The following is a 72089-nucleotide window of genomic DNA, read 5'->3' as shown; positions in this document are numbered from 1 at the left end:
ATACAGAAAATATTAATAAAATAATGTAAATTTGTATGAAAATTAAGATTCAAAATACCCATGTCATGTGTATTCGTATATATATTTTGAAACAAATTTACATTGTTTATATGTATTTTGCATATCTATTTTTGTGTATTCTGTATTTATTTTTGTTATACATAGAATAATGTAAAATCGTATCAAAATAAGTACACAGAATATCAATAAAATAATTTAAATTTGTATGAAAACAAAGATATAATCATGTAATTCGTATCAAAATAAATAAACAAAATACCAATAAAATAATATAAATTTGTATGAGTAAATGTGTATAAATATAAATGTACAAAATACACAAACAAAATAAACATAAAATAAGGTAAATTTGTAATGAAATATATGTACAAAATACACATAAAATAATGTAAATTTATATGAAAATATATATACAAATACACATAAAATACCATGAATTTGTATAAAATTATACATTCAAAATAAATATTAAATAATGTAAATGCGTATAAAAATATATATAAAAAGTACATATAAAATAATGTAAATTCGTATCAATATAAATCAACAAAATACCAATAAAATAATATATATATTTGAATGAAAATAGATTTACAAAATACACATAACATAACTAAAATTTGTATTGAAATATATACAAAAATACATATAAATAATTTGAGTTTGTATGAAAATAGATATTCAAAATACACATAAAACTAGGTAAATTTCTTTTGAAATATATATACAAAATACCCATAAAATATTGTAAATTTGTGTCAAAATATATAAACAAATACACATAAAATAACGTAAATTTGTATGAAAAATATATACAAAATACACATAGAATAATGTCAAATCGTATCAAAATGAATGAGCAGAATATCAATAAAATAACGTAAATTTGTATGAAAATAAAGATGCAAAATACCCATAAAATAAAGCATATTTTTATAAAAATACATATACAAAAATTTACATTATTTGATATGTATTTTGTATATATATTTTATACGTATTTACATAATTTCATATGTATTTTGTATATATATAATTCAATAGAAATCTACTTTATTTTATGTGTATTCGTATATGTATTTTGAAACAAATTTACATTGTTTTATATGTATTTTTGAATATCTCTTTTAATACAAATTTACCTTACTGTATATGCATTTTGTATATTTATTTCAATACAAATTTAAATATTTTATGTGTATTTTAGTATATATATTTAAAAAAAAATGCGATAATTTTTGGGAATTTTGCATCTTTATTTTCATACAAATTTACATTATTTTATTGATATTCTGTGCATTTATTTTGATACGATTTTACATTATTCTATTTGTTTTTTGTATATATAATTTTATACACATTTACATTCTTTAATGTGTATCTTGCAAATATATTTTATACAAATTTACGTTATTTTAAGTGTATTTGTTTTATATTTTCATTCAAATTTACATTTATTTTAATTGAAATTACATTATTATATGCGTATTTTGAATACATTCTTTTATACGTATTTACTTAATTTTATGTGTATTTTGTATATATATTTTTATAGAAATCTACGTTTTTTTTATTTGTATTCGTATATATATTTTGAAACAAATTTACATTGTTTTATAAGTATTTTTGCATATCTCTTTCAATACAAATTTACCTTATTGTATGTGCATTTTGTATATTTATTTTAATGCAAATTTAAATATTTTATGTGTATTTTGGTATATATATTTTATAAGAAATGCGCTATTTTATGGAATTTTGCATCTTTATTTTCATACAAATTTTCATTATTTTATTAATATTTGGTGTATTTATTTTGATACGATGTTACATTATTCTATTTGTTTTTGTATATACTTTTTTTACATTATTTACATTATTTACATTATTTAATGTGTATCTTGCATACATATTTTATCCAAATTTATTATCTATTATCTATTTTCATACAAATACACATTCTTTTCATGATATTTTCTTTATTTATTTTGACACGAATTTACATTATTTGATATGTATTTTGTATATATATTTTTATACGTATTTTCATAATTTCATAAGTATTTTGTATATATATTTCTATAGAAATCTACTTTATTTTATGTGTATTCGTATATATATTTTGAAACAAATTTACATTGTTTTATATGTATTTTTGAATATCTCTTTCAATACATATTTACCTTACTGTATATGCATTTTGTATATTTATTTCAATACAAATTTAAATATTTTATATGTATTTTGGTAAATATATTTTTTATAAAAAATGCGAAAATTTTTGGGAATTTTGTATCTTTATTTTCATACAAATTTACATTATTTTATTGATATTCTGTGTATTTATTTTGATACGATTTTACATTATTCTATTTGTTTTTTGTATATATATTTTTTATGCATATTTACATTATTTAATGTATCTTGCATATATATTTTATACAAATTTACGTTATTGTAAGTGTATTTGTTTATATATTTTCATTCAAATTTACATTATTTGATGTGTATTTTGTATATATTTCAATACAAATTTACCTAATTTTATGTGTGTTTTGTATATTTCTTTTCAAACACATTTAAATTATTTTTGTGTACTTTTGTATATAGTTTTATACAAATTTAGGTTATTTTATGTACGCATTTACATTATTTAGTGTGTGTTTTGTATATATATTTTTTTGCAAATTTATTTTATTTTATGTGCATTTTTGTACATATATTTTTATAGAAATTTGCGTTATTTGTATGTTTTCTCATACAAATTTACATTATTTTATTGCTATTTTGTTTATTTATTTTGATACGAATTACATGATTATATGTGTATTTTGTACATATTTTTATACGTATTTATATTACTTAATGTGTATTTTGTTTATATATTTTTAAACAAATCTACGTTATTATATGTATTTGTATAAATATTTTGATACAGATTTACATTATTTCATGTATTTTGTATGTACATTTCAATTCAAATTTAGCTTATTTTAGCTGTATTTTGTATATATATTTTCATACAAATTTAATAACTTCTGTGTATTTTTGTATATAGTTTTATACAAATTTACGATATTTTATGTGTATTTTGTATATTTATATTTCTACAAATACACATTCTTTTACTGGTATTTTGTTTATTTATTTTGATACGATTTTTATGTATTTTTTGTATTCATTTTTTTATACGTATTTACTTCATTTTATGTGTATTTTGTATATATTTTTATAGAAATCTACGTTATTTTATGTTATATTTTGAAACAAATTTACATTGTTTTATATGTATTTTGCATATCTATTTCAATACAAAATTGCAAATTTACTTTATTTTATGTGCATTTTTGTACATATATTTTTTTAGAAATTTGCGTTATTTTATGTGTATTTGTATATGTTTTCTCATACAAATTTACATTATTTTATTGCTACTTTCTTTATTTATTTTGATACAAATAAAAATAGATATACAAAATATACATAAAATAAACTAAATTTGTATTGAAATATATATACAAAATACATAAAATAATGTAAATTTGTATCAAAATATTTTAACAGATGCGCATAAAGTAACGTAAATTTGTTTTAAAATATACAAAATACACATTAAATAATGTAAATATGTATAAAAAAATATACAAAACACAAATAGAATAATGTAAAATCGTATCAAAATAAATACACAGAATATTAATAAAACAATGTAAATTTGTATGAAAATAAAGATGCAAAATACCCATTAAATAACGCATTTTTTATAAAAATATATATACCAAAATACACATGAAAAAATTAATTTGCATTAAAATAAATATACAAAATACACATACAATAAGGTAAATCTGTATTGAAATAGATATGCAAAATACATATAAAACAATGTAAATTTGTTTCAAAATATATATATACGAATACACATAAAATAACGTAGATTTGTATAAAAATATATATACAAAATACACGTAAAATGAAGTAAATACGTATAAAAAAATGTATACAAAATACACATAAAATAATGTAAATTCGTATCAAAATAAATAAACAAAATACCAATAAAAGAATGTGTATTTGTATAAATATAAATATACAAAATACACATAAAATAACGTAAATTTGTATAAAACTATATACAAAAATACACAGAAGTAATTAAATTCGTATGAAAATAGATATACAATATACAGATAAAATAAGCTAAATTTGAATTGAAATGTATATACAAAATACATAAAATAATGTAGATTTGTATCAAAATATTTATAAAAATACCCATAAAATAACGCATTTTTTTTATTTATAAAAATATATATACCAAAATACACATCAAAAAATTAAATTTGTATTAAAATAAATCTAGAAAAAACACATACAATAAGGTAAATTTGTATTGAAATAGATATGCAAAATACATATAAAACAATGTAAATTTGTTTCAAAATATATGAATACACATAAAATAACGTAGATTTCTATACAAATATATATACAAAATACACATAAAATGAAGTAAATACGTATAAAAAATGTATGCAAAATACACATAAAATAATGTAAATTCGTATCAAAATAAATATACAAAATACCAATAAAGAATGTGTATTTGTATAAATATAAATATACAAAATACACATAAAATAACGTAAATTTATGTAAAACTATATACAAAAATACACAAAAGTATTTTATTTTGTATGAAAATAGATATACAAAATAAGGTAAATTCGTTTCAAATTCAATAAACAAAATTCAGATAAAAGAACGTATATTTGTAGAAAAAATCAATATACAAAATACACATTAAATAACGAAAATTTGTATGAAAATATATAAAAAAATAAACAAAAATAATTTCAATTTGTATGAAAATAAATATACAAAATACACATGTATTTTGTATATCTATTTTCACACAAATGTAAGTACTGTTGTGTATTTTTCATATAGTTTATATAAATTTACGTTATTTTATTTGTATTTTGTATATTATATATATACAATACACATTCTTTTATTAGTATTTTGTTTATTTATTTTGATACGAGTTTACATTATTTTATGTGTATTTGTATACCTTTTTATACGTATTTACTTCATTTTATGTGTATTTTATATTTATTTTCATTGAAATCTACGTTATTTTATGTGTATTCGTATATGTATTTTTAAAAAAATTTACATGGTTTTATATGTATTTTGCAAATATATTTCAATGCAAATTTACCTTATTGTATGTGCATTTTGCATATTTATTTTAATACAAATTCAAATATTTTATGTGTGTCTTGGTATATATATTTTTATAAAAATGCGTTATTTTATGGGTATTTTGCATCTTAATTTTCATACAAATTTACATTATTTTATTAATATTCTGTGTATTTATTTTGATACGATTTTATATTATTCTATTCGTGTTTTGTATATATTCTTTTATACATATTTACATTATTTAATGTGTATTTTTTATATATATTTTATACAAATTTACGTTATTTTAAGTGTATTTGTTTATATATTTTCATTCAAATTTACATTATTTTATGTGTATTTTGTAAATGTATTTCAATACAAATTTACCTAATTTTATGTGTATTTTGTATATTTATTTTCATACAAATTAAAATTATTTTTGTGTATTTTTGAATATAGTTTTATACAAATTTAGGTGATTTTATGTGTATATTGTATATCTATTTTCATACAAATACACATTTTTTTATTGATATTTTGTTTATTTACTTTGACATAATTTACATTATTTAATGTGTATTTTATATATATATATATATATATATATATATATATATATATATATATATATATATATATATATATATATATATATATATATATATATATATATATATATATATATATATATATATATATATATATATATATATATATATATATATAGATATATATATATATATATATATATATATATATATATATATATATATATATATATATATATATTTTTTACATCATTTGATGGGTATTTTGTATATATATTTCTATAGAAATCTACGTTGATTTATGAGTATTCGTATATAGATTTTGAAATAAATTTACACTGTTTTATGTGTATTTTGCATATTTTTTCAATACAAATTTACCTTATTGTATATGCATTTTGAATATTAATTTTAATACAAATTTAATTATGCTATGTGTATTTTTGTATATGTATTTTTATAAAAATATGCTTTATTTTGTGGGTATTTTGCATTTTTATTTTCATACAAATTTACATTATTTTATTTATATTGTTTTTTTTTTTTAAACAATTTTACATTATTCTATGTGTATTTGGTATATCTATTTTTATACGTATTTACTTAATTTTATGTGTATTTTGTATATATATTTTTATAGAAATCTGCGTTATTTTATGTGTATTCGTATATATATTTTGAAACAAATTTACATTGTTTTATATGTATTTTTGCATATCTCTTTCAATACAAATTTACCTTATTGTATGTGCATTTTGTATATTTATTTCAATACAAATTTAAATATTTTATGTGTATTTTGGTATATATATTTTTATAAGAAATGCGCTATTTGATGGGAGTTTTGCATCTTTATTTTCATACAAATTTACATTATTTTATTAATATTCGGTGTATTTATTTTGATACGATTTCACATTATTTTATTTGTTTTTTGTATATATATTTTTTATACATATTTACATTATTTAATGTGTATCTTGCATCTTTTATCGTAATTTTGTTTATTTATTTTTATACGAATTTACATTATTTTAGGTGTATTTGATATGTATATTTTTATACTTATTTCTATCATTTTATTTGTGTTTTGAATATATATTTTCATAGAAATATACTATATTTTATGGGTATTCGTATATATATTTTGATACTAATTTACATTATTTATGTTTATTTTGCATATCTATTTCAATACAAATTTATCATATTGTATGTGTATTTTGTATATTTATTTTAATACAAATTTAATTATATTATGTGTATTTTTGTAAAAATATGCGTTATTATTTGGGTATTTTGCTTCTTTATTTTCATACAAATTTACATTATTTTATTGATATTCTGTTTATTTATTTTGATACGACTTTACATTATTCTATGTGTATTTTGTATATATATTTTTATACACAATTACATTATTTAATGTATATTTTGTATATATATTTTATATAAATTTACGCTATTTTATGTGTATTTGTTTATATATTTTCATACAAATTTACAATATTTTATGTGTAATTTGTATATGTATTTCAATACAGATTTGCCTAATTTTATGTGTATTTTGCATATCTATTTTCAAACAAATTTAAATTATTTTTATGTATTTTTTATATATTTTTATACAAATTTTAGTTATTTTATTTGTATTTTGTATTTATATTTTCCTACAAATATACATTCTTTTAGTGGAATTTTGTTCATTTATTTTCATAAGAATTTATATAATTTTATGTGTATTTTGTATATATATTTTTCTACGTATTTACATTATTTTGTGTATTTTTTATATATATTTTCATAAAAAATTTACGTTATTTTATTGTGTGTATTCGTATATGATTTGATACAAATTTACATTATTTTATGTTTATTTTGCATATCTATTTCAATATAGATTTACCTTATTGTATGTGTATTTTGTATATTTATTTTAATACAAATTTAATTATTTTATGTGTACTTTGTATACATTTTCTTATACGTATTTGCTTCATTTAATGTGTATTTTGTATATATATTTTTATAGTAATCTACGTTATTTTATGTGTATTGGTATATATATTTTGAAGCAAATTTACATTGTTTTATATGTATTTAGCATATCTATTTCAATATAAATCTACCTTATTGTATGTGCATTTTGTATATTTATTGTAATAAAAAATTTAAAATTTTATTATTTTGGTATATATATTTTTATAAAAAGAGTTTTATATAAATTTAAAATATTTTATGTGTATTTTGTATATCTATTTTCATACAAATACACATTTTTTATTGATATTTTGTTTATTTATTTTGACGCGAATTCACATTATTTAATGTGTATTGTGTATATATGTTTTTATACGTATTTACGTCATTTCATGTGTATTTTGTATATATATTTCTATAGAAATATATGTTATTTTATATGTATTCGTATATATATTTTGAAACAAATATACATTGTTTTATGTGCATTTTGCATAGTTTTTCAATATAAATTTACCATATTGTACGTGCATTTTGTATATTAATTTTAATACAAATTTAATTATTCTATGTGTATTTTTGTATATGTATTTTCATAAAAAAAATGCTTTATTTTATGGGTATTTTGCATCTTTATTTTCATACAAATTTACATTATTTTATTGATATTCTGTGTATTTATTTTGATACGATTTTACATTATTCTATGTATATTTTGTATATATTTCATACAAATGAACGTTATTTTATGTGAATTTGTTTTCATTTCATACAAATCTACATTATTTTATGTGTATTTTGTACATGTATTTAAATACAAATTAAACTAATTATATGTGTATTATGTATATCTATTTTCATACAAATTGAAATTAATTTTGTGTATTTTAGTATATATTTTTATTCAAATTTTCGTAATCTTATGTGAATTTTGTATATTTATTTTCCTACAAATATACGTTCTTTTATCGGAATTTTGTTTATTTATTTTGATGCGAGTTTTCATTATTTTAGGTGTATTTGATATATATATTTTTATACTTATTTACATAATTTTATATGTATTTTGAGTATATATTTTCATAGAAATTTACTCTATTTTATGTGTATTCGTATATATATTTTGATACAAATTTACATTATTTATGTGTATTTCGCATATCTATTTCAATACAAATTTTCTTTATTGTATGTGCCTTTTGTATATTTATTTTGATGCAAATTTAATTATTTTATGTGTATTTTTGTATATATATTTTTAAACAAATATGCGTTATTATATGGGTATTTTGCATCTTTATTTTCATACAAATTTACATTATTTTATTGATTGTCTGTTTATTTATTTTGATACGATTTTACTTTATTCTGTGTATTTTGTATATATATTTTTAGACATATTTACATTATTTAATGTATATTTTGTACATATATTTTATGGAAATTTACGTTATCTTATGTGTATTTGTTTATATATTTTCATACAAATTTACATTATTTTATGTGTATTTTGTATATGTATTTCAATAAAAATTTGCCTAATTTCATTTGTATTTTGCATATCTATTTTCAAACAAATTTAAATTATTTTTGTGTATTTTTGTATTATTTTTATACAATTTTTTTTTTTGTATTTTGTATATATATTTTCCTACACATATACATTCTTTTAGAGGAAATTTTGTTTATTTATTTTGATACGAATTTACATTATTTTATGTGTATTTTGTATATATATTTTTCTATGTATTTACATTATTTTATGTGTATTTTGTATATATATTTTCATAAAAATTTACGTAATTTTATTGTGTGTATTCGTATATATTTTGATAAAAAATTTCATTATTTTATGTGTTTTTTGCATATCTATTTCAATTAAAATCTACCTTATTGTATGTGTATTTTGTATATTTATTTTAATACAAATTTAAATATTTTATGTGTATTTTTGTGTATATTTTTTTTTAAATATGAGTTATTTTATGGGTATATTGCATCTCTAATTTTATAAATTTTTACATTACGTACATATCTTTTATACGTATTTACATTTTTTAATGTGTATTTTGTATATATATTTCATACAATTTTACGTTATTTTAAGTGTATTTGTTTATATATTTTGATACAAATTTACATTATTTTATGTATTTTCTATATTTATTTCAATTCAAATTTACCTTATTTTATGTCTTTTGTATATCTATTTTTATACAAATTTAATTATTTTTGTTTATTTTTGTATATAGTTTTATACAATTTTACGTTATTTTATGTGTATTTTGTATATTTATATTTATACAAGTAAACATTCTTTTATTGGCATTTAGTTTATTTATTTTGATACGAATTTACATTATTTTATGTGTATTTTGTATACATTTTCTTATACGTATTTACTTCATTTTATGTGTATTTTGTATATATATTTTACTGAAATGTACGTTATTTTATGTGTATTCGTATATATATTTTGAAACAAATTTACATTGTTTTATATGTATTTTGCATATCTATTTCAATAGATTTACCTTATTGTATGTGTATTTTGTATATTTATTTTAATACAAATAAATTTTTTTATGTGTATTTTTGTATATATATTTTAAAAAAATGCGTTATTTTATGGGTATTTTGCTTCTTTGTTTTCATACAAATTTACATTATTTTATTAATATTCTGTGTATTTATTTTGATACGATTTTACATTATTCTATTTGTGTTTTGTATATATTTTTTTATACAAATTTACGTTATTTTAAGTGTATTTGTTTATGTGTTTTCATTCAAATTTACAGTATTTTATGTGTATTTTGTATATGTATTTCAATACAAATTTACCTAATTTTTTGTGTATTTTGTATATTTATTTTCATACAAATTTAAATTATTTTTGTGTATTTTTGTATATAGTTTTATACAAATTTATGTAAACAATGTAAATTTGTTTCAAAATATATATACGAATACACATAAAATAACGTAGATTTCTATAAAAATATATATACAATATACACATAAAATGAACTAAATACGTATAAGAAAATGTATACAAAATACATAAAATAATGTAAATTCGTATCAAAATAAATAAACTAAATGCCAATAAAAGACTGTTTACTTGTATAAATATATACAAAATACACATAAAATAACGTAAAATTGTATAAAACTATATACAAAAATAAACAAAAATAATTAAATTTGTATGAAAATAGATATACAAAAGACACATAAAATAAGCTAAATTTGAATTGAAATAAATATAGAAAATACATAAAATAATGTAAATTTGTATCAAAATATATATTCAAATACACATTTATTAAAATTAATATACAAAATGCGTATATAATAAGTATACCTTATTATATACGCATTTTGTATATTAATTTTAATAAATATTGAAAAAATATACAACATACGTTTACTCATACAAATTTATAATATTTTATTGGTATTTCGTTTATTTATTTTGATACGAGTTACATGATTATATGTGTATTTTGTACATATTTTTTTATACGTATTTACATTATTTAATGTGTATTTTGTTTATATATTTTCGTACAAATTTACGTTATTATATGTGTATTTGTATTAATATTTTGATACAAATTTACTTTATTTCATGTATTTTGTATATATATATTTCAATTCAAATTTAACTTATTTTGTGTGTATTTTGTATATATTTTCATACAAATTTAATTACTTCTGTGTATTTTTGTATATAGTTTTATATAAATTTACGTTATTTTATGTGTATTTTGTATATTTATATTTATACAAATACACATTCTTTTATTGGTATTTTGTTTATTTATTTTGATACGAGTTTACATTACTTTATGTGTTTTTTGTATACATTTTTTTATACGTATTTACTTCATTTTATATGTATTTTGTATATATATTTTTATAGAAATCTACGTTATTTTATGTGTATTCGTATATATATTTTGAAACAAATTTACATTGTTTTATATGTATTTTGCATATCTATTTCAATACAAATTTACTTTATTGTATGTGTTTTTTGTATATTTATTTTAATACAAATTTAATTTTTTGATGTGTATTTTGGTATATATATTTTTATAAAAAATGCGATAATTTTTGGGAATTTTGCATCTTTATTTTCATACAAATTTACATTATTTTATTGATATTCTGTGTATTTATTTTGATACGATTTTACATTATTCTATTTGTTTTTTGTATATATATTTTTATACACATTTACATTATTTAATGTGTATCTTGCATATATATTTTATACAAATTTACGTTATTTTAAGTGTATTTGTTTTTATATTTTCATTCAAATTTACATTTATTTTAATTCGAAATTACATTATTATATGCGTATTTTGAATACATTTTTTTATACGTATTTACTTAATTTTATGTGTATTTTGTATATATATATTTTTATAGAAATCTACGTTTTTTTATTTGTATTCGTATATATATTTTGAAACAAATTTACATTGTTTTATAAGTATTTTTGCATATCTCTTTCAATACAAATTTACCTTATTGTATGTGCATTTTGTATATTTATTTTAATGCAAATTTAAATATTTTATGTGTATTTTGGTATATATTTTTATAAGAAATGCGCTATTTTATGGGAATTTTGCATCTTTATTTTCATACAAATTTTCATTATTTTATTAATATTCGGTGTATTTATTTTGATACGATGTTACATTATTCTATTTGTTTTTTGTATATACTTTTTTTACATTATTTACATTATTTACATTATTTAATGTGTATCTTGCATACATATTTTATCCAAATTTATTATCTATTATCTATTTTCATACAAATACACATTCTTTTCATGATATTTTCTTTATTTATTTTGACACGAATTTACATTATTTGATATGTATTTTGTATATATATTTTTATACGTATTTTCATAATTTCATAAGTATTTTGTATATATATTTCTATAGAAATCTACTTTATTTTATGTGTATTCGTATATATATTTTGAAACAAATTTACATTGTTTTATATGTATTTTTGAATATCTCTTTCAATACATATTTACCTTACTGTATATGCATTTTGTATATTTATTTCAATACAAATTTAAATATTTTATATGTATTTTGGTAAATATATTTTTTATAAAAAATGCGAAAATTTTTGGGAATTTTGTATCTTTATTTTCATACAAATTTACATTATTTTATTGATATTCTGTGTATTTATTTTGATACGATTTTACATTATTCTATTTGTTTTTTGTATATATATTTTTTATGCATATTTACATTATTTAATGTGTATCTTGCATATATATTTTATACAAATTTACGTTATTGTAAGTGTATTTGTTTATATATTTTCATTCAAATTTACATTATTTGATGTGTATTTTGTATATGTATTTCAATACAAATTTACCTAATTTTATGTGTGTTTTGTATATTTCTTTTCAAACAAATTTAAATTATTTTTCTGTATTTTTGTATATAGTTTTATACAAATTTAGGTTATTTTATGTACGCATTTACATTATTTAGTGTGTGTTTTGTATATATATTTTTTTGCAAATTTATTTTATTTTATGTGCATTTTTGTACATATATTTTTATAGAAATTTGCGTTATTTGTATATGTTTTCTCATACAAATTTACATTATTTTATTGCTATTTTGTTTATTTATTTTGATACGAATTACATGATTATATGTGTATTTTGAACATATTTTTTATACGTATTTATATTACTTAATGTGTATTTTGTTTATATATTTTTAAACAAATCTACGTTATTATATGTATTTGTATAAATATTTTGATACAGATTTACATTATTTCATGTATTTTGTATGTACATTTCAATTCAAATTTAGCTTATTTTAGCTGTATTTTGTATATATATTTTCATACAAATTTAATAACTTCTGTGTATTTTTGTATATAGTTTTATACAAATTTACGATATTTTATGTGTATTTTGTATATTTATATTTCTACAAATACACATTCTTTTACTGGTATTTTGTTTATTTATTTTGATACGATTTTTATGTATTTTTTTATTCATTTTTTTATACGTATTTACTTCATTTTATGTGTATTTTGTATATATTTTTATAGAAATCTACGTTATTTTATGTTATATTTTGAAACAAATTTACATTGTTTTATATGTATTTTGCATATCTATTTCAATACAAAATTGCAAATTTACTTTATTTTATGTGCATTTTTGTACATATATTTTTTTAGAAATTTGCGTTATTTTATGTGTATTTGTATATGTTTTCTCATACAAATTTACATTATTTTATTGCTACTTTCTTTATTTATTTTGATACAAATAAAAATAGATATACAAAATATACATAAAATAAACTAAATTTGTATTGAAATATATATACAAAATACATAAAATAATGTAAATTTGTATCAAAATATTTTAACAGATGCGCATAAAGTAACGTAAATTTGTTTTAAAATATACAAAATACACATTAAATAATGTAAATATGTATAAAAAAATATACAAAACACAAATAGAATAATGTAAAATCGTATCAAAATAAATACACAGAATATTAATAAAACAATGTAAATTTGTATGAAAATAAAGATGCAAAATACCCATTAAATAACGCATTTTTTATAAAAATATATATACCAAAATACACATGAAAAAAATAATTTGCATTAAAATAAATATACAAAATACACATACAAAAACTAAAAAATGTATTGAAATAGATATGCAAAATACATATAAAACAATGTAAATTTGTTTCAAAATATATATATACGAATACACATAAAATAACGTAGATTTGTATAAAAATATATATACAAAATACACGTAAAATGAAGTAAATACGTATAAAAAAATGTATACAAAATACACATAAAATAATGTAAATTCGTATCAAAATAAATAAACAAAATACCAATAAAAGAATGTGTATTTGTATAAATATAAATATACAAAATACACATAAAATAACGTAAATTTGTATAAAACTATATACAAAAATACACAGTAATTAAATTCGTATGAAAATAGATATACAATATACAGATAAAATAAGCTAAATTTGAATTGAAATGTATATACAAAATACATAAAATAATGTAGATTTGTATCAAAATATTTATAAAAATACCCATAAAATAACGCATTTTTTTTATTTATAAAAATATATATACCAAAATACACATCAAAAAATTAAATTTGTATTAAAATAAATCTAGAAAAAACACATACAATAAGGTAAATTTGTATTGAAATAGATATGCAAAATACATATAAAACAATGTAAATTTGTTTCAAAATATATATGCGAATACACATAAAATAACGTAGATTTCTATACAAATATATATACAAAATACACATAAAATGAAGTAAATACGTATAAAAAATGTATGCAAAATACACATAAAATAATGTAAATTCGTATCAAAATAAATATACAAAATACCAATAAAAGAATGTGTATTTGTATAAATATAAATATACAAAATACACATAAAATAACGTAAATTTATGTAAAACTATATACAAAAATACACAAAAGTATTTTATTTGTATGAAAATAGATATACAAAATAAGGTAAATTCGTTTCAAATTCAATAAACAAAATTCAGATAAAAGAACGTATATTTGTAGAAAAAATCAATATACAAAATACACATTAAATAACGAAAATTTGTATGAAAATATATAAAAAAATAAACAAAAATAATTTCAATTTGTATGAAAATAAATATACAAAATACACATGTATTTTGTATATCTATTTTCACACAAATTTAATTACTTTTGTGTATTTTTTCATATAGTTTTATATAAATTTACGTTATTTTATTTGTATTTTGTATATTTATATATATACAATACACATTCTTTTATTAGTATTTTGTTTATTTATTTTGATACGAGTTTACATTATTTTATGTGTATTTTGTATACCTTTTTTTATACGTATTTACTTCATTTTATGTGTATTTTGTATATTTATTTTCATTGAAATCTACGTTATTTTATGTGTATTCGTATATGTATTTTTAAAAAAATTTACATGGTTTTATATGTATTTTGCAAATATATTTCAATACAAATTTACCTTATTTTATGTGCATTTTGTATATTTATTTTAATACAAATTCAAATATTTTATGTGTGTCTTGGTATATATATTTTTATAAAAAATGCGTTATTTTATGGGTATTTTGCATCTTAATTTTCATACAAATTTACATTATTTTATTAATATTCTGTGTATTTATTTTGATACGATTTTATATTATTCTATTCGTGTTTTGTATATATTCTTTTATACATATTTACATTATTTAATGTGTATTTTTTATATATATTTTATACAAATTTACGTTATTTTAAGTGTATTTGTTTATATATTTTCATTCAAATTTACATTATTTTATGTGTATTTTGTAAATGTATTTCAATACAAATTTACCTAATTTTATGTGTATTTTGTATATTTATTTTCATACAAATTAAAATTATTTTGTGTATTTTTTGAATATAGTTTTATACAAATTTAGGTGATTTTATGTGTATATTGTATATCTATTTTCATACAAATACACATTTTTATTGATATTTTGTTTATTTACTTTGACGCGAATTTACATTATTTAATGTGTATTTATATATATATATATATATATATATATATATATATATATATATATATATATATATATATATATATATATATATATATATATATATATATATATATATATATATATATATATATATAAATATATATATATATATATATATATATATATATATATATATATATATATATATATATATATATATATATATATATATATATATATATATATATATATATTTTTTTTTTATACGTGTTTACATCATTTGATGTGTATTTTGTATATATATTTCTATAGAAATCTACGTTGATTTATGAGTATTCGTATATAGATTTTGAAATAAATTTACACTGTTTTATGTGTATTTTGCATATTTTTTCAATACAAATTTACCTTATTGTATATGCATTTGAATATTAATTTTAATACAAATTTAATTATGCTATGTGTATTTTGTATATGTATTTTATAAAATATGCTTTATTTTGTGGGTATTTTGCATTTTTTTTCATACAAATTTACATTATTTTATTTATATTGTTTTTTTTTTTTTTTAAACAATTTTACATTATTCTATGTGTATTTGGTATATCTATTTTTATACGTATTTACTTAATTTTATGTGTATTTTGTATATATATTTTTATAGAAATCTGCGTTATTTTATGTGTATTCGTATATATATTTTGAAACAAATTTACATTGTTTTATATGTATTTTTGCATATCTCTTTCAATACAAATTTACCTTATTGTATGTGCATTTTGTATATTTATTTCAATACAAATTTAAATATTTTATGTGTATTTTGGTATATATATTTTTATAAGAAATGCGCTATTTGATGGGAGTTTTGCATCTTTATTTTCATACAAATTTACATTATTTTATTAATATTCGGTGTATTTATTTTGATACGATTTCACATTATTTTATTTGTTTTTTGTATATATTTTTTTATACATATTTACATTATTTAATGTGTATCTTGCATCTTTTATCGTAATTTTGTTTATTTATTTTTATACGAATTTACATTATTTTAGGTGTATTTGATATGTATATTTTTATACTTATTTCTATCATTTTATTTGTGTTTTGAATATATATTTTCATAGAAATATACTATATTTTATGGGTATTCGTATATATATTTTGATACTAATTTACATTATTTATGTTTATTTTGCATATCTATTTCAATACAAATTTATCATATTGTATGTGTATTTTGTATATTTATTTTAATACAAATTTAATTATTTTATGTGTATTTTTGTAAAAATATGCGTTATTATTTGGGTATTTTGCTTCTTTATTTTCATACAAATTTACATTATTTTATTGATATTCTGTTTATTTATTTTGATACGACTTTACATTATTCTATGTGTATTTTGTATATATATTTTTATACACAATTACATTATTTAATGTATATTTTGTATATATATTTTATATAAATTTACGCTATTTTATGTGTATTTGTTTATATATTTTCATACAAATTTACAATATTTTATGTGTAATTTGTATATGTATTTCAATACAGATTTGCCTAATTTTATGTGTATTTTGCATATCTATTTTCAAACAAATTTAAATTATTTTTATGTATTTTTTATATATTTTTATACAAATTTTAGTTATTTTATTTGTATTTTGTATTTATATTTTCCTACAAATATACATTCTTTTAGTGGAATTTTGTTCATTTATTTTCATAAGAATTTACATAATTTTATGTGTATTTTGTATATATATTTTTCTACGTATTTACATTATTTTGTGTATTTTTTATATATATTTTCATAAAAATTTACGTTATTTTATTGTGTGTATTCGTATATGATTTGATACAAATTTACATTATTTTATGTTTATTTTGCATATCTATTTCAATATAGATTTACCTTATTGTATGTGTATTTTGTATATTTATTTTAATACAAATTTAATTATTTTATGTGTACTTTGTATACATTTTCTTATACGTATTTACTTCATTTAATGTGTATTTTGTATATATATTTTTATAGTAATCTACGTTATTTTATGTGTATTGGTATATATATTTTGAAGCAAATTTACATTGTTTTATATGTATTTAGCATATCTATTTCAATATAAATCTACCTTATTGTATGTGCATTTTGTATATTTATTGTAATAAAAATTTAAAATTTTTATTATTTTGGTATATATATTTTTATAAAAAGAGTTTTATATAAATTTAAAATATTTTATGTGTATTTTGTATATCTATTTTCATACAAATACACATTTATTTTGACGCGAATTCACATTATTTAATGTGTATTGTGTATATATATTTTTATACGTATTTACGTCATTTCATGTGTATTTTGTATATATATTTCTATAGAAATATATATTATTTTATGTGTATTCGTATATATATTTTGAAACAAATATACATTGTTTTATGTGCATTTTGCATAGTTTTTCAATATAAATTTACCATATTGTACGTGCATTTTGTATATTAATTTTAATACAAATTTAATTATTCTATGTGTATTTTTGTATATGTATTTTCATAAAAAAAATGCTTTATTTTATGGGTATTTTGCATCTTTATTTTCATACAAATTTACATTATTTTATTGATATTCTGTGTATTTATTTTGATACGATTTTACATTATTCTATGTATATTTTGTATATATATTTCATACAAATGAACGTTATTTTATGTGAATTTGTTTTCATTTCATACAAATCTACATTATTTTATGTGTATTTTGTACATGTATTTAAATACAAATTAAACTAATTATATGTGTATTATGTATATCTATTTTCATACAAATTGAAATTAATTTTGTGTATTTTAGTATATATTTTTATTCAAATTTTCGTAATCTTATGTGAATTTTGTATATTTATTTTCCTACAAATATACGTTCTTTTATCGGAATTTTGTTTATTTATTTTGATGCGAGTTTTCATTATTTTAGGTGTATTTGATATATATATTTTTATACTTATTTACATAATTTTATATGTATTTTGAGTATATATTTTCATAGAAATTTACTCTATTTTATGTGTATTCGTATATATATTTTGATACAAATTTACATTATTTATGTGTATTTCGCATATCTATTTCAATACAAATTTTCTTTATTGTATGTGCCTTTTGTATATTTATTTTGATGCAAATTTAATTATTTTATGTGTATTTTTGTATATATATTTTTTAAACAAATATGCGTTATTATATGGGTATTTTGCATCTTTATTTTCATACAAATTTACATTATTTTATTGATTGTCTGTTTATTTATTTTGATACGATTTTACTTTATTCTGTGTATTTTGTATATATATTTTTAGACATATTTACATTATTTAATGTATATTTTGTACATATATTTTATGGAAATTTACGTTATCTTATGTGTATTTGTTTATATATTTTCATACAAATTTACATTATTTTATGTGTATTTTGTATATGTATTTCAATAAAATTTGCCTAATTACATTTGTATTTTGCATATCTATTTTCAAACAAATTTAAATTATTTTTGTGTATTTTTGTATTATTTTTATACAATTTTTTTTTTGTATTTTGTATATATATTTTCCTACACATATACATTCTTTTAGAGGAAATTTTGTTTATTTATTTTGATACGAATTTACATTATTTTATGTGTATTTTGTATATATATTTTCTATGTATTTACATTATTTTATGTGTATTTTGTATATATATTTTCATAAAAATTACGTAATTTTATTGTGTGTATTCGTATATATTTTGATAAAAATTTCATTATTTTATGTGTTTTTGCATATCTATTTCAATTAAAATCTACCTTATTGTATGTGTATTTTGTATATTTATTTTAATACAAATTTAAATATTTTATGTGTATTTTGTATATATTTTTTATATATGAGATATTTTATGGGTATTTTGCATCTTTAATTTTATAAATTTTTACATTACGTACATATCTTTTATACGTATTTACATTATTTAATGTTTATTTTGTTTATATTTTTTATAGAAATATAATTTATTTTTATGTGTATTCGTATATATATTTTGAAACAAATTTACATTATTTTATGTATTTTCTATATTTATTTCAATTCAAATTTACCTTATTTTATGTCTTTTGTATATCTATTTTTATACAAATTTAATTATTTTTGTTTATTTTTGTATATAGTTTTATACAATTTTACGTTATTTTATGTGTATTTTGTATATTTATATTTATACAAGTAAACATTCTTTTATTGGCATTTAGTTTATTTATTTTGATACGAATTTACATTATTTTATGTGTATTTTGTATACATTTTCTTATACGTATTTACTTCATTTTATGTGTATTTTGTATATATATTTTACTGAAATGTACGTTATTTTATGTGTATTCGTATATATATTTTGAAACAAATTTACATTGTTTTATATGTATTTTGCATATCTATTTCAATAGATTTACCTTATTGTATGTGTATTTTGTATATTTGTTTTAATACAAATAAATTTTTTTATGTGTATTTTTGTATATATATTTTAAAAAAATGCGTTATTTTATGGGTATTTTGCTTCTTTGTTTTCATACAAATTTACATTATTTTATTAATATTCTGTGTATTTATTTTGATACGATTTTACATTATTCTATTTGTGTTTTGTATATATTTTTTTATACAAATTTACGTTATTTTAAGTGTATTTGTTTATGTGTTTTCATTCAAATTTACAGTATTTTATGTGTATTTTGTATATGTATTTCAATACAAATTTACCTAATTTTTGTGTATTTTGTATATTTATTTTCATACAAATTTAAATTATTTTGTGTATTTTGTATATAGTTTTATACAAATTTATGTAAACAATGTAAATTTGTTTCAAAATATATATACGAATACACATAAATAACAATGAATTTCTATAAAATATATATACAATATACATAAAATGAACTAAATACGTATAAGAAAATGTATACAAAATACATAAAATAATGTAAATTCATATCAAAATAAATAAACTAAATGCCAATAAAAGAATGTTTACTTGTATAAATATAAATATACAAAATACATAAAATAACGTAAATTATAAAACTATATACAAAATAAACAAAAATAATTAAATTTGTATGAAAATAGATATACAAAAGACACATAAAATAAGCTAAATTTGAATTGAAATAAATATAGAAAATACATAAAATAATGTAAATTTGTATCAAAATATATATACAATATATACAATAATATACAAAATGCGTATATAATAAGTATACCTTATTATATACGCATTTTGTATATTAATTTAATAAATGTGTATTGAAAAATATGCAACATACGTTTACTCATACAAATTTATAATATTTTATTAGTATTTCGTTTATTTATTTTGATACGAGTTACATGATTATATGTGTTTTGTACATATTTTTTTATACGTATTTACATTATTTAATGTGTATTTTGTTTATATATTTTCGTACAAATTTACGTTATTATATGTGTATTTGTATAAATATTTTGATACAAATTTACTTTATTTCATGTATTTTGTATATATATATTTCAATTCAAATTTAGCTTATTTTGTGTGTATTTGTATATATTTTCATACAAATTTAATTACTTCTGTGTATTTTTGTATATAGTTTTATATAAATTTACGTTATTTTATGTGTATTTTGTATATTTATATTTATACAAATACACATTCTTTTATTGGTATTTTGTTTATTTATTTTGATACGAGTTTACATTATTTTATGTGTTTTTTGTATACATTTTTTTATACGTATTTACTTCATTTTATATGTATTTTGTATATATATTTTTATAGAAATCTACGTTATTTTATGTGTATTCGTATATATATTTTGAAACAAATTTACATTGTTTTATATGTATTTTTGCATATCTATTTTAATACAAATTTACTTTATTGTAAGTGCGTTTTGTATATTTATTTTAATACAAATTTAAATTTTTGATGTGTATTTTGGTATATATATTTTTATAAATAAAAAATGCGTTATTTTATGGGTATTTTGCTTCTTTATTTTCATACAAATTTACATTATTTTATTAATATTCTGTGTATTTATTTTGATACGATTTTACATTATTCTATTTGTGTTTTGTACATATTTTTTATACAAATTTACGTTATTTTAAGTGTATTTGTTTATGTATTTTCATTCAAATTTACATTATTTTATGTGTATTTTGTGTATGTATTTCAATACAAATTTACCTAATTTTATGTATTTTTATATCTATTTTCATACAAATTTAAAATATTTATGTGTATTTTGTATTTAGTTTTATACAAATTTAAGTTATTTTATGTGTATTTTGTATATCTATTTTCATACAAATACACATTCTTTTATTATTTTATTTATTTATTTTGACGCGAATTTACATTATTTAATGTGTATTTTGTATATATATTTTTATACGTATTTACATCATTTCATGTGTATTTTGTATAGTTTTAAACAAATTTATATTATTTAATGTGTATTTTGTATATATATATTTATACAAATACACATTCTTTTATTGGTATTTTGTTTATTTATGTTGATAGTAATTTACATTATTTTATGTGTATTTTGTATACATTTTTATACGTATTTACTTAATTTTATGTATTTTGTATATATATTTTTATAGAAATCTACCTTATTTCATGTGTATTCGTATATATATTTTAAAACAAATTTACATTGTTTATATGTATTTTGCATATCTATTTTTGTGTATTCTGTATTTATTTTTGTTATACATAGAATAATGTAAAATCGTATCAAAATAAATACACAGAATATCAATAAAATAATTTAAATTTGTATGAAAATAAAGATGCAAAATACCCATAAGATAAAGCATTTTTTTTATAAAAAATACATATTCAAAAATACACATGGAATAATTAAATTTGTATTTAAATTAATATACAAAATGCACACACACAATAAGGTAAATTTATTGAAAAAAACGCAAAATACAAATAAAACAGTGTAAATTTTTTTAAAAATTTATATAAGAATACACATAAATTAAAGTAGATTTCTAGAAATATATACAAAATACACATGAAATTATGTAAATACGTATAAAATATATATATAAAATACATATTAAGTAATATAAATTCGTGTCAAAATAAATAAACAAAATATCATGAAAAGAATGTGTATTTGTATGAAAATAAATAATAGATAATAAATTTGTATGAAATATATATGCAAGATACACATTAAATAATGTAAATATGTATAAAAAAAATATACAAAAAACAAATAGAATAATGTTAAATCGTATCAAAATAAATACACCGAATATTAATAAAATAATGTAAATTTGTATGAAAATAAAGATGCAAAACTCCCATCAAATAGCGCATTTCTTATAAAAAAAATATATACCAAAATACACATAAAATATTTAAATTTGTATTGAAATAAATATACAAAATGCACATACAATAAGGTAAACTTGTATTGAAAGAGATATGCAAAAATACATATAAAACAATGTAAATTTGTTACAAAATATATATACGAATACACATAAAATATTGTAGATTTCTATAAAAATATATATACAAAATACACATAAATTAAAAAAATACGTATAAAATAGATATACAAAATACCAATAAATTGGCCTAACTTTATGTGTATTTTGCATATCTATTTTCAAACAAACTTAATATTTTGTGTATTTTTGTATATATTTTATAGAATACAAATTTTAGTTCTTTTATTTGTTTTTGTATATATTTTCCTACAAATATACATTCTTTTATTGAATTTTGTATTTATTTTTTTTACATTATTTTATGTGTATTTTGTATATATATTTTCTACGTATTTAAATTATTTTATGTGTATTTTATATACATTTTCATAAAATTTACGTTATTTTATTGTGAATTGCATATATTTTGAAACAAATTTACATTCTATATGTATTTTTGCATATCTATTTCAATACAATTTATCTATGTATGTGCATTTTTTTTATATTTATTTTAATACAAATTTATGTTATTTTATGTGTATTTGTATATATATTTTATTTTCATACATATTTACATTATTTCATGTGTATTCTGTACATATATTTACAAATTTACCTTATTTTATGTTTATTTTGTATTTTTATTTGTTTCAATTTTATATTATTTTATTTGTATTTTTGTATTTGTATTTATATCGTAAATTTGTATTTTAAAACTATATACAAAATATTTTCAGAACAAATTTCCATTCTTTTGTGTATTTATTTTGTATATTTATTTCAATACAATTTATATTATTTTATGTGTATTTTGTATATCTATTTTCATACAAATTTAATTATTTTGTGTATTTTTGTATAGAGTGTTACGTTATTTTATGTGTATTTTGTATATTTATATTTATACAAGTAAACATTCTTTTATTGGCATTTAGTTTATTTATTTTGACGAAATTTACATTATTTAATGTGTATTTATATGTATATTTTTATACGTATTTACATCATTTCATGTGTATTTTGTATATATATTTTATAGAAATCTACGTTATTTTATGTGTATTCGTATATATATTTTGAAACAAATTTACATTGTTTTATGTGTATTTTGTATATCTATTTCAATACAGATTTACCTTATTGTATGTGTATTTTGTATATTAATTTTAATACAAATCTATTTATTCATGTGTATTTTGGTATATATATTTCTATAAAAAATGCGTTATTTAATGGGTATTTTGCATCTTTATTTTCATACAACTTTACATTGTTTTATTAATATTCTGTGTATTTATTTTGATACGATTTTACATTATTCTATTTGTGTTTTGTATATATTTTTTTTATACATATTTACATTATTTAATGTGTATTTGTATATTTTAAAACAAATTTACGTTATTTTATGCGCATCTGTTAAAATATTTTGATACAAATTTACATTATTTTATGTATTTTGTATATATATTTCAATACAAATTTAGTTTATTTTATGAACACACATTAAATAAAGTAAATGCGTACATAAAATAACCTAAATTTGCATAAAACTACATACAAAAATACAGAAAAACATTTAAAATTTGTATGAAAATAAATATACAAAATACACATAAAATTAGGTAAATTTGTATTGAAATACATATACAAAATACACATAGAATAATGTAAATTTGAATGAAAATATATAAACAAATACACTTAAAGTAACGTAAATTTGTATAAAATATATATGCAAGATACACATTAAATAATGTAAATGTGTATAAAAAAATATATACAAAAAAGAAATATAATAATGTAAAATCCTATCAATATAAATACACAGAATATCAATAAAATAATGTAAATTTGTATGAAAAGAAAGATGCAAAATTCCCATAAAAAAGCGCATTTTTTAAAAAAATATATATACCAAAATACACAAAATATTTAAATTTGTATTGAAATAAATATACAAAATGCATATACAGTAAGGTAAATATGTATTGAAAAAGATATTCAAAAATACATATAAAACAAAGTAAATTTGTTTCAAAATATATATACGAATACACATAAAATAACGTAGATTTCTATAGAAATATATATACAAAATACACATGAAATTATGTAAATACATATAAAATATATATACAAAATACATATCTAGGTAAATTCAAATAAAATAAATAAACAAAATAATATGAAAAGAATATATTTGTTTGAAAATAAATAATAGAAACTAAATTTGTATGAAATATATATGCAAGATACACATTAAATAATGTAAATTTGTATAAAAAAATATATACAAAAAACAAATAGAATAATGTGAAAATCGTATCAAAATAAATACACTGAATATTAATAAAATAATGTAAATTTGTATGAAAATAAAGATGCAAATTCCCATCAAATAGCGTATTTCTTATAAAATATATATAAAAATACACATAAAATAATTAAATTTGTATTGAAGTAAATATACAAAATGCACATACAATAAGGTAAACTTGTATTGAAAGAGATATGCAAAAATACATATAAAACAATGTAAATTTGTTACAAAATATATATACGAATACACATAAAATATTGTAGATTTCTATAAAAATATATATACAAAATACACATAAATTAAGAAAATACGTATACAAATAGATATACAAAATACAAATTGGCCTAACTTTATGTGTATTTTGCATATCTATTTTCAAACAAACTTAAATTATTTTTGTGTATTTTTGTATATATTTTTATACAAATTTTAGTTCTTTTATTTGTTTTTTGTATATATATTTTCCTACAAATATACATTCTTTTATTGGAATTTCGTGTATTTATTTTTTTACGAATTTACATTATTTTATGTGTATTTTGTATATATATTTTTCTACGTATTTAAATTATTTTATGTGTATTTTATATATACATTTTCATAAAAATTTACGTTATTTTATTGTGTGTATTCGTATATATTTTGAAACAAATTTTATACAAATTTATGTTATTTTATGTGTATTTGTATATATATTTTCATACATATTTATATTATTTCATGTGTATTCTTACATATATTTTATTACAAATTTACCTTATTTTATGTTTATTTTGTATATTTATTTCATTCAATTTTAAATTATTTAATGTGTATTTTTGTATTTGTATTTGTATCGTAAATTTGTATAAAACTATATACAAAAATACACAGAACAAATACACATTCTTTTATTGGTATTTTGTTTATTTATTTTGTTTCGAATTTATATTATTTTATGTGTATTTTGTTTACATTTTTTTATAAGTATTTACCTAATTTTATGTGTATTTTGTATATATATTTTTATAGAAATCTACGTTATTTTATGTGTATTCGTATATATATTTTGAAACAAATTTACAATTTTTTACATGTATTTTTGCATATCTCTTTCAACAGAAGTTTACCTTATTGTATGTGCATTTTGTATATCTATTTCATTACAAATTTAAATATTTTATGTGAATTTTGGTATATATATTTTTATAAGAAATGCGCTATTTGATGGGAATTTTGCATCTTTATTTTCATACAAATTTACATTATTTTATTAATATTCGGTGTATTTATTTTGATACGATTTTACATTATTCTATTTGTTTTTTGTATATATATTTTTTATACATATTTACATTATTTAATGTGTATCTTGCATATATATTACATACAAATTTATTATCTATTATTTATTTTCATACAAATACACATTCTTTTCATGATATTTTGTTTATTTATTTTGTCACGAATTTACATTACTTAATATGTATTTTATATATATATTTTTATAATTATTTACATAATTTCATGTGTATTTTGTATATATATTTCTATAGAAATCTACGTTATTTTAAGTGTATTCGTATATATATTTTGAAACAAATTTACACTGTTTTATTTGTATTTTGCGTTTTTTTTTCAATACAAATTTACCTTTTTGTATGTGTGCATTTTGTATATTAATTTTAATACAAATTTAATTATTCTATGTGTATTTTTGTATATGTATTTAAAAAAAAATGCTTTATCTTATGGGTATTTTGCATCTTTATTTTCATACAAATTTAAATTATTTTATTGATATTCTGTGTACCTATTTTGATACGATTTTACATTATTCTATGTATAACAAAAATAAATACAGAATACACAAAAATAGATATGCAAAATACATATAAACAATGTAAATTTGTTTCAAAATATATATACGAATACACATGAAATAAGGTAGATTTCTATAAAAATATATATGCAAAATACACATAAAATTAAGTAAATACGTATAAAAAATGTATACAAAATACATATAAAGTAATGTAAATTAGTATCAAAATAAATAAACAAAATACCAATAAAAGAATGTGTATTTGTATAAATATATATAAAAAATAAAAATTAAATAATATAAATTTTTTTAAAAATATAAAAAATAAAAATTAAATTATTTAAATAATTATAAAAATATATATAAAAAATACACATTAAATAATGTAAATTCGCGTCAAAATAAATAAACAAAATATCAATAAAAGAATGTGTATTTGTATGAAAATAGATATACAAAATACACATAAAATAACGTAAATTTGTATCAAACTACATACAAAAATACAAAAAACTATTTTAAATTTGTATGCAAATAAATGTACAAAATACACATAAAATTAGGTAAATTTGTATTGAAATACATACAAAATACACATAAAATTAAAATTTGAATGAAAATACATAAACAAATACACTTAAAATAACGTAAATTTGAATAAAAAAATATGTACAAAACCCAAATAGAATAATGTAAAATCGTATCAAAATAAATACACAGAATATTAATAAAAAATGTAAATTTGTATGAAAATAAAGAAGCAAAAAACCCATAAAATAACGCATTTATTTATAAAAAATATATATACCAAAATACATATAAAAAATATTTATATTAAAATAAAAATAGAAAATGCACATACAATTAGGTAAATTTATATTGAAATAGATATGCAAAATACATATAAAACAATGTAAATTTGTTTCAAAATATATATACGAATACACATAAAATAACGTAGATTTCTATAAAATTATATATACAAAATACACATAAAATGAAGTAAATACGTATAAAAAATGTATACAAAATACACATAAAATAATGTAAATTCGTATGAAAATAAATAAACAAAATACCAATAAAAGAATGTGTATTTGTATGAATATAAATATACAAAATACACATAAAATAACGTAAATTTATATAAAACTATAAACAAAAATACACAGAAGTAATTAAATTTGTATGAAAATATATACAAAATACACACAAAATAAGCTAAATTTGAATTGAAATATATATACAAAATACATGAAATAAAGTAAATTTGTATCAAAATATTTATACAAATACACATATAATAACATAAATTTGTATGAAAATATAAACAAAATACACATTAAATAATGTAAATACGTATAAAAAAAATATGTACAAAATACACATATAATCATGTAATTCGTATCAAAATAAATAAACAAAATACCAATAAAATAATATAAATTTGTATGAGTAAACGTGTATGTTGCATATTTTTTCAATACAAATTTAAATTATTATATACGCATTTTGTATATTAATTTTAATACAAATTTAATTATTCGATGTGTATTTTTGTATCTGTATTTTTATAAACATATTCTTTATTTTTTGGGTATTTTGCATCTTTATTTTCATACAAATTTACATTATTTTATTGATATTCTGCTCATTCATTTTGATACGAATTGACATTATTCTATGTGTATTTTGTATATATTTTTCATACAAATTTACGTTATTTTATGTGTATTTGCTTATATATTTTGACACAAATTTACAATATTTTATGGATATTTTGTATATACATTTCAAAAGAAATTTACCTAGTTTTATGTGTATTTTGTATATCTATTTTCATACAAACTCAAATTATTTGTATGTATTTTTGTATATATTTTAATACAAATTTTAGTTATGTTATGTGTATTTTGTAAATTTATTTTCATTCAAATATATATTATTTTATTGGTGTTTTGTTGATTTATATTGATACGAATTTACATTATATTATATGTACTTTGTATATATATTTTTATACGCTTTTACATTATTTAATATTTATTTTGAATATATATTTTTATACAAATTCATGGTATTTTATGTATATTTGTATATATATTTTTATATAAATTTACATTATTTTATGTATATTTTGTACATATATTTTTTTACAAATCTACCTTATTTTATGTTTATTTTGTATGTGTATTTTGTATATTTATATTTATCCAAATACACATTCTTTTATTGATATTTTGTTTATTTGTTTTAATTCGAATTTACATTATTTTATGTGTATTTTGTATACATTTTTTTATACTTATTTACTTAATTTTATGTGTATTTTGTATATATATTTTTATAGAAATCTACGTTTTTTTATTTGTATTCGTATATATATTTTGAAACAAATTTACATTGTTTTATATGTATTTTTGCATATCTCTTACAATACAAATTTACCTTATTGTATGTGCATTTTGTATATTTATTTCAATGCAAATTTAAATATTTTATGTGTTTTTTGGTATATATATTTTTATAAGATTACGAAAATTTGAATAAAAATATATACAAAAAAACAAAAAAATAAAATTCAATTTGTATGAAAATAGATATACAAAATACACATATAATTAGCTAAATTTGTATTTAAATACATGTACAAAATACATATAAAATAATGTAAATTTGTATGAAATGAAAACAAATTCACATAAAATTCGCGTCAAAATAAATAAACAAAATATCAGTAAAAGAATGTGTATTTGTATGAAAATACATATACAAAATACACATAAAATTAGGTAAATTTGTATTGAAATACATACACATAATACACATAAAAAATTGTAAATTTGAATGAAAATACATAAACAAATACACTTAAAATAACGTAAATTTGTATAAAAAAATATGCACAAAACACAAATAGAATAATGTAAAATCGTATCAAAATAAACACACAGAATATTAATAAAATAATGTAAATTTGTATGAAAATAAAGAAGCAATATACCCATAAAATAACGCATTTTTTTTATTTATAAAAATATATATACCAAAATACACATCAAAAAATTAAATTTGTATTAAAATAAATATACAAAAAATACATACAATAAGGTAAATTTGTATTGAAATAAATATGCAAAATACATATAAAACAATGTAAATTTGTTTCAAAATATATATACGAATACACATAAAATAACGTAGATTTCTATAAAAATATATATACAAAATACACATAAAATGAAGTAAATACGTATAAAAAAATGTATACAAAATACACGTAAAATAATGTAAATTCGTATCAAAATAAATAAACAAAATACCAATAAAAGAATGTGTATTTGTATAAATATAAATATACAAAATACACATAAAATAACGTAAATTTATATAAAACTATATACAAAAATATACAGAAGTAATTAAATTTGTATGAAAATATATACAAAATACACACAAAATAAGCTAAATTTGAATTGAAATATATATACAAAATACATGAAATAAAGTAAATTTGTATCAAAATATTTATACAAATACACATATAATAACGTAAATTTGTATGAAAATATATAAACAAAATACACATTAAATAATGAAAATACGTATAAAGAAATATGTACAAAATATACATATAATCATGTAATTAGTATCAAAATAAATAAACAAAATACCAATAAAATAATATAAATTTGTATGAGTAAACGTGTATGTTGCATATTTTTTCAATACAAATTTACCTTATTATATACGCATTTTGTATATTAATTTTAATATATGTGTATTTGAATATATATTTTGATACAAATTTACATTATTTTATATATTTTCTATATATATTTCAATACAAATTTAGCTTATTTTATGTGTCTTTTGTATATCTATTTTCATACAAATTTTATTATTTTTGTTTATTTTTGTATATAGTTTTATACAAGTTTACGTTATTTTATGTGTATTTTGTATATTTATATTTATACAAGTAAACATTCTTTTATTGGCATTTAGTTTATTTATTTTGATACGAATTTACATTATTTTATGTGTATTTTGTATACATTTTCTTATACGTATTTACTTTATTTTATGTGTATTTTGTATATATATTTTTATAGAAATCTACGTTATTTTATGTGTATTCGTATATATATTTTGAAACAAATTTACATTGTTTTATGTGTATTTTGCATATCTATTTCAATACAGATTTACCTTATTGTATGTGTATTTTGTATATTTATTTTAATACAAATAAATTTTTTCATGTGTATTTTGGTATATATATTTCTATAAAAAATGCGTTATTTAATGGGTATTTTGCATCTTTATTTTCATACAACTTTACATTGTTTTATTAATATTCTGTGTATTTATTTTGATACGATTTTACATTATTCTATTTGTGTTTTGTATATATTTTTTTTATACATATTTACATTATTTAATGTGTATTTGTATATTTTAAAACAAATTTACGTTATTTTATGCGCATCTGTTAAAATATTTTGATACAAATTTACATTATTTTATGTATTTTGTATATATATTTCAATACAAATTTTGTTTATTTTATGAACACACATTAAATAAAGTAAATGCGTACATAAAATAACCTAAATTTGCATAAAACTACATACAAAAATACAGAAAAACATTTAAAATTTGTATGAAAATAAATATACAAAATACACATAAAATTAGGTAAATTTGTATTGAAATACATATACAAAATACACATAGAATAATGTAAATTTGAATGAAAATATATAAACAAATACACTTAAAGTAACGTAAATTTGTATAAAATATATATGCAAGATACACATTAAATAATGTAAATGTGTATAAAAAAATATATACAAAAAAGAAATATAATAATGTAAAATCCTATCAATATAAATACACAGAATATCAATAAAATAATGTAAATTTGTATGAAAAGAAAGATGCAAAATTCCCATAAAAAAGCGCATTTTTAAAAAAAATATATATACCAAAATACACAAAATATTTAAATTTGTATTGAAATAAATATACAAAATGCATATACAGTAAGGTAAATATGTATTGAAAAAGATATTCAAAAATACATATAAAACAAAGTAAATTTGTTTCAAAATATATATACGAATACACATAAAATAACGTAGATTTCTATAGAAATATATATACAAAATACACATGAAATTATGTAAATACGTATAAAAATATATATACAAAATACATATCTAGGTAAATTCGTGTCAAAATAAATAAACAAAATATTATGAAAAGAATGTGTATTTGTTTGAAAATAAATAATAGATAATAAATTTGTATGAAATATATATGCAAGATACACATTAAATAATGTAAATATGTATAAAAAAAATATATACAAAAAACAAATAGAGTAATGTGAAATCGTATCAAAATAAATACACCGAATATTAATAAAATAATGTAAATTTGTATGAAAATAAAGATGCAAAATTCCCATCAAATAGCGCATTTCTTATAAAAAAATATATACCAAAATACACATAAAATAATTAAATTTGTATTGAAGTAAATATACAAAATGCACATACAATAAGGTAAACTTGTATTGAAAGAGATATGCAAAAATACATATAAAACAATGTAAATTTGTTACAAAATATATATACGAATACACATAAAATATTGTAGATTTCTATAAAAATATATATACAAAATACACATAAATTAAAAAAATACGTATACAAATAGATATACAAAATACAAATTGGCCTAACTTTATGTGTATTTTGCATATCTATTTTCAAACAAACTTAAATTATTTTTGTGTATTTTTGTATATATTTTTATACAAATTTTAGTTCTTTTATTTGTTTTTTGTATATATATTTTCCTACAAATATACATTCTTTTATTGGAATTTCGTGTATTTATTTTTTTACGAATTTACATTATTTTATGTGTATTTTGTATATATATTTTTCTACGTATTTAAATTATTTTATTTGTATTTTATATATACATTTTCATAAAAATTTACGTTATTTTATTGTGTGTATTCGTATATATTTTGAAACAAATTTTATACAAATTTATGTTATTTTATGTGTATTTGTATATATATTTTCATACATATTTATATTATTTCATGTGTATTCTTACATATATTTTATTACAAATTTACCTTATTTTATGTTTATTTTGTATATTTATTTCATTCAATTTTAAATTATTTAATGTGTATTTTTGTATTTGTATTTGTATCGTAAATTTGTATAAAACTATATACAAAAATACACAGAACAAATACACATTCTTTTATTGGTATTTTCTTTATTTATTTTGTTTCGAATTTATATTATTTTATGTGTATTTTGTATATCTATTTTCATACAAATTTAATTATTTTTGTTTATTTTTGTATATAGTTTTATACAAGTTTACGTTATTTTATGTGTATTTTGTATATTTATATTTATACAAGTAAACATTCTTTTATTGGCATTTAGTTTATTTATTTTGATACGAATTTACATTATTTTATGTGTATTTTGTATACATTTTCTTATACGTATTTACTTTATTTTATGTGTATTTTGTATATATATTTTTATAGAAATCTACGTTATTTTATGTGTATTCGTATATATATTTTGAAACAAATTTACATTGTTTTATGTGTATTTTGCATATCTATTTCAATACAGATTTACCTTATTGTATGTGTATTTTGTATATTTATTTTAATACAAATAAATTTTTTCATGTGTATTTTGGTATATATATTTCTATAAAAAATGCGTTATTTAATGGGTATTTTGCATCTTTATTTTCATACAACTTTACATTGTTTTATTAATATTCTGTGTATTTATTTTGATACGATTTTACATTATTCTATTTGTGTTTTGTATATATTTTTTTTATACATATTTACATTATTTAATGTGTATTTGTATATTTTAAAACAAATTTACGTTATTTTATGCGCATCTGTTAAAATATTTTGATACAAATTTACATTATTTTATGTATTTTGTATATATATTTCAATACAAATTTAGTTTATTTTATGAACACACATTAAATAAAGTAAATGCGTACATAAAATAACCTAAATTTGCATAAAACTACATACAAAAATACAGAAAAACATTTAAAATTTGTATGAAAATAAATATACAAAATACACATAAAATTAGGTAAATTTGTATTGAAATACATATACAAAATACACATAGAATAATGTAAATTTGAATGAAAATATATAAACAAATACACTTAAAGTAACGTAAATTTGTATAAAATATATATGCAAGATACACATTAAATAATGTAAATGTGTATAAAAAAATATATACAAAAAAATATAATAATGTAAATCCTATCAATATAAATACACAGAATATCAATAAAATAATGTAAATTTGTATGAAAAGAAAGATGCAAAATTCTATAAAAAGCGCATTTTAAAAAATATATATACCAAAATACACAAAATATTTAAATTTGTATTGAAATAAATATACAAAATGCATATACAGTAAGGTAAATATGTATTGAAAAAGATATTCAAAAATACATATAAAACAAAGTAAATTTGTTTAAATATATATGAATACACATAAAATAACGTAGATTTCTATAGAAATATATATACAAAATACACATGAAATTATGTAAATACGTATAAAAATATATACAAAATACATATCTAGGTAAATTCGTGTCAAAATAAATAAACAAAATATTATGAAAAGAATGTGTATTTGTTTGAAAATAAATAATAGATAATAAATTTGTATGAAATATATATGCAAGATACACATTAAATAATGTAAATATGTATAAAAAAAATATACAAAAACAAATAGAGTAATGTGAATCGTATCAAAATAAATACACGAATATTAATAAAATAATGTAAATTTGTATGAAAATAAAGATGCAAAATTCTATCAAATAGCGCATTTCTTATAAAAATATATATAAAATACACATAAAATAATTAAATTTGTATTGAAGTAAATATACAAAATGCACATACAATAAGGTAAACTTGTATTGAAAGAGATATGCAAAAATACATATAAAACAATGTAAATTTGTTACAAAATATATATACGAATACACATAAAATATTGTAGATTTCTATAAAAATATATATACAAAATACACATAAATTAAAAAAATACGTATACAAATAGATATACAAAATACAAATTGGCCTAACTTTATGTGTATTTTGCATATCTATTTTCAAACAAACTTAAATTATTTTGTGTATTTTGTATATATTTTTATACAAATTTTAGTTCTTTTATTTGTTTTTTGTATATATATTTTCCTACAAATATACATTCTTTTATTGGAATTTCGTGTATTTATTTTTTTACGAATTTACATTATTTTATGTGTATTTTGTATATATATTTTTCTACGTATTTAAATTATTTTATGTGTATTTTATATATACATTTTCATAAAAATTTACGTTATTTTATTGTGTGTATTCGTATATATTTTGAAACAAATTTTATACAAATTTATGTTATTTTATGTGTATTTGTATATATATTTTCATATATATTTATATTATTTCATGTGTATTCTTACATATATTTTATTACAAATTTACCTTATTTTATGTTTATTTTGTATATTTATTTCATTCAATTTAAAATTATTTAATGTGTATTTTTGTATTTGTATTTGTATCGTAAATTTGTATAAAACTATATACAAAAATACACAGAACAAATACACATTCTTTTATTGGTATTTTCTTTATTTATTTTGTTTCGAATTTATATTATTTTATGTGTATTTTGTTTACATTTTTTTATACGTATTTACCTAATTTTATGTGTATTTTGTATATATATTTTTATAGAAATCTACGTTATTTTATGTGTATTCGTATATATATTTTGAAACAAATTTACAATTTTTTACATGTATTTTTGCATATCTCTTTCAACAGAAGTTTACCTTATTGTATGTGCATTTTGTATATCTATTTCATTACAAATTTAAATATTTTATGTGAATTTTGGTATATATATTTTTATAAGAAATGCGCTATTTGATGGGAATTTTGCATCTTTATTTTCATACAAATTTACATTATTTTATTAATATTCGGTGTATTTATTTTGATACGATTTTACATTATTCTATTTGTTTTTTGTATATATTTTTTTTATACATATTTACATTATTTAATGTGTATCTTGCATATATATTACATACAAATTTATTATCTATTATTTATTTTCATACAAATACTATTCTTTTCATGATATTTTGTTTATTTATTTTGTCACGAATTTACATTACTTAATATGTATTTTATATATATATTTTTATACGTATTTACATAATTTCATGTGTATTTTGTATATATATTTCTATAGAAATCTACGTTATTTTAAGTGTATTCGTATATATATTTTGAAACAAATTTACACTGTTTTATTTGTATTTTGCGTTTTTTTTTCAATACAAATTTTCCTTTTTGTATGTGTGCATTTTGTATATTAATTTTATTACAAAATTAATTAATCTATGTGTATTTTTGTATATGTATTTAAAAAAAAATGCTTTATCTTATGGGTATTTTGCATCTTTATTTTCATACAAATTTAAATTATTTTATTGATATTCTGTGTACCTATTTTGATACGATTTTACATTATTCTATGTATAACAAAAATAAATACAGAATACACAAAAATAGATATGCAAAATACATATAAACAATGTAAATTTGTTTCAAAATATATATACGAATACACATGAAATAAGGTAGATTTCTATAAAAATATATATGCAAAATACACATAAAATTAAGTAAATACGTATAAAAAATGTATACAAAATACATATAAAGTAATGTAAATTAGTATCAAAATAAATAAACAAAATACCAATAAAAGAATGTGTATTTGTATAAATATATATATACAAAATACACATTAAATAATATAAATTTGTTTAAAACTATACAAAATACACATGAAATGATGTAAATAATTATACAAAATATATAAATACATTAAATAAATAAAAAATGTCAAAATAAATAAACAAAATATTAATAAAAGAATGTGTATTTGTATGAAAATAGATATACAAAATACACATAAAATAACGTAAATTTGTATCAAACTACATACAAAAATACAAAAAACTATTTTAAATTTGTATGCAAATAAATGTACAAAATACACATAAAATTAGGTAAATTTGTATTGAAATACATACACAAAATACACATAAAATTATGTAAATTTGAATGAAAATACATAAACAAATACACTTAAAATAACGTAAATTTGTATAAAAAAAATATGTACAAAACACAAATAGAATAATGTAAAATCGTATCAAAATAAATACACAGAATATTAATAAAATAATGTAAATTTGTATGAAAATAAAGAAGCAAAATACCAATAAAATAGCGCATTTTTTTTATTTATAAAAATATATATACCAAAATACACATCAAAAAATTAAATTTGTATTAAAATAAATATAAAAAAACACATACAATAAGGTAAATTTGTATTGAAATAGATATGCAAAATACATATAAAACAATGTAAATTTGTTTCAAAATATATATACGAATACACATAAAATAACGTAGATTTCTATAAAAATATATACAAAATACACATAAAATGAAGTAAATACGTATAAAAAAATGTATACAAAATACACATAAAATAATGTAAATTCGTATGAAAATAAATAAACAAAATACCAATAAAAGAATGTGTATTTGTATGAATATAAATATACAAAATACACATAAAATAACGTAAATTTATATAAAACCCTATACAAAAATACACAGAAGTAATTAAATTTGTATGAAAATATATACAAAATACACACGAAATAAGCTAAATTTGAATTGAAATATATATACAAAATACATGAAATAAAGTAAATTTGTATCAAAATATTTATACAAATACACATGTAATAACGTAAATTTGTATGAAAACATATAAACAAAATACACATTAAATAATGTAAATACGTATAAAAAAATATGTACAAAATACACATATAATCATGTAATTCGTATCAAAATAAATAAACAAAATACCAATAAAATAATATAAATTTGTATGAGTAAACGTGTATGTTGCATATTTTTTCAATACAAATTTACCTTATTATATACGCATTTTGTATATTAATTTTAATACAAATTTAATTATTCGATGTGTATTTTTGTATCTGTATTTTTATAAACATATTCTTTATTTTTTGGGTATTTTGCATCTTTATTTTCATACAAATTTACATTATTTTATTAATATTCTGCTCATTCATTTTGATAGGAATTAACATTATTCTATGTGTATTTTGTATGTATTTTTCATACAAATTTACGTTATTTTATGTGTATTTGTTTATATATTTTGACACAAATTTATAATATTTTATGGGTATTTTGTATATACATTTCAAAAGAAATTTACCTAATTTTATGTGTATGTGTGTATATCTATTTTCATACAAACTCAAATTATTTCTATGTATTTTTGTATATATTTTAATACAAATTTTAGTTATGTTATGTGTATTTTGTAAATTTATTTTCATTCAAATATATATTATTTTATTGGTGTTTTGTTGATTTATATTGATACGAATTTACATTATTTTATATGTACTTTGTATATATATTTTTATACGCTTTTCCATTATTTAATATTTATTTTGAATATATATTTTATACAAATTCATGGTATTTTATGTGTATATATATTTTCATATAAATTTACATTATTTTATGTGTATTTTGTACATATATTTTTTTACAAATCTACCTTATTTTATGTTTATTTTGTATGTGTATTTTGTATATTTATATTTATCCAAATACACATTCTTTTATTGGTGTTTTGTTTATTTATTTTAATTCGAATTTATATTATTTTATGTGTATTTTGTATACATTTTTTATATACGTATTTACTTAATTTTATATATATATATATATATATATATATATATATATATATATATATATATATATATATATATATATATATATATATATATATATATATATATATATATATATATATATATATATATATATATATATATATATATATATATATATATATATTTATAGAAATCTACGTTTTTTTATTTGTATTCGTATATATATTTTGAAACAAATATACATTGTTTTATATGTATTTTTGCATATGTCTTTCAATACAAATTTACCTTATTGTATGTGCATTTTGTATATTTATTTCAATGCAAATTTAAAAATTTTATGTGTATTTTGGTATAAATATTTTTATAAGATTACGAAAATTTGAATAAAAATATATACAAAAAAACAAAAAAATAAATTTCAATTTGTATGAAAATAGATATACAAAATACAACTATAATTAGTTAAATTTGTATTTAATTACATGTACAAAATACACATAAAATAATGTAAATTTGTATGAAATGAAAACAAATTCACATAAAATAACGTACATTTGTATAAAATAGATATACAAAATAATTTTATTTGTATTTTGTATATTTATTTTCATACAAATTTAAATTATTTTTGTGTATTTTTGTATATAGTTTTATACAAACTTAGGTTATTTTATGAGTATTTTGTATATCTATTTTCATACAAATACACATTCTTTTATTGATATTTTGTTTATTTATTTTGACGAGAATTTAAATTATTTAATGTGTATTTTGTATATATATTTTTATACGTATTTACATCATTTCATGTGTATTTTGTATATATATTTCTATAGAAATCTACGTTATATTATGTGTATTCGTATATAGATTTTTAAACAAATTTACTTTTATGTGTATTTTGCATATTTTTTCAATACAAATTTACCTTATTGTAATGCATTTTGTATACTAATTTTAATACAAATTTAATTATTTTATGTGAATTTTTGTATATGTATTTTTATAAAAATATGCTTTATTTTATGGGTATTTTGCATCTTTATTTTCATACAAATTTACGTTATTTTATTGATATTCTGCTCATTCATTTTGATACGATATGACATTATTCTATGTGTATTTTGTATATATTTTTCAAACAAATTTACGTTATTTTATGTGTATTTGTTTATATATTTTGACACAAATTTACAATATTTTATGGGTATTTTGTATATATATTTCAAAAGAAATTTACCTAGTTTTATATGTATTTTGAATATCTATTTTCATACAAACTCAAATTATTTTTATGTATTTTTGTATATGTTTCAATACAAATTTTAGTTATGTTATGTGTATTTTGTAAATCTATTTTCATTCAAATATATATTATTTTTTTGGTATTTTGTTGATTTATATTGATACGAATTTACATTATTTTATATGTACTTTTTATATATTTTTATACGCATTTACATTATTTAATATTTATTTTGAATATATAATTTTATATAAATTCATGGTATTTTATGTGTATTTTTATTTATATTTTCATATAAATTTACATTATTTTATGTGTATTTTGTACATATATTTCATTAAAAATTTACCTTATTTTATGTTTATTTTGTATGTGTATTTTGTACATTTATATTTATACAAATACACATTCTTTTATTGGTATTTTGTTTATTTATTTTGTTTCGAATTTATATTATTTTATGTGTATTTTGTTTACATTTTTTTATACGTATTTACCTAATTTTATGTGTATTTTGTATATATATTTTTATAGATATCTGCGTTATTTTATGTGGGTTCGTATATATATTTTGAAACAAATTTACATTGTTTTATATGTATTTTTGCATATCTCTTTCAATAGAAGTTTACCTTATTGTATGTGCATTTTGTATATTTATTTCAATACAAATTTAAATATTTTATGTGTATTTTGGTATATATATTTTTATAAGAAATGCGCTATTTCATGGGAATTTTGCATCTTTATTTTCAAGCAAATTTACATTATTTTATTAATATTCGGTGTATTTATTTTGATACGATCTTACATTATTCTATTTGTTTTTTGTGTATATATATTTTTTTATACATATTTACATTATTAAATGTATATCTTGCATATATATTTCATACAAATTTATTATCTATTATTTATTTTCATACAAATACACATTCTTTTCATGATATTTTGTTTATTTATTTTGACACGAATTTACATTACTTAATATGTATTTTATATATATATTTTTATACGTATTTACATAATTTCATGTGTATTTTGTATAAATATTTCTATAGAAATCTACGTTATTTTATGTGTATTCGTATATATACTTTGAAACAAATTTAAAATGTTTTATTTGTATTTTGCGATTTTTTTCAATACAAATTTACCTTATTGTATGTATGCATTTTGTATATTAATTTTAATACAAATTTAATTATTCTATGTGTATTTTTGTATATGAATTTTTAAAAAAAATATGCTTTATCTTATGGGTATTTTGCATCTTTATTTTCATAAAAATAAAAATTATTTTATTGATATTCTGTGTACTTATTTTGATACGATTTTACATTATTCTATGTATAAGAAAAATAAATACAGAATACACAAAAATAGATATGCAGAAAACATATAAACAATGTAAATTTGTTTCAAAATATATATACGAATACACATGAAATAAGGTAGATTTCTATAAAAATATATATACAAAATACACATAAAATTAAGTAAATGCGTATAAAAAATGTATACAAAATACACATAAAATAATGTAAATTAGTATCAAAATAAATAAACAAAATACCAATAAAAGAATGTGTATTTGTATAAATATATATATTCAAAATACACATTAAATAATATAAATTTGTTTAAAACTATACAAAATACACATGAAATGATGTAAATACGTATAAAAATATATATACAAAATACTCATTAAATAATGTAAATTCGCGTCAAAATAAATAAACAAAATATCAATAAAAGAATGTGTATTTGTATGAAAATAGATATACAAAATACACATAAAATAACCTAAATTTGTATCAAACTATATAGAAAAATACACAAAAATATTTTAAATTTAAATTTACCTTATTGTATTTGCATTTTGTATATTTATTTTAATACAAATTCAGATATTTTATGTGTATTTTGGTATATATAATTTTATAAAAAATGGGTTATTTTATAGGTATTTTGCATCTTAGTTTTCATACAAATGTACATTATTTTATTAATATTCTGTGTATATATTTTGATACGATTTTATATTATACTATTTGTGTTTGGTATATATATTTTTTTATACATATTTTCATTATTTAATGTGTATTTTTTATATATATTTTAAACAAATTAACGTTATTTTAAGTGTATTTGTTTATATAATTTCATTCAAATTTACATTATTTTAAGTGTATTTTGTATATGTATTTAAATACAAACTTACCTAATTTTATGTGTATTTTGTATATTTATTTTCATATAAATTTAAATTACTTTTGTGTTTTTTTGTATAAATATATAGAGTAAATTTCTATGATAATATATATTCAAAATACATATAAAATTATGTAAATGAGTATAAAAATATATATATCAAATACACCTAAAAAAAAAAAAAATTCGTATCAAAATAAATAAACAAAATTCCGAGAAAAGAACGTATATAAATATTTTGTATATAAATATACAAAATACACATAAAATTACGAAAATTTGAATAAAAATATATACTAAAAAACAAAAAAATAAATTTCAATTTGTATGAAAATAGATATACAAAATACACATATAATTAGTTAAATTTGTATTGAAATACATGTACAAAATACACATAAAATAATGTAAATTTGTATGAAATGAAAACAAATTCACATAAAATAACGTACATTTGTATAAAATAGATATACAAAATAAACATAGAATAATGTAAAATCGTATAAAAAAAAATACACAGATTATCAATAAAATAATGTAATTTTGTATGAAAATAAAGATGCAAAATACCCATAAAATAAAGCATATTTTTTTTAAAATACATATTAAAAAAAAACACATAGAATAATTAAATGTGTATTAAAATTAATATACAAAATGCGCTTAAAATAAGGTAAATTTGTATTGAAAAATTATACAAAATGCACATAAAAGTGTAAATTTGTTTCAAAATATATATACGGATACACATAAAATAACGTAGATTTCTATAGAAATATATATATACAAAATACACATGAAATGATGTAAATACGTATAAAAATATATATATATACAAAATACACATTAAATTATTAAAATTCTAATCAAAATAAATAAACAAAATATCAAAAAAAGAATGTGTATTTGTATGAAAATAGATATACAAAATACTCATAAAATTAGGTAAATTTGTATTGAAATACATATACAAAATACACATAAAATAATGGAAATTTGAATGAAAATATTTAAACATGTACACTTAAAATAACGTAAATTTGTATCAAATATATATACAAAATACACATTAAATAATGTAAATATGTATAAAAAAATATATACAAAACACAAATAGAATAATGTAAAATCGTATCAACAATAAATACACAGAATATTAATAAAATAATGTAAATTTGTATGAAAATAAAGATGCAAAATAGCCATAAAATAACGCATTTTTTATAAAAATATATATACCAAAATACACATAAAATATTAAAATTTGTATTAAAATAAATATAAAAAATGCACATACTATAAGGTAAATTAGTATTGAAATAGATATACATATAAAACAATGTAAATTTGTTTCAAAATATATATACGAATACACATAAAATAACGTAGATTTCTATAAAAATATATACACATAAAATGAAGTAAATACGTATAAAAAAATGAATACAAAAAATACATAAAAATCGTATCAAAATAAATAAACAAAATACCAGTAAAAGAATGTGTATTTGTATAAATATAAATATACAAAATATACATAAAATATCGTAAATTTGTATAAAACTATATACAAAAATACACAAAAGTAATTAAATTTGTATGAAATTATATATACAAAATACAGCTAAAATGAGCTAAATTTGATTTGAAATGTACATACAAAATACATAAAATAATGTAAATCTGTATCAAAATATTTATACAAATACATATAATTACGTAGATTTGTTTAAAAATATATAAACAAAATACACATTAAGTAATGTAAATACGTATAAAAAATATGTACAAAATACACATATAATCATGTAATTCGTATCAAAATAAATAAACAAAATAGCAATAAAATAATGTAAATTTGTATGAGAAAACATATACAAATAACGCAAATTTCTATAAAAAATATATGTACAAAAATGCATATAAAATAAAGTAAATTTGCAAAAAAATATATATCCAAAACACACACTAAATAATATAAATGCGTACATAAAATAACCTAAATTTGTATAAAACTATATACAAAAATACACAAAAATAATTTAAATTTGTTTGAAAAGAAATATACAAAATACACATAAATTTAGGTAAATTTGTATTGAAATACATATACAAAATACACATCAAATAATGTAAATTTGAATGAAAATATATAGACAAATACACTTAAAATAACGTACATTTGTATAAAATATATATGCAAGATACACATTAAATAATGTAAATGTGTATAAAAAATATATATACAAAAAACAAATAGAATAATGTAAAATCGTATCAAAATAAATACACAGAATATCAATAAAATAATGTAAATTTGTATGAAAATAAAGATGCAAAATTCCCAAAAATTATCGCATTTTTTATAAAAATATATTTACCAAAATACACATAAAATATTTAAATTTGTATTGAAATAAATATACAAAATGCATATACAGTAAGGTAAATTTGTATTGAAAGAGATATTTAAAAATACATATAAAACAATGTAAGTTTGTTTCAAAATATATATACGAATACACATAAAATAAAGTAGATTTCTATAGAAATATATTTTTTTTTTTTTTTTTTTTACAGCAAAGGAGACAGCTCAAGGGCACAAAAAAGTAAACCTTAATAAAAAAAAAGCCCGCTACTCGCTGCTCCTAAAAAGAATCCAAAGAGGTGGCCGAAAGATAAGTCAGTTTCGGGAGGAGAGGTGTCCTGATACCCTCCTCTTGAAAGAGTTCAAGTCGTAGGCAGGAGGAAATACAGATGAAGGAAGATTGTTCCAGAGTTTACCAGCGTGAGGGATGAAAGAGTGAAGATGCTGGTTAACTCTTGCATAAGGGGTTTGGACAGTATAGGGATGAGCATGAGTAGAAAGTCGAGTGCAGCGGGGCCGCGGGAGGGGGGGAGGCATGCAGTTAGCAAGTTCAGAAGAGCAGTCAGCGTGGAAATATCGATAGAAGATAGAAAGAGAGGCAACATTGCGGCGGAATTTAAGAGGTGAAGACTATCAGTATGAGGAGGAGAGCTGATGAGACGAAGAGCCTTTGCCTCACTCTGTCCAGGAGAGCTGTGAGTGGAGCCCCCACACATGAGATGCATACTCCATACGAGGGCGGACAAGGCCCCTGTATATGGACAGCAACTGTGCAGGGGAGAAGAACTGGCGGAGACGGTACAGAACGCCCAGCCTCGAGGAAGCTGATTTAGTAAGAGAAGATATAAGAAGTTTCCAGTTGAGATTCTGAGTTAAGGATAGACCGAGGATGTTTAGTGTTGAAGAAGGTGATAGGTGATGATGCCAAAAAATACGGGATAGTTGTGTGGAAGATTGTGTCGAGTGGATAGGTGGGGAAACTGTGTTTTTGACGCGTTGAAGGACACCAGGTTCTTCTTCCCTAATCGGATATAATAGTGAGGTCTGAGGCTGTTCTGCAGCCTCCAGCCTTGAGTCGTTAAGTTCCTGAAGGGTGGGTCTTCTATTAAAAAGAAGTTGAATAATGCAGAGTGGAATCATCGGCGTAGGAATGGATAGGACAGTTCGTTTTGGAAAGAAGATCATCAATGAACAACAGAAAAGAGTGGGAGATAGGACAGAACCCTGTGGGACACCACTGTTAATAGATTTAGGGAAGAACAGTGACCGTCTACCACGGCAGAAATAGAACGGTCAGAAAGGAAACTGGAGATAAAGGTACAGAGAAGGATAGAAACCGTAGGAGGGTAGTTTAGAAAGCAAAGATTTGTGCCAGACCCTATCAAAAGCTTTTGATATGTCCAGCGCAATAGCAAAAGTTTCACCGAAACGGCTAAGAGAGGATGACCAAGAGTCAGTTAAGAAGGCTAGGAGATCACCAGTAGAACGCCCTTGCGGAACCCATACTGGCGATCAGATAGAAGGTCAGAAGTGGAAAGGTGCTTTTGAATCTTACGGTTAAGGATTGATTCAAAAGCTTTAGATAGACAAGAAAGTAAACAATAGGACGGTAGTTTGAGGGATTGGAGCGGTCACCCTTCTTAGGTACAGGCTGTGTGAAGGCATACTTCCAGCAAGAAGGAAAGGTAGATGTTGACAGGCAGAGGCGAAAGAGTTTGACCAGGCAGGGTGACAGCACGGAGGCACAGTTTTAAGGACAATAGGAGGCACTCCATCAGGTCCATAAGCCTTCTGAGGATCGAGGCCAGAGAGGGCATAGAAAACATCATTTTGAAGAATCTTTATAACAGGCATAAAGGAGTCAGAGGGGGATGAGTAGGAGGAATATGCCCAGAATCGTCCAGAGTGGAGTTTTAGAAAAAGTTTGAGAGAAGAGTTCAGCCTTAGAGATAGATGAGACGGTGTTGCCGTCAGGACTGAGTGGAGGGAAAGATGAAGAAGTGAAGTTGGAGGAGATGTTTTGGCTAGATGCCAGAAGTCACGGGAAGAGTTAGAAAGCAAGGTTTTGACATTTTCTATTAATGAAAGAATTTTGGTTAGTCGGAGAATAGATTTGGCACGATTTCGGGCAGAAATGTAAAGTTCATAATTAGCATTAGTTTGAAGGCTCTGGTATCTTTTGTGAGCTACCTCTCTATCATTGACAGCACGAGAACAAGCGTGATTAAACCAAGGCTTTTTAGCGTGAGGAGTAGAGAAAGAACGAGGAATGTATGCCCATTCCAGAGACAATCACCTCTGTGATGCGCTGAGCACACACAGAGGGTCTCTATCCTGGAAGCAATAATCATTCCACGGGGAAAAGTACATCTCAGGTCGTCCCACCGAGCTGAAGCAAAATTCCAGAATCATCGCCTCTTCGTTGTGTCCAGAGGAAGTACAGGAGCGATAGGACAGGATGCAGAAATAAGATTGAGATCGGAGGAGCCCAACGTAGAGACCAGTATGACAGAATAAGCAGAAGGGTTTGAGGTAAGGAAGAGGTCTAGAATGTTGGGCCGATCTCCAAGACGGTCAGGAATACGTGTAGGGTGCTGGACCAACTGCTCTAGGTCGTTGAGGATAGCAAAGTTGTAGGCTTGTTCACCAGGATGGTCAGTGAAAGAGGATGAAAGCCAAAGCTGGTAGGAACATTGAAATCTCCTAGGATGGAGATTTCAGCGAAGGAGAGTGGTCAAGATGTGCTCCACTTTAGAATTCAAATAGTCAAAGAATTTTACATAGTTGGTAGAGTTAGGTGAGAGATAAACAGCACAGATGTATTTAGTAATAGAATGACAGTGAAGTCTTAACCAGATGGTGGAAAATTCAGAAGAGTCAAGGTCGTGGGCACGAGAGCAAGTGATGTCGTTGCGCACGTAGGCGCAACATCCAGCTTTGGATTGAAATTTAGGATAGAGATAGTAGGAGGGAACAGAGTAGAGATTGCTGTCAGTAGCCTCAGAAACCTGTGTTTCGGTAAGGAAGAGAAGATGAGGTTTAGAGGAGGAGAGATGATGTTCCACAGAATGAAAATTAGAGCGAAGACCGCGAATGTTGCAGAAATTGAGAAGAAAGAGGTTCGAGGAGTTATCAAGACACCTCTCGGGTCGGCAGCCAGAAGGGGAGTCCTCCCTGGGGGAATTTGTGGTCCCCCCCCCAGGCGGGGACAAAATACATATGAAATTATGTAAATACGTATAAAAATATATATACAAAATACATATCAAATAATGTAAATTCGTGTCAAAATAAATAAACAAAATATCATGAAAAGAATGTGTATTTGTATGAAAATAGATAATAGATAATAAATTTGTATAAAATATATATGCAAGATACACATTAAATAATGTAAATATGTATAAAAAAGTATATACAAAAAACAAATAGAATAATGTAACATCGTATCAAAATAAATACACCGAATATTAATAAAATAATGTAAATTTGTATGAAAATAAAGATGCAAAATTCCCATAAAATAGCGCATATCTTATAAAAATATATATACCAAAATACACATAAAATATTTAAATTTGCATTGAAATAAATATACAAAATGCACATACAATAAGGTAAATTTGTATTGAAAGAGATATCCAAAAATACATATAAAACAATGTAAATTTGTTTCAAAATATATATACGAATACAAATGAAACAACGTAGATTTCTATAAAAATATATATACAAAATACACATAAAATTAAGTAAATACGTATAAAAAAATGTATACAAAATACACATAAAATAATGCAATTTCGAATTGAAATAAATGTAAATTTGAATGAAAATATAAAAACAAATACACTTAAAATAACGTAAATTTGTATAAAATATATATGCAAGATACACATTAAATAATGTAAATGTGTATAAAAAAATATATACAAAAAACAAATAGAATAATGTAAATCGAATCAAAATAAATACACAGAATATCAATAAAATAATGTAAATTTGTATGAAAATGAAGATGCCAAATTCCCAAAAATTATCGCATTTTTTATAAAAATATATATACCAAAATACACATAAAATATTTAAATTTGTATTGAAATAAATATACAAAATGCATATACTGAAAGGTAAATTTGTATTAAAAGAGATATTCAAAAATACATATAAAACAATGTAAATTTGTTTCAAAATATATATACGAATACACATAAAATAAAGTAGATTTCTATAGAAATATATATACAAAATACATATGAAATTGTGTAAATACGTATAAAAATATATATACAAAATACATATCAAATAATGTAAATTCGTGTCAAAATAAATAAACAAAATATCATGTAAAGAATGTGTATTTGTATAAAAATAGATAATAGATAATAACTTTGTGTAAAATATATATGCAAGATACTCATTAAATAATGTAAATATGTATAAAAAAGTATATACAAAAAACAAATAGAATAATGTAAATTCGTATCAAAATAAATACACCGAATATTAATAAAATAATGTAAATTTGTATGAAAATAATGTTGCAAAATTCCCATAAAATAGCGCATTTCTTATAAAAATATATATACCAAAATACACATAAAATATTTAAATTTGTATTGAAATAAATATACAAAATGCACATACAATAAGGTAAATTTGTATTAAAAGAGATATGCAAAAATACATATAAAACAATGTAAATTTGTTTCAAAATATATATACGAATACAAATAAAAAAACGTAGATTTCTATAAAAATATATATACAAAATACACATAAAATTAAGTAAATACGTATAAAAAAATGTATACAAAATACACATAAAATAATGTAAATTCGATTTAAAATAAATAAAGAAAATAACAATAAAAGAATGTGTATTTGGATAAATATAAATATACAAAATACATATACAAATATAAACATAAAATAAGGTAGATTTGTAATAAAATATATGTGCAAAATACACATAAAATAATGTAAATTTATATGAAAATATATAAACAAATACATATAAAATACCATGACTTTGTATAAAAATATATATTCAAAATAAATATTAAATAATGTAAAAGCGTATAAAAATATATATACAAAGTACATATAAAATAATGTAAATTCGTATCAATATAAATCAACAAAACACCAATAAAATAATATATATATATATATATATATATATATATATATATATATATATATATATATATATATATATATATATATATATATATATATATATATATATATATATATATATATATATATATATATATATATATATATATATATATGAATGAAAATTAATTTACAAAATACACATAACATAACTAAAATTTGTATTAAAATATATACAAAAATACATAGAAATAATTTGAGTTTGTATGAAAATAGATATACAAAATACACATAAAACTAGGTAATTTTCTTTTGAAATGTATATACAAAATACAAATAAAATATTGTACATTTGTGTCAAAATATATAAACAAATACATATAAAATAACGTAAATTTGTATGAAAAATATATACAAAATACACATAGAATAATGTCAAATCGTATCAAAATGAATGAGCAGAATATCAATAAAATAATGTATATTTGTATGAAAATAAAGATACAAAATACCCCCAATTTTTTTTTTTTACAGGTAAGGAGACAGCTCAAGGGCGCAAAGAAAAAAAAAGAAAGTATATTTGTAGGAAAATAAATATACAAAATACACATATAACTACGAAAATTTGAATAAAAGTATATACAAAAAAACAAAAAAATAAATTTCAATTTGTATGAAAATAGATATACAAAATACACATATAATTAGTTAAATTTGTATTTAAATACATGTACAAAATACACATAAAATAATGTAAATTTGTATGAAATGAAAAAAAATTCACATAAAATAACGTACATTTGTATAAAATAGATATACAAAATATACATAGAATAATGTAAAATCGTATCAAAATAAATACACAGAATATCAATAAAATAATGTAATTTTGTATAAAAATAAAGATGCAAAATAAAATAAAGCATATTTTTTTAAAATACATATACAAGAATACAAATAGAATAATTCAATTTGTATTAAAATTAATATACAAAATGCACGTACAATAAGGGAAATTTGTATTGAAAAAATATACAAAATGCACATAAAACAATGTATATTTGTTTCAAAATATATATACGAATACACATAAAATAACGTATATTTCTATAGAAATATATATACAAAATACACATGAAATGACGTAAATACGTATAAAAATATATATACACAATACACATTAAATAATGTAAATTCGCATCAAAATAAATAAACAAAATATCAATAAAAGAATGTGTATTTGTATGAAAATAGATATACAAAATACACATAAAATATTGTAAATTTGTATAAAACTCTTTTAAAAAAATACACAAAAATAATTTAAATTTGTATAAAAATATATATACAAAATACATATAAAACTAGGTAAATTTCTATTGAAATACATATACAAAATACACATTAAATAATGTAAATATGTATAAAAAAATATATACAAAACACAAATAGAATAATGTAAAATAGTATCAAAATAAATACACAGAATATTAATAAAATAATGTAAATTTGTATGAAAATAAAGATGCAAAATACCCATAAAACAACGCATTTTTTATGAAAATATATATACCAAAATACACATAAAATATTTAAATTTGTATTACAATAAATATACAAAATGCACATACAATAAGGTAAATTTGTATTGAAATAGATATGCAAAATACACATAAAACAATGTAAATTTGTTTCAAAATATATATACGAATACACTAAAAATAACGTAGATGTCTATAAAAATATATATACAAAATACACATAAAATGAAGTAAATGCGTATAAGAAAATGTATACAAAATACACATAAAATAATGTAAATTCGTATCAAAATAAATAAACTAAATGCCAATAAAAGAATGTTTACTCGTATAAATATCAATATACAAAATACACATAAAACAACGTAAAATTGTATAAAACTAAATACAAAAATAAACAAAAATAATTAAATTTGTATGAAAATAGATATACAAAAGACACATAAAATAAGCTAAATTTGAATTGAAAGAAATATAGAAAATACATAAAATAATGTAAATTTGTATCAAAATATATATTCAAATACACATATATTAAAATTAATATACAAAATGCGTATATAATAAGGTAAATTTGTATTGAAAAAATATGCAACATACACGTTTACTCATACAAATTTATATTATTTTATTGGTATTTTGTTTATTTATTTTGATACGAATTACATGATTATATGTGTATTTTTTACATATTTCTTTATACGTATTTACATTATTTAATGTGTATTTTGTTTATTTATTTTCATACAAATTTACGTTATTATATGTGAATTTGTATAAATATTTATTTTATGTGTATTTTGTATATTTATATTTATAGAAATACACTTTCTTTTATTGGTATTTTGTTTATTTATTTTGATACGAATTTACATTATTTTGTGTTTTTTGTATACATTTTTTTATACGTATTTACTTCATTTTATGTGTATTTTGTATATATATTTTTATAGAAATCTACCTTATTTTATGTGTATTCGTATATATATTTTAAAACAAATTTACATTGTTTTATATGTATTTTGCATATCTATTTCAATACAAATTTATCTTATTGTATGTGTTTTTTGAATATTTATTTTATTACCAATTTAATTTTTTGATGTGTATTTTGGTATATATATTTTTATAAATAAAAAAAATGCGTTATTTTATGGGTATTTTGCTTCTTTATTTTCATACAAATTTACATTATTTTATTAATATTCTGTGTATTTATTTTGATACGATTTTACATTATTCTATTTGTGTTTTGTACATATTTTTTTATTCAAATTTACCTTATTTTAAGTGTATTTGTTTATGTATTTTCATTCAAATTTACATTATTTTATGTGTATTTTGTGTATGTATTTCAATACAAATTTACCTAATTTTATGTGTATTTTGTATATTTATTTTCATACAAATTAAAAATATTTTTGTGTATTTTTGTATATAGTTTGATACAAATTTAGGTTATTTTATGTGTATTTTGTATATCTATTTTCATACAAATACACATTCTTTTATTGATATTTTGTTTATTTATTTTGACGCGAGTTTTATGTGAATTTGTTTTCATTTCATACAAATTTACATTATTTTATGTGTATTTTGTAAATGTATTTAAATACAAATTTAACTAATTATGTGTATTTTGTATATCTATTTTCATACAAATTGAAATTTATTTTTTTGTTTTTTTGTTTATATTTTTATTCAAATTTTCGTAATCTTATAAAAATATATATACCAAAATACACATAAAATATTTAAATTTGCATTGAAATAAATATACAAAATGCACATACAATAAGGTAAATTTGTATTGAAAGAGATATGCAAAAATACATATAAAACAATGTAAATTTGTTTCAAAATATATATACGAATACAAATAAAAAAACGTAGATTTCTATAAAAATATATATACAAAATACACTTAAAATTAAGTAAATACGTATAAAAAAATGTATACAAAATACACATGAAATAATGTAAATTCGAATTAAAATAAATAAACAAAATACCAATAAAAGAATGTGTATTTGGATAAATATAAATATACAAAATACACATACAAAATAAACATAAAATAAGGTAGATTTGTAAAAAAATATATGTACAAAATACACATAAAATAATGTAAATTTATATAAAAATATTCACAAATACACATAAAATACCATGAATTTGTATAAAAATATATACTCAAAATAAATATTAAATAATGTAAAAGCGTATAAATATATATATATACAAAGTACATATAAAATAATGTAAATTCGTATCAATATAAATCAACAAAACACCAATAAAATAATATATATTTGAATGAAAATAAATTTACAAAATACACATAACATAACTAAAATTTGTATTAAAATATATACAAAAATACATAGAAATAATTTGAGTTTGTATGAAAATAGATATACAAAATACACATAAAACTAGGTAAATTTCTTTTGAAATGTATATACAAAATACCCATAAAATATTGTAAATTTGTGTCAAAATATATAAACAAATACTCATAAATTAACGTAAATTTGTATAAAAAATATATACAAAATACACATAAAAAAATGTCAATTCGTATCAAAATGAATGAGCAGAATATCAATAAAATAATGTAAATTTGTATGAAAATAAAGATGCAAAATACCCAAAAAATAAAGCATATGTTTATAAAAATACAGATACAAAAATACACATCGAATAATTAAATTTGTATTAAAATTAATATACAAAATGCGTATATAATAAGGTAAATTTGTATTGAAAAAATATGAAACATACACGTTTACTCATACAAATTTATATTATTTTATTGGAATTTTGTTTATTTATTTTGATACGAATTACATGATTATATGTGTATTTTGTACATATTTTTACACATAAAATAACGTAAATTTGTATGAAAAATATATACAAAATACACATAGAATAATGTCAATTCCTATCAAAATGAATGAGCAGAATATCAGTAAAATAATGTAAATTTGTATGAAAATAAAGATGCAAAAATACCCAAAAAATAAAGCATATGTTTATAAAAATACAGATACAAAAATACACATCGAATAATTAAATTTGTATTAAAATTAATATACAAAATGCGTATATAATAAGGTAAATTTGTATTGAAAAAATATGCAACATACACGTTTACTCATACAAATTTATATTATTTTATTGGTATTTGTTTATTTATTTTGATACGAACTACATGATTATATGTGTATTTTGTACATATTTTTTTATACGAATTTACATTATTTAATGTGTATTTTGTTTATATATTTTCATACAAATTTACGTTATTATATGTGTATTTGTATAAATATTTTGATACAAATTTACTTTATTTCATGTATTTTGTATATATATTTCAATTCAAGTTTAGCTTATATCGTGTGTATTTTGTATATATTTTCATACAAATTTAATTACTTTTGTGTATTTTATACCAATTATACCAATAAAAGAATGTGTATTTGTATAAATATAAATATACAAAATGCACATAAAATAACGTAAATTTATATAAAACTATATACATAAAATAACGCAAATTTCTATAAAAATATATGTACAAAAATGAACATAAAATAAATTTGCATAAAAATATATATACAAAACACACATTAGATAATGTAAATGAGTGTAAAAATATGTATAGAAAATACATATGAATTAATCTAAATTCGTATTGAATTAAATTAAGAAAATACCAATAAAATAATGTAATTTTGGATGAAAATATATATACAAAATACACTTAAAATAATCTAAATACAAATACAAATATTCATTTCAATTCAAATTTAGCTTATTTTATCTGTATTTTGTATATCTATTTTCATACGAATTTAATTACTTCTGTGTATTTTTGTATATAGTTTTATACAAATTGACGTTATTTTATGTGTATTTTGTATATTTATATTTATACAAATACACATTCTTTTAGTGGTATTTTGTTTATTTCTTTTGATACGAATTTACATTATTTTATGTATTTTGTATACATTTTCTTATACGTATTTACTTCATTTTATGTGTATTTTGTATATATATTTTTTATACAAGTCTACGTTATTTTATGTGTATTCGTATATATATTTTGAAACAAATTTACATTGTTTTATATGTATTTTGCATATCTATTTCAATTCAGATTTACCTTATTGTATGTGTATTTTGTATATTTATTTTAATACAAATTAATTTTTTCATATGTATTTTGGTATATATATTTTTATAAAAAATGCGTTATTTAATGGGTATTTTGCATCTTTATTTTCATACAAATTTACATTGTTTTATTATAAAATAGTATAAATTTGTATGAAAATATATATAAAAATACACATAAAATAACATGAATTTGTATAAAATTTGTTTCAAAATATATACGAATACACACAATAAAATAACGTAATTTTTTTTGAAAATGTATATATAAAATACACATAAAATAGTTTAAATACGTAGAAAAATATATATACAAAATACACATAAAATAATGTAAATTCGTAAAAAATTAAAATACACAAATCCAATAAAAGAATGTATATTTGTAGGAAAATATATATACAAAAAACAAATAAAATAACTAAAATTTGTATAAAAATATATACAAAAATACACAAAAATAATTTAAATATGTTTCAAAATAGATATGCAAAATACACATAAAGTTAGGCAAATTTGTATTGAAATACATATACAAAACTCACATAAAATAATGTAAATTTGTATGAAAATACATAAACAAATACACATAAAATCACGTAAATTTGGATAAAATATATATATACAAAATATACATTAAATATTTTAAATATGTATAAAAATATATTATATATTATATATTTTTATTGATATTTGCGTTATTTATGTGTATTTTGTATATGTTTTCTCATAGAAATTTACATTATTTTATTGGTATTTTGTCTATTTATTTTGATACGAATTACATGATTATTTGTGTATTTTTTACATTTTTTTATACGTATTTACATTATTTAATGTGTATTTTGTTTATATATTTTTATACAAATCTACGTTATTATATGTGTACTTGTATAGGTATTTTGATACAAATTTACATTATTTTATGTATTTTGTATATATATTTCAATTCAAATTTAGCTTATTTTATGTGTATTTTGTATATCTATTTATTTTAATAAAAAATCAAATATTTTATGTTTTTTCGTATATATATTTTTTTAAAAAATGCGTTATTTTATGGGTATTTTGCAACTTAATTTTCATACAAATTTACATTATTTTTTTAATATTTTCTGTATTTATTTTGATACGATTTTGCATTATTTTATTTGTGTTTTGCATATATTTTTTTTATACATATTTACATTATTTAATGTGTTTTTTGTATATATATTTGATACAAATTTACGTTATTTTAAGTCTATATGTTTATATATTTTCATTCAAATTTACATTATTTTATGTGTATTTTGTATATGTATTTCAATACAAATTTACCTATTTTTATATGTTTTTTGTATATTTATTTTCATACAAGTTTAAATTATTTTTGTGTATTTTTGTATATAGTTTTATACAAATTTAGGTTATTTTATGTGTATTTTGCATATCTATTTTCATACAAATACACATTCTTTCCATGATATTTTGTTTATTTATTTTGACACGAATTAACATTATTTAATGTGTGTTTTTTATATATATTTTTATACGTACTTACATTATTTCAAGTGTATTTTGTATATATATTTCTATTGAAATCTGCGTTATTTTATGTGTATTTGTATATATATTTTGAGACAAATTTACATTGTTTTATGTGTATTTTGCATATTTTTTCAAAACAAATTTACCTTATTGTATGTGCATTTTGTATATTAATTTTAATACAAATTTGATTAATCTATGTGTATTTTTGTATATGTATTTTTATAAAAATATGCTTTATTTTATGGGTATTTTGCATCTTTATTTTCATACAAATTTACATTATTTTATTGATATTCTGTGTATTTATTTTAATATGATTCTACATTATTCTATGTGTATTTTGTATATACATTTTATATAAAATGTATTTGTTTTCATTTCATACAAATCTACATTATTTTATGTTTTTTTTTTTTACATGTATTTAAATACAAATTTAAGTAGTTATATGTGTATTTTGTATATCTATTTTGTATGTATATTTTTATAGAAATCTACTCTATTCTATGAGTATTCGTATATATATTTTGATACAAATTTACATTATTGATGTGTATTTTGCATTTCTATTTCAATACCAATTTACTTTATTGTACGTGCATTTTGTATATTTATTTTAATACAAATTTAACTATTTTATACGTATTTTTGTATATATATTTTTATGCAAATATGCGTTATTATATGGATATTTTGCATCTTTATTTTCATACAAATTTACATTATTTTATTGATATTTTCTTTATTTATTTTGATACGATTTAACATTATTCTATGTGTATTTTGTATTTTTTTTTATACATATATACATTATTTAATGTTCATTTTGTATATATATTTTATCCAAATTTACATTATTTTATGTGTATTTGTTTATATATTTTCATACAAATTTACATTATTTTATGTGTTTTTTGTATATATATTTTTCTACGTATTTAAATTATTTGATGTGTATTTTGTATATACATTTTCATAAAAAAATTACGTTATTTTATTGTTTGTATAAGTATATATTTTGATACAAATTTTATACAAATTCATGTTATTTAATGTGTATTTGTATATATATTTTCATACAAATTTATATTATTTTATGTTTATTTTTTCATATATTTCATTACAAATTTACCTTATTTTATGTTTATTTTGTATATTTATTTCATTCAATTTTAAATTATTTTATGTGTATATTTGTATTTGTATTTAGGTTATTTTATGTATATTTTGTATATATATTTTCATCCAAAATTTCATTATTTTATTGATATTTTCTTAATTTAATTCGATACGAATTTATATTATTTCATAGGTATTTTGTATACATATTTTTATACTCATTTACATTATCTAAAATGTGTTTTGTATATATATTTTTATGCATATTTATTTTATGTTCATTTTTGTACATATATTTTTATAGAAATTTGCGTTATTTTATGTATATAGATTTATATAAATTTACGTTATTTTATGTGCATTTTGTATATTTATACAAATACACATTCTTTTATTGGTATATTGTTTATTTACATTTATACGAATTTACATTATTTTATGTGTATTTTGTATTCAATTTTTTATACGTATTTACTTAATATTATGTGTATTTTGTATATGTATTTTTATAGAAATCTACGTTATTTTATGTGTATTCGTATATATATTTTGAAACAAATTTACATTATTTTATATGTATTTTGCATATCTATTTCAATACAAATTTACCTTATTGTATGTGCATTTTGTATATTTAGTTTAATACAAATTCAAAATACAAATTAGATTTGTATTAAAATAAATATATAAAAAACACATACAATAAGGTAAATTTGTAGTGAAATAGGTACGCAAAATACATATAAAGCAATGAAAATTTGTTTCAAAATATATATACGAATTCACATAAAATAACGTAGATTTCTATAAATATATATATACAAAATACACATAAAATGAAGTAAATACGTATAAAAAAATGTATACAAAATACACATAAAATAATGTAAATTCGTATCAAAATAAATAAACAAAATACCAATAAAAGAATGTGTATTTGTATAAATATAAATATACAAAATACACATAAAATAACGTAAATTTATATAAGACTATATACATAAATACACAGAAGTAATTAAATTTGTATGAAAATATATACAAAATACATACAAAATAAGCTAAATTTGAATTGAAATATATATACAAAATACATGAAATAAAGTAAATTTGTATCAAAATATTTATACAAATACACATATAATAACGTAAATTTGTATGAAAATATATAAACAAAATACACATTAAATAATATAAATACGTATAAAAAAATGTGTACAAAATACACATATAATCATGTAATTCGTATCAAAATAAATAAACAAAATACCAATAAAATAATATAAATTTGTATGAGTAAACGTGTATGTTGCATATTTTTTCAATACAAATTTACCTTATTATATACGCATTTTGAATATTAATTTTAATACAAATTTAATTATTCGATGTGTATTTTTGTATCTGTATTTTTATAAACATATGCTTTATTTTTTGGGTATTTTGCATCTTTATTTTCATACAAAATTACATTATTTTATTGATATTCTACTCATTCATTTTGATACGAATTGACATTATTCTATGTGTATTTTGTATATATTTTTCATACAAATTTACGTTATTTTATATGTATTTGTTTATATATTTTGACACAAATTTACTTTATTTTATGGCAATTTTGTATATACATTTCAAAAGAAATTTACCTAGTTTTATGTGTATTTTGTATATCTATTTTCATACAAACTCAAATTATTTCTATGTATTTTTGTATATATTTTAATACAAATTTTAGTTATGTTGTGTTTTTTGTAAATTTATTTTCATTCATATATATATATATATATATATATATATATATATATATATATATATATATATATATATATATATATATATATATATATATATATATATATATATATATATATATATATATATATTCTATTGGTGTTTTGTTGATTTATATTGATACTAATTTACATTATTTTATATGTACTTTGTATATATATTTTTATACGCTTTTCCATTATTTAATATTTATTTTGAATATATATTTTTATACAAATTCATGGTATTTTATGTGTATTTGTATATATATTTTCATATAAATTTACATTATTTTATGTGTATTTTGTACATATATTTTATTACAAATCTACCTTATTTTATGTTTATTTTGTATATGTATTTTGTATATTTATATTTATCCAAATACACATACTTTTATTGGTATTTTGTTTATTTATTTTAAATCGAATTTACATTACTTTATGTGTATTTTGTATACATTTTTTTATACGTATTTACTTAATTTTATGTGTATTTTGTATATATATTTTTATAGAAATCTACGTTTTTTTATTTGTATTCGTATATATATTTTGAAACAAATTTACATTGTTTTATATGTTTTTTTGCATATCTCTTTCAATACAAATTTACCTTATTGTATGTGCATTTTGTATATTTATTTCAATACAAATTTAAATATTTTATGTGTATTTTGGTATATATATTTTTATAAGAAATGCGCTATTTTATGGGAATTTTGCATCTTTATTTTAATACAAATTTACATTATTTTATTAATATTCGGTGTATTTATTTTGATACGAGTTTACATTATTCTATTTGTTTTTTGTATATACTTTTTTATACATATTTACATTATTTAATGAGTATCTTGCATATATATTTTATACAAATCTATTATCTATTATCTATTTTTATACAAATACACATTCTTTACATGATATTTTGTTTATTTATTTTGAAACGAATTTACATTATTTGATATGTATTTTGTATATATATTTCTATACGTATTTACATAATTTCATATGTATTTTGTATATATATTTCTATAGAAATCTACTTTATTTTATGTGTATTCGTATATATATTTTGAAACAAATTTACATTGTTTTATATGTATTTTTGAATATCTCTTTTAATACAAATTTACCTTACTGTATATGAATTTTGTATATTTATTTCAATACAAATTTAAATATTTGATGTGTATTTTGGTATATATATTTTATAAAAATGCGATAATTTTAGAATTTTGCATCTTTATTTTCATACAAATTTACATTATTTTATTGATATTCTGTGTATTTATTTTGATACGATTTTATATTATTCTATTTGTTTTTTGTATATATTTTTTTATTCACATTTACATTATTTAATGTGTATCTTGCATATATATTTTATACAAATTTACGTTATTTTAAGTGTATTTGTTTATATATTTTCATTCAAATTTACATTATTTGATGTGTATTTTGTATATGTATTTCAATACAAATTTACCTAATTTTATGTGTATTTTGTATATTTCTTTTCAAACAAATTTAAATTATTTTTGTGTATTTTTGAATATAGTTTTATACAAATTTAGGTTATTTTATGTACGCATTTACATTATTTAGTGTGTGTTTTGTATATATATTTTTTTGCAAATTTACTTTATTTTATGTGCATTTTTGTACATATATTTTTATAGAAATTTGCGTTATTTGTATATGTTTTCTCATACAAATTTACATTATTTTATTGCTATTTTGTTTATATATTTTGATACGAATTACATGATTATATGTGTATTTTGTACATATTTTTTATACGTATTTACATTACTTAATGTGTATTTTGTTTATATATTTTTAAACAAATCTACGTTATTAATGTATTTGTATAAATATTTTGATACAGATTTACCTTATTTTATGTATTTTGTATGTACATTTCATATCAAATTTAGCTCATTTTAGCTGTATTTTGTATATATATTTTCATACAAATTTAATTACTTCTGTGTATTTTTGTATATAGTTTTATACAAATTTACGATATTTTATGTATATTTTGTATATTTATATTTATACAAATACACATTCTTTTACTGGTATTTTGTTTATTTATTTTGATACGATTTTTATGTATTTTTTGTATTCATTTTTTTATACGTATTTACTTTATTTTATGTGTATATATTTTTATAGAAATCTACGTTATTTTATGTGTATTCGTATATATATTTTGAAACAAATTTACATTGTTTTATATGTATTTTGCATATCAATTTCAATACAAATTTACCTTATAGTATATGCATTTTTTATATTTATTTTAATACAAATTTAATCTTTTATGTGTATTTTGGTATATATATTTTTTATAAAAAATGCGTTATTTTATGGCTATTTTGCATCTTTCTTTTCATACAAATTTACATTATTTTATTAATATTCTGTGTATTTATTGTTGATATGATTTTACATTATTCTATTTGTGTTTTGTATATATTTTTTTATACATATTTACATTATTTAATGTGAATTTTGTATATATATTTGATACAAATTTACGTTAATTTAAGTGTACATGTTTATATATTTTCATTCAAATTTCCATTATTTTATGTGTATTTTGTATATGTATTTCAATACAAATTTACCTAATTTTATGTGTATTTTGTATATTTATTTTCATACAAATTAAATTTTTTTTTTTGTATTTTTGTATATAGTTTTATACAAACTTAGGTTATTTTATGAGTATTTTGTATATCTATTTTCATACAAATACACATTCTTTTATTGATATTTTGTTTACTTATTTTGACGAGAATTTAAATTATTTAATGTGTATTTTGTATATATATATATTTTTATACGTATTCACATCATTTCATGTGTATTTTGTATATATATTTCTATAGAAATCTACGTTATTTTATGTGTATTCGTATATATATTTAACACATAAAATAACCTAAATACAAATACAAATATACACATAAAATAATTTAAAATTGAATGAAATAAATATACAAAATAAACATAAAATAAAGTAAATTTGTAATGAAATATATGAAAAAATACCCATAAAATAATATAAATTTGTATGAAAATATATATACAAATACACATTAAATAACATGAATTTGAATAAAATTTGTATCAAAATATATACTTATACACACAATAAAATAACGTAATTTTTTTATGAAAATGTATATACAAAATACACATAAAATAATTTAAATACGTAGAAAAATATATATACAAAAAACACATAAAATAGTGTAAATATGTATGAAAATATATAAACAAATACACATAAAATAATGTAAATTTGGATAAAAAATATATACAAAATTAACATTAAATAATGTAAATATATATATAAAAAAATATATACAAAAAACACATAGAATAATGTTAAATCGTATCAAAATAAATAAAGAGAATATCAATAAAATAATGTAAATTTGTATGAAAATAAAGATGCAAGATATCCATATAATAACGCATATTTCCATAAAGACATATATACAAAAATACATATAAAATAATTAAATTTGTATTAAAATAAATATTCAAAATGCACGTACAATAAAGTAAATTTGTATTGAAATAGATATGCAAAATACACATTAATAATGTAAATTTGTATCAAAATATATATACGAGTACTCATAAAATAGAGTAAATTTCTATGAAAATATACATACAAAATAGATATACAAAATACACATATAACTAGTTAAATTTGTATTTAAATACATGTACAAAAAACACATAAAATAATGTAGATTTGTATGAAATGAAAACAAATACATTTTTTATAAAATATATATACAAAATACACATATAATAATGTAAAATCATATCAAAATAAATACACAGAATATCAATAAAATAATGTAAATTTGTATGAAAATAAAGATGCAAAATACCCATAAAATAAAGCATATTTTTATAAAAATACATATACAAAAATACACATAGATTAATAAAATTTGTATTAAAATTAATATACAAAATGCACATACAATTAGGTAAATTTGTATTAAAAAAATATGCAAAATACACATAAAACAATGTAAATTTGTTTCAAAATATATATACGAATACACAAAAAATAACGCAGATTTCTATAGAAATATATATACAAAATACACTTGAAATAATGTAAATACGTATAAAAATATAAATACAAAATACACATTAAATAATGTTAATCGTGTCAAAATAAATAAACAAAATATCATGAAAAGAATGTGTATTTGTATGAAAATAGATATACAAAATACACATAAAATAGCCTAAATTTGTATAAAACTATATACAAAAATACACAAAAATAATTTAAACTTGTATGAAAATAAATATACAAAAAACATATAAAATTAGGTAAATTTGTATTGAAATACATATACAAAATACACATAAAATAATGTAAATTTGAATGAAAATATATAAACATATAGACTTAAAATAACGTAAATTTGTATCAAATATATATACAAAAAAACATTAAATAATGTAAATATGTATAAATAAATATATACAAAACACAAATAAAATAATGTAAAATCGTATCAAAATAAATACAGAAAATATTAATAAAATAATGTAAATTTGTATGAAAATTAAGATGCAAAATACCCATAAAATAATGCATTTTTTAAAAAAATATATATACGAAAAAACATAAAATATTTGATTTTGTATTAAAATAAAAAGATATTTTCAAAATGCAGATAAAATAAGCTAAATTTGAGTTGAAATATATATACAAAATACTTAAAATAATGTAAATTTGTATCAAAATACTTATACAAATACACATATAATAACGTAAATTTGTATAAAAATATATAAACAAAATACACATTAAATAATGTAAATACGTATAAAAAAAATGTACAAAATACACAAATAATCATGTAATTCGTATCAAAATAAATAGACAAAATACCAATAAAATAATGCAAATTTCTATGAGAAAACATATACAAAATACACATAAATAACGCAAATATCAATAAAAATATATATAATATAATATATTTTTAAACATATTTAAAATATTTAATGTATATTTTGTATATATATTTTATCCAAATTTACGTTATTTTATATGTATTTGTTTATATATTTTCATACAAATTTACATTATTTTATGTGAGTTTTGTATATGTATTTCAATACAAATTTGCCTAACTTTATGTGTATTTTGCATATCTATTTTCAAACAAAATTAAATTATTTTTGTGTTTTTTTATATATATTTTTATACAAATTTTAGTTATTTTATTTGTTTTTTGTATATATATTTTCCTACAAATATACATTCTTTTATTGGAATTTTGTGTATTTAATTTTTTACGAACTTACATTATTTTATGTGTATTTTGTATATATATTTTTCTACGTATTTAAATTATTTTATGTGTATTTTATATATAAATTTTCATAAAAAATTACGTTACTCTATTGTGTGTATTCGTATATATTTTGAAACAAATTTTATACAAATTCATGTTATTTTATGTGTATTTGAATATATATTTTCATACAAATTGATATTATTTTATGTGTATTCTTACATATATTTTATTACAAATTTACCTTATTTTATGTTTATTTTGTATATTTATTTCATTCAATTTTAAATTATTTAATATGTATATTTGTATTTGTGTTTAGGTTATTTTAAATGTGTTTTCTATATATATTTTCATCCAAAATAACATTATTTTATTGTTATTTTCTTAATTTAACTCGATACGAATTTAGATTATTTCATAGGTATTTTGTATACATATTTTTATACTCATTTACATTATCTAATGTGTGTTTTGTATATATTTTTTTATGCAAACTAATTTTATGCGCATTTTTGTACATATATTTTTATAGAAACTTAAAACGTTAATTTATGTGTATTTTTTATATGTTTTCTCATACAAATTTACATTATTTAATTAGTTTTTTGTTTATTTATTTTGATACGAATGACTTGATTATTGGTGTATTTTGTAAATATTTTTTTATACGTATTTACATTACTTAATGTGTATTTTGTTTATATATTTTTTTACAAATTTACGTTATTATATGTGTATTTGTTAAAAATATTTTGAAACGAATTTACTTTATTTTATGTATTTTGTATATATATTTCAATTCAAATTTAGCTTATTTTGTGTGTATTTTGTATATCTATATTCATACAAATTTAATTACTTCTGTGTATTTTTGTATACATTTTTATACAAATTTACGTTATTTTATGTGCATTTTGTATATTTATATTTATACAAATACACATTCTCTTATTGGTATTTTGTTTATTTATATTTATACGAATTTACATTATTTTATGTGTTTTTTGAACACATTTTTGTTTCGTATTTACTTAATTTTATTTGTATATTGTATATATATATTTATAGAAAACTACATTATTTTATGTGTATTCGTATATATATTTTGAAACAAATTTACATTGTTTTATATGTTTTTTGCATATCTATTTCAATACAAATTTACCTTATTGTATGTGCATTTTGTATATTTATTTTAACACAAATTCAAATATTTTATGTGTATTTTGGTATATGTAATTTAAAAAAAAATGCGTTATTTTATAGGTATTTTGCATCTTAGTTTTCATACAAATATACATTATTTTATTAATATTCTGTGTATATATTTTGATACGATTTTATATTATACTATTTGTGTTTTGTATATATTTTTTTATACATATTTTCATTATTTAATGTGTATTTTTTATATATATTTTATACAAATTAACGTCATTTTAAGTGTATTTGTTTATATAATTTCATTCAAATTTACATTATTTTAAGTGTATTTTGTATATGTATTTCAATACAAATTTAACTAATTTTATGTGTATTTTGTATATTTATTTTCATACAAATTTAAATTATTTTTGTGTTTTTTTGTATATACATATAGAGTAAATTTCTATGAAAATATATATTCAAAATATATATAAATTTATGTAAATAAGTATAAAAATATATATATCAAATACACCTAAAAAAATGAAAATTCGTATCAAAATAAATAAACAAAATTCCGATAAAAGAACGTATATTTGTAGGAAAATAAATATACAAAATACACATAAAATTACGAAAATTTGAATAAAAGTGTATACAAAAAACAAAAAAATAAATTTCAATTTGTATGAAAATAGATATACAAAATACACATATAATTAGTTAAATTTGTATTTAAATACATGTACAAAATACACATAAAATAATGTAAATTTGTATGATATGAAAACAAATTCACATAAAATAACGTACATTTGTATAAAATAGATATACAAAATATACATAGAATAATGTAAAATCGCATCAAAATAAATACACAGAATATCAATAAAATAATGTAATTTTGTATGAAAATAAAGATGCAAAATACCCATAAAATAAAGCCTATTTTTTTTAAAATACATATACAAGAATACACACAGAAGAATTAAATTTGTATTAAAATTAATATACAAAATGCACGTACAATAAGGGAAATTTGTATTGAAAAAATATACAAAATGCACATAAAACAATGTATATTTGTTTCAAAATATATATACGCATACACATATAATAACGTATATTTCTATAGAAATATATATAAAAAATACACATGAAATGACGTAAAAACGTATACAAATATATATACACAATACACATTAAATAATGTAAATTCGCATCAAAATAAATAAACAAAATATCAATAAAAGAATGTGTACTTGTTTGAAAATAGATATACAAAATACACATAAAAAATTGTAAATTTGTATAAAACTCTATTAAAAAAATACACAAAAATAATATAAATTTGTATAAAAATATATATACAAAATACACATAAAACTAGTTAAATTTCTATTGAAATACATATACAAAATACACATAAGATAATGCAAATTTGAATGAAAATATATAAACAAATACACTTAAAATAACGTAAATTTGTATGAAATATATATAGAAAATACACATTAAATAATGTAAATATGTATAAAAAAATATATACAAAACACAAATAGAATAATGTAAAATAGTATCAAAATAAATACACAGAATATTAATAAAATAAAGTAAATTTGTATGAAAATAGAGATGCAAAATACCCATAAAACAACGCATTTTTTACAAAAATAAACATCGAATAATTAAATTTGTATTAAAATTAATATACAAAATGCGTATATAATAAGGTAAATTTGTATTGAAAAAATATGCAACATACACGTTTTCTCATACAAATTTATATTATTTTATTGGTATTTTGTTTATTTATTTTGATACAAATTACATGATTATATGTGTATTTTGTACATATTTTTTATACGTATTTACATTATTTAATGTGTATTTTGTTTATATATTTTCATACAAATTTACGTTATTATATGTGTATTTGTATAAATATTTTCATACAAATTTACTTTATTTCATGTATTTTGTATATATATTTCAATTCAAATTTAGCTTATTTTGTGTGTATTTTGTATATATTTTCATACAAATTTAATTACTTCTGTGTATTTTTGTATATAGTTTTACATAAATTTACGTTATTTTATGTGTATTTTGTATATTTATATCTATACAAATACACATTCTTTTATTGGTATTTTGTTTATTTATTTTGATACGAATTTACATTATTTTATGTGTTTTTTGTATACATTTTTTTATACGTATTTAAATCATTTTATGAGTATTTTCTATATATATATTTTTATAGAAATCTACGTTATTTTATGTGTATTCGTATATATATTTTGAAACAAATTTACATTGTTTTATATGTATTTTGCATATCTATTTCAATACAAATTTACCTTATTGTATGTGTTTTTTGTATATTTATTTTAACACAAATTTAATTTTTTTAAGTGTATTTTGGTATATATATTTTATAAATAAAAATGCGTTATTTTATGGGTATTTGTTTTTATTTTCATACAAATTTACATTATTTTATTAATATTCTGTGTATTTATTTTGATACGATTTTACATTATTCTATTTGTGTTTTGTACATATTTTTTCATACAAATTTACGTTATTTTAAGTGTATTTGTTTATGTATTTTCATTCAAATTTACATTATTTTATGTGTATTTTGTGTATGTTTTTCAATACAAATTTACCTAATTTTATGTGTATTTTGTATATTTATTTTCATACAAATTTAAAATATATTTGTGTATTTTTGTATATAGTTTGATACAAATTTAGGTTATTTTATGTGTATTTTGTATATCTATTTTCATACAAATACACATTCTTTTATTGATATTTTGTTTATTTATTTTGACGCGAATTTTATGTGAATTTGTTTTCATTTCATACAAATTAACATTATTTGATGTGTATTTTGTACATGTATTGAAATACAAATTTAAATAATTGTATGTGTATTTTCTATATCTATTTTCATACAAATTGAAATTTATTTTTTTGTTTTTTTGTATATATTTTTATTCAAATTTTCGTAATCTTATAAAAACATATATACCAAAATACACATAAAATATTTAAATTTGCATTGAAATAAATATACAAAATGCACATACAATAAGGTAAATTTGTATTGAAAGAGATATGCAAAAATACATATAAAACAATGTAAATCTGTTTCAAAATATATATACGAATACAAATAAAAAAACGTAGATTTCTATAAAAATATATATACAAAATACACTTAAAATTAAGTAAATACGTATAAAAAAATGTATACATAATACACATAAAATAATGTAAATTCGAATTAAAATAAATAAACAAAATACCAATAAAAAAATGTGTATTTGGATAAATATAAATATACTAAATACACATACAAAATAAACATAAAATAAGGTAGATTTGTAATAAAATATATGTACAAAATACACATAAAATAATGTAAATTTATATGAAAATATATATATAAATACACATAAAATACCATGAATCTGTATAAAAATATATATTCAAAATAAATATTAGATAATGTAAAAGCTTATAAAAATATACATACAAAGTACATATAAAATGAAAATTAAGATGCAAAATACCTATAAAATAACGCATTTTTTATAAATATATATACGAATACACATAAAATAACGTAGATTTCTATAAAAATACATATACAAAATACACATAAAATTAAGTAAATACGTATAAAAAAATGTATACAAAATACACATAAAATAATGTAAATTCGTATAAATGTAAATAAACAATATACCAATAAAAGAATGGGTATTTGTATAAACATAAATATAATAAATGCACATAAAATAACGTAAATTTATATAAAACTATATACATAAAATAACGCAAATTTCTATAAAAATATATGTACAAAAATGAACATTAAATAAATTCGCATAAAAATATATATACAAAACACACATTAGATAATGTAAATGAGTATAAGAATATGTATACAAAATACCTATGAAATAATCTAAATTCGTATCGAATTAAATTAAGAAATACCAATAAAATAATGTAATTTTGGATGAAAATATATATACAAAATACACATAAAATAACCTAAATACAAATACAAATATACACAAAATAATTTAAAATTGAATGAAATAAATATACAAAATAAACATAAAATAAGGTAAATTTGTAATGAAATATATGAAAAAATACACGTAAAATAATAAAAATTTGTATGAAAATATATATACAAATACACATTAAATAACATGAATTTGTATAAAATTTGTATCAAAATATATACTTATACACACAATAAAATAACGTAATTTTTTTATGAAAATGTATATACAAAATACGCATAAAATAGTTTAAATACGTAGAAAAATATATATACAAAAAACACATAAAATAATGTAAATATGTATGAAAATATATAAACAAATACACATAAAATAATGTAAATTTG

This window comes from Eriocheir sinensis, unplaced genomic scaffold (genome assembly GCF_024679095.1).
Source record: "Eriocheir sinensis breed Jianghai 21 unplaced genomic scaffold, ASM2467909v1 Scaffold124, whole genome shotgun sequence".
NCBI lineage: Eukaryota > Metazoa > Arthropoda > Malacostraca > Decapoda > Varunidae > Eriocheir > Eriocheir sinensis.
Note: the sequence above shows the minus strand (reverse complement) of the source record.